This window comes from Rhinolophus sinicus, linkage group LG06 (genome assembly GCF_036562045.2).
Source record: "Rhinolophus sinicus isolate RSC01 linkage group LG06, ASM3656204v1, whole genome shotgun sequence".
Lineage (NCBI taxonomy): Eukaryota > Metazoa > Chordata > Mammalia > Chiroptera > Rhinolophidae > Rhinolophus > Rhinolophus sinicus.
This window is the reverse complement of record NC_133756.1, coordinates 100,584,176-100,656,264: the sequence shown is the minus strand read 5'-3', so window position 1 is coordinate 100,656,264 and position 72,089 is coordinate 100,584,176. Positions and strand designations below refer to the sequence as shown.

The 72,089-nt window shown below is 34.5% G+C and overlaps 1 non-coding gene and 1 pseudogene across 1 annotated transcript; both read left to right on the top strand.

The window, feature by feature from the left end:
* Window positions 1-18,254: 18,254 nt before the first annotated feature.
* Window positions 18,255-18,396, top strand: LOC141572622 (U4 spliceosomal RNA). The gene has a single exon (XR_012497930.1). It is a non-coding gene; the product is annotated as a U4 spliceosomal RNA (small nuclear RNA).
* A 19,448-nt stretch (window positions 18,397-37,844) lies between these two features.
* LOC141572639 (U6 spliceosomal RNA) lies at window positions 37,845-37,942 on the top strand (annotated as a pseudogene).
* Window positions 37,943-72,089: the final 34,147 nt, after the last annotated feature.

The window sequence follows — 72,089 nt, the reverse complement described above, 5'->3', positions numbered from 1 at the left end:
GTCAATATACTTTCATTAAGTTGTGATTTTTTTAATAGCATAAAAATGAAGTGGGAATATTTTCAATTAAAGCAAACACATTTTCTAAATTCTGAGCGTTAGGAAGAAAGTCTTGAAATGTATTTTCCCTTTATATTAAGCTAGACAACTCTGTTAGCTTAATTTTAAAGCTGACAGAAGAATGACTTGTGTAAAAAGGTAATAGAAATTTCCTTTTCTAAATTTTGTTCACATATCATATGACTATCTAAAGGACTATTACTTAGTGGTAAATCTTTTTTTCTTAATGCTGATACTTTTTTTTTTTTTTTTTTTGCAGGGAAAAAATAAATTCCTGCCACACACAAAGTCATTGCATCCAGCCATGGGAGATTTGGAGTTCTGAAATTATTCTCTCTCCAGAAGAACAAACATAAAAATTACATTAAAAAAGTATTATATAGATGATGTATTATAGAAATGTACACTTGAAACCTATATAATTTTACTAAGCAATGTCACCCCGATAAATTTAATCTAAAAAAAGTATTGCATAAATGCAAATGACTTTAAAATATAGCAAATATTATCCACACTTTGTAAATTTGCAATAGAAAATTATCCACATGTTTCTGTCAATCAAAAAATGGATATTTAAAATGGCTTAACAAACAAAAGGTGACGTTTGGTACATTTAACCAGACCACAGGCAATTCTGAACACAGCTAATTCCCCCTAATTTACTGTCTGTGGAACAAGAAAAATCAATTATTTTATATTTCTCCCTAAGGATTTATTAAATGGCTAAGAGGACAGAGAGAACTGGGAAGAGTAACTTCAGAATGGTTGAAAAAGATTTTATTTATATTATTTTAAATAATCTTATTTAAACCTGGTTAGGAAGATATTATGACTTATAGGTAAGTAACTCAGGTTTGCCTAAGAGCACATAGCAAACACAGGGAGAGATTCTACTTGAATCCGTGATTTTTGCACCTGAAATGCATATGTGCACTTACTTGGAGGTTTTTCAAAAAAGATACTGAAAAGAAGAAACAAGTGAAAGTAGAAGGATGGAATCTAAAGAGGCTTTTCGTTCCTTTCAGATTGAGGTATAGCTAAGAGAAGGGAGGGAGGAATGGATTGGAAAGCATTCACTGTGTTTGGATTCAAAATAAATTGGCAGCTCCTAGAGGAAGTAAACGGAGGATAATGTAGGGAGAATGCAAAGGCTGCCGACCTTGGGGATTCATTAAATATGGTTTCATTAGTCAAGCATGGCATGCTCACTCTCTGTCTCTTATGGGCTGTGGGGGAGGCGCTCAGTCATCTTTCTAGTAGTTTTATTTCTTTCAGGTTTATTGTGTCAATTACTTGTAAGGGATTTTCATATAAGGCAGACAGGAAGGACCAAGGACTTTTCTCGTGATAAACACATACATAGGACAAAAGTCAGAAAAACCCTATTCACGTTTGATATTTCCCTTGTTCAGTCTTATTACTTAAGTCTAGGCTGTTTGAAAATATAAACTGAGACATATTAAAAATTTTAAGCGTTTATATGAGCAAAACTCGATTTGAATCAGGCAGCATCCAATCTAATAGATAGAAAGGAGCTCTTAGTAGCTATACAAAATGAAAGATCTTTATAGTCGGAGGGAATGGGAACAAGAAAGTTATATGTACTAGGCAGAAAAGCAGGTTGGTTGTTACAGTTACTATCCTCTAGGGGATGTCACGGGTCTATCAAGCAGGTTAGTAACTAGTGCTAATCAGGTGAGTCCTGATTGATTGTTTAAGATTCCTTTTATGGTTAAGTTTCCCTCTGGTGATGTGGGGCTTAGCATAAGCAACTCCATTTTGGGTCTATTTTTTGTTTTGAACAGTCCCCCCTCCCCATTTGATTCTCAGCCTGAGAGAAGTTGTCAGAATTTAGGGTATTAGTGCCCCTCTCAGTTACTACTCTGGAGTTCTCAGTGGTTTTTGCCTGAGTCTCCTTATGGCGTTCACAGGTCATGATGTCAGGTTCATTTTCTTCAAGTTAGTCATTCTCTTGTTCCTTTTCTGATGATCTACTCTTAAGGATATTATTAGCATCGTTCTAGGTGGCTGTGAACATGCATTTAAAACTTTTGAGAGAATACCGTGCACCAGGGTATAATTCCTGATGTCCAAAATTCATTTCGAAGCCATGGTCCCCAAGACCCAAACCAACTGGAATCACATCAAAGAAAGACTAGTTGAAGGAGACTCTTTCTTAACCAACTAGCTTGATCTTATGTAGCTGAGTCAACTTCACCAGAAGTGGCAATCCAAGTGTAGCAATTGTTGTTGGATATAACAAACCTACTTCCTTGCTCAGCTAAAAGATAATAAAGATCTATCCTATTATTAAGAGCAACTCTGGTCATAGAGTCCAGGAATTTTTGTTGGGTAGCTGTTGATTTAACATTAGATTTAGGAATAGTGCTAGCGTAAAGAGCACTGTCTTTCCTTGCATAAACAGAGAGAAAAAGCAAGTAGAAAAAAAGAATAAAGGCTTTATATTGGATATGAAGATCTTGATCTGTGATCTTTGGAGAGCTGTCCAACTCATGATGCTATCTGCTTCTGGGGAGGAACCATCATAGTCAGTATTCATTTTAGATCTTCAGCTGGTATACAGTTCCAAAAATCTGCAAGAACATTTTTCAATTGGAAGATATCGACCCGAGATTCATGTCCCTGAAGTTTCATTGCCATCTAGGTAGTGAGAAGAACCTGGCGTAATCCCTTCCAAGGAGATTCAAGGACACTCTTTGTTCTTAGTGATTCCAAATTAGAGGAATAGGAGAAAACTGGATACATTAGTTTGGAGAGTTGTAGTCAGATATTTGAGAAAACTAGAAGAATAAGGATCCAGTCCAGTTTACAGGTATATAACCAAACCTCACAAATAATGAACAGGACTAGAACCAGATATTCACAAGGTTGTATTATAATATTCTACTGAAAAAATAAAGTTTCTCTATAATTATCTTTATTTCTATCAAAGATAGTCATAGTACAGCTAATTTATTTGCAAAAAAATTCTAGTCTCACTAAAGTTGGTCTGATTATTTGCATAAGTGCAGCAAGAATACTGATTGACCATATAGGCACTTTTTAAATCTGCTTTGCTGGAACTTTTCATAAGGAGTCTTAGATTCAACTTTTCAAAGCCTCTCCAGGCTGCCAAGCCAAGGACTCACCATCAGAATTTGTATAAACTACCAATGATTTGGATAAATTCCTCTCTTCCTGAGGTGCTCAAAATATCTTGAGGTTTCTGGACCTTCTAAAAAGTGACCTCCCTTACTCACTTGGTTAGGCTGCCAGGAACCCTGTATGCAAGGTATTAAGCAGTCTCGTTTTTTTCCAGGGTTTTTTTATTGGCTCCATAAATACAACCTTAGTTCCTTAGAGCTGTCGTGTCATATCTGATTCGGTGCACATTCTAAAATCTGACATTACAGGAAAAACCTTGGTAATACAACCAATGTTTCCAATTGTGGGAACAGATTCTTAATCAAACTTATGCAAATAACAACATTGCCATGGAAATAAGAATATTGTTTCCAAATTCAGGGGAGATCAGGTAGAGAGAAAAGGTAAACGTTTAAATTATATTGACAAAGGTGTAGCTTTCAAAATTACTGATAGCCTAAAAGAGAAAAGGGTTTTAAATCTGGCAAAACAAAACATGATAGGACCATTGATGTTTCAAAGAAAAAACTGTCAAAAAAATTATTTTCATCAGTTTTTTCAATCCCATGTATTCTTGTTCTGCTTAAATCCAGTTTTTCCACCAGTTCTAGAAATGTTTATCCAGTCCAGTGTTATAATCTTAAAGTTATCAGAAACCTGTATTCTAGTGTACTTGCCAGAGTCCATTCCATAAATCTTTCTGAAGATGAAGCACTTTTGCAAAAGCATCAGAGTAAAACAATAACTGAATAACAAGATTTAAAGACCCATAAAGATTGATGAAAGTTTATTATGATGGAATTGACAAAGCAGTTTGTTTATTTCCGTGATGCAACATTTTAAGGTAACTAGGTAATATTACAAGATGTATCAGATTTCTAGGAATTTCATAGAATTTCTAGAACATTTATATTAATAGCGTGCATCATACACATATAAGCTAAGATGGTTTGGCATTGCTTTTTGTTTGATAATACTGCCCATGTAATTTAACATGTCAGCTATACCTAATTAATTTGTATCTCTTTTTTTATAAGAAGGGTAAACAAATTTTTTGAGCTGTTCCAGGGGCCCTCTGGAAAATTCCAAAGTTAGTTTGAGGTCAAAAACATTTGATTTAGAATTTGATTCTAGGAAGTTTGTCAAAATGTCAAAAAGTTTGAACATTTAACTAAGTGAGATTACAGATCATTATAAAATAATACTCAATTATCTATTTAACCAAAATGACAATTGATGTTAAAGCAAATACAGAAGGTTACATACTTGTGAACAAAATTTAGCTCTTTATATTGAAACGATTGTGTTTTCTTAAGTAATCAAAGACCTAATAAAGACAACATGAAGCATAGTCAATTATTTTGGGAAGACACAATAATCTTCGCTTTCCAGGAAGATTACTTTAAAAGTAAAGAAAAACCTTTGACATTCTCTTATTAATAGTCCAAGAAAACGTCGGTATTTTTAGGAGATGAAAATTAAGTTTTAGTTTTACATAAGTACACTATTGATATACCATTCTTTTAAAACCTTTATTATTTTTAGTAGTTTAATTACATATGTTAATCAGAATTATTAACCCTTTGAATCGTTAAATACTGGTGAAAACTAAGAAGCAACTGTGGACTAACAATTTATAAGCATATTTCATTATGAAATATAGAAGCATACTCTTCCTAATAGTATATTTTTCAATGTGGCAGAAAATATGTTTACAAATAGACACAAATATTTTTAGTTTCTCTGTAAAAGGAAGCCAAAGGTAGATAAATCTGTGTTCAGTAATTCATGTTTCATTATTTTATCTTATTTAGAAATGATCTAGATATTCAATGAATATCCATAATTTACCTTATCTCAGTGTAACTTTGAGTTACTAAAAAAATTTTGGAAACTATTCTTAAATAGGCATACATAAAGCATAATTATTATTGAAAAGTTTACAAACTTTTACTTACATCTATTTGATTTACTTATTATTAATAATGATGTTTAGATTAGTCATGAAAATTTCCTGAGACATTAAACAACTAATCATCAGCTGAAGTTGCCTTTTTGACTCACAGATTTTATCACAAAAGCTTATTTGACTTTAAGTAACCCTTGATAGAATAAAAGTATTATATTTAATGCTAATAACTCTAAAGACAGGCCTGCTTTATTAAAACGGACAAACTTAAACTAGCTGTTACTTACTGATGATTAGCTTAGATCATGTGCACTTGAAAAATATTTGTGTTAGCTTCTATATTTCTAAAAGAATACTTGATTTATGTGAATGTTTGTTTGTCTTAAAGCCAATTAAATGGAGCTCTTTACAAATTAATTTTGGTAATACTGTTCAGAGGTAGAAAAAAAAAATGACCCATTTATAACATATACATATATATACATATAATAATATACATATATATATATATACAGACAGATGCAAACATAGATCTCACAGCTTTCATTAAAAAATAGCATGAGACAAGTACAATAAAGCAAACTCACTAGTTTATAAAAGAACAGTTGGATGAAAATTGTGTTTCTGGCAGATGGATAACTTAAGGTTATTGATCAAATGATACACAGCTAAAGCTTTTTACTAATATTAGTGGAAGAGACATTTAAGATTTGTACTTGTTCTTGACATGTAGAGCAGGTCCTTGAATAACGTTTTGCACAACATCATTTGATTAAAACACTGATGAGATGCCATAGGAACTTAACCCTTGTTTATATCAACTGGCCTATGTTAAAATGTTATCACTATGCATTGTTTTGCTGCAGATCCAAGTACCTATTGATAATGTTAAGTGAGGACTTACTGTAATCATATAAATGCTGTGGACTAGATGTTTGGCAAGGGAGCTTTTATAACAGTCTATATTTTATAAAGCCTCTTTTCACCTTTTATTTTTCTTCAGTGTCAAGTGATTGTGAGCAGTGTTTTAGTTACCTCCTGGGGTATGTACATTTTAAAGACATGGTAAGATTTACATCTTCAAGGGGCAGAGAAAGAATGCAAGTTTTCACCAAGGAGTTGTAGTATATTTGTCTATTATCAGAAATCTAGAGTAATTATATATATATATATATATATATATATATATATATATATATATATATATTTATATATATATATATATATATATATATATTTTTTTTTTTTTTTTTTTTTTTTTTTTTTTGGCCTTCATTTTCTTATCAACAGGACAGTTCTGTTTCCAAAGTCCTATCTTTTGCAACATCTGCAAGCATTTTGAGATGAATGGGAGAAGTCTGAGGCATGGTATATATAGAGCTGCATTTCTGGTTTTGCAAATACTAGTAAGATAAAGACAGTTGCTTTAATTTTTTAATTATTTTTTATTTAAGTATAGTTGGTATACAATATTATATTATATTAGTTTCACATGTACAATATAGTAATTTGACATTTTTATACCTTACAACATTGCTCTAAATTCCTCACAGAATTGGGTTGTAGCCTCAATGATATTACGGGGCTGAACTGTTCACTTGACTACATTATCTTCAATTTGCTTCTTTGTGTTCAATTAAGACGAAAATCAAAAGATTCCTATATCTAGATTTAGAGTCGTGTGACTTTGGAATGTTTTAGTAAATCCTTCCACAAAAACCTTTAAAATGTTTTTCTTTCCCTCTTGGTACATAGTTTTATTTTAGCTTAGGGGAGAAAAATTCTTTCAAATACCTCATCAGGATTCAGTTGGGACAAATGGTAAATATTCCTGGCATTATTCGACAACCCCTTGCATGCAAGAGGCATCCTCAAAAAAGGTGCAAAAGATATTACCTTTCCAAGATCCAGAGCCACTTCCAAAGATGACCAAAAGAAAGAAAGACTTACATAGTTCCCTTGAGAGCTGGCAATAGTTGGTAGAACCCTAGCCACAAATGATATGCAATCTACATTTTTGTCCAGCCACATATTAGGGGCCCTCAACCTAGTGATTGCCAAGGCAAATTCTCAGGACACAAACAAGAAGACAATATCTTGTCCTTAGAGAAACATAAATTGATTCAAATCTGGCAGCATCAGATCTAACAGATAGAAAGGGGCTCTAAGGAGCTGTACAAGGTGATAGACTTTTAGAGCCAGAAGGGAGCAGGAATGAGGAAGTTACAGGAGGCAGAAAAGCAGGTTGGTTATTGCAAAGTTAGTTTCCTGTAGGGGACTGCAGAGGTCTATCAGGCAGATTACCTAACTAGTGCTCATCAGGTGATTCCTGATTGACTGAGTAGAAATTTAATTCCTGGGGGTACGAAGGCTGTAATTAAGTCATTTTGGTGACGTGGGGCATAATGTAAGTTACTCCATTTTGGGTCTGTTGTCTTGTTTTTAACAGTTGGTACAAACTTTCAAGGAGAGAATTGAATATGCATCAGAATATTTTTAAATGTCCATTTGTTTTTGTTACCAATTATAACTCTAAGATATTATGTTAAAGAAATGACACATAAATTTACAAAGATACACAGGAATATAAGTACCATATACTCATGCTTGCAAAACATTGAAAATGACTGAGCTATCCAAGAATAATAGGTTAGTTAAATATGTTACTAGGTGTCTACAAGATGAGTTACTATAAAGTAATTGCTATCTGTGGTTCAGAAATGTATATTTGAGAAAATATTGCTGAGGGAAAGAGCAGGTTTGAAACATATTCAAACATAGACTGAGAGATAGAAAGTTTTGAACGTAGATACCAAAATCTAACAGAAGCTTCTCTGGTGGTAGGAATATTGATTAGTTTAACACTTCTTTTCCTTGAATTATCTAAGTTTAGTTCAATGCATTCTGATCATGTTGTAAATTTCTAAAAGGGTAAGAAGTAAAAATATGAAAACACTTTTCCATTACTCTTGAGTGGCAATATCAAATTTGACATATAAAACTCAATACTTAGATATTTCTTAAAACTATGACTTGTAATTCATTAGTCAAAATGGCATTTGCAGAATCTAGTGTCCTCTCCAGGGAATCTTGACTCCATATCATGAAAGATTTTCTTATTCTAAGACAAAATTTTTTTTATACCATTTTTCTATCATAATCTTTTTGGTTTGTGTACCTATACTACGTCTTTATTACCCAAGTTAAGATAAGAATAAATATTGATAATTTTATAATTTTTAATATTAGCAGTATTACTGAAAACAATTTCCATTGTATAAATATCATCCCCAGCTAACTGTAACTGATGAAATGTGTGATTTTTTTTTTTTCCACTCAGATTTTGTGTTGTGAAATGAATACTCATGTTTTAACCTACTGTAGGTCAAACAGTTCCAGAAATTCTAGTGAAAACAACATTGGAAAGAAAAATCATAAAAGGAAGCTTGGATTCGGTGACTTTAAAGTATTCTGAGGTAACTGGTATTTGGATATCAGCTTTTCTTTTTTCTTTTTTTTGCAAGCTGAGCCATGAGAGGACAAGTGGGTTGATGTAGCTAACCCTTCTTACACTGAGACTGGTCCTCCATCCTTTGGCTTGCTCAGCACTTGACTTAAGTCAAAGATTCTCATTATGGGTGTGCCTGCTTCTTTGTTGGTAACCTGGCTATCTTTTTTGGTACCTCACTGGTTATAGTGTAGTCTAGTTCATATGTTTAATGCTGAGTTTAAAATGTTTCACAAAATTGAGTCACTGTGTTCTGTTTTATAATATTATGACATTTAAAATTAACTGAAAGTGAACAAAATAATTTATTTTTCTCTATCAAATAAGTAAATGACATACCATTTAAGTCTCTTCTTTGTTGATGCTTGCCCAATTTGTTTTGAGTTATAAATATGACAGAAAAAGAGCATATACAGAAAAATGAGCATAAAGAATAAGGCCATTTGGACTTAGAAGTGTAACTTAAAGTAGAGAGAGTCAATTAATTTCCTGTTGATTCCTTTGTGTCTCCTTCTACATATTGACTGCAAGTATTTGGGCGAAGGGTGATTTTTCCCTAAGATGAAAAAATACCTCTTACTTACTGACTTCTAAGTTGATGATAAACATTTCCCTTTTCAAGAGAAATAGCCAATGAAGTACGGTGAAAAAGGGATTCATACAATGTGAAGTTATAAAAATTTTGGTATAATTCCTTTATCAATTATTGCTAGGCTTGTTTCTTTGAACAGGCTACTCATACTCTCTGACTTTTGTCTTCCTACCCATCAATTGGAGAAAATAATGTGTAACTTATAGTGTTGCAGAAATTAAACAAGTTATTTCATATAAGGACACAAACATAATGCTTGGTATTTAGTCATTGCCTTTCTCTCTAAATGTCTAAATATGCTTGTCAGGAATGAATTTCAAGACATTACCTGTATCATATTCTATATAGCAAGGAATATACAATCTTTTACTTGTTTGGTGTTATATTTAATTTGGAAACTCAGACCTGCTCCTTGGCAGTGTTCCCGGCTAGTTAAACTTTTGGAATTTATCTCTTTTGGTTTCCTGAGGCCCTGATCTTCCTCATCCTGTGATCAGAGGCAAGTTCTTTGACCTTTACAAGTCTAATTTTGCTTAGGCAATATGAGAATAATGTATCATTTAAAGGGAAATGGAGATTTAAATGAGATAATCAATGTGTAGGGGTTTATAAAGTGTTATGTAATTATACTGCCATGTTGTTGCTGTCATATTTAATTCTTACATCTGCTAAGAGACTTATCAGATTCATCGGAATTGAAAGAACATGTTTCAAGTCATACAATTTACAGAGTGAAGCATAAAAGAAAGAAGTAAATTGAGCTGCCAAATAGCATGCTAGTGAGTAATTGAGCAAAGCCAATTGATGGAACCCTACAAATCACATCATTTAAGACAGCGGATCACTGAAGGCCAGTGGGTCCAAACAGTGGCATCCTGGTGCCAGCTTGTACTGCCTCTCAGTAGCTGATAGTTCCCATCTCTTTCCAATTCCAAATTCAGTGACCATATTGGTAGCTTGAAATTGATCATGATAGACTGTTTCACCAAGGAAATTGGGACACTGCAGATTAGGAATTGTTTTGTTTGGAGACTCGAACAAAAGCCCTGTCTGTGTGTCCATGCGAGAGTTAGCATGGAGGGTTGATAAAATCTACTGGCTGTATTTGTATACAGTAAGATCAATTGAGAAAGTAAACTTTTTTCTAACTTTAAGACCTGTGTTGTTCCTGACAAGATGAGTTCTTTCATATCATATCTTGAAATGGAGGATGCAGCCAAACACGTGATATTGTGGAGTTGCTTAAACTGTTCTTAGATAATCTAATTGTCACATAAAAGCTTTAAAGAGTGACTGTTGCCACAGTAATTGGTATTTAGTACTTATGCTTTATTTGACACCAAAGAATTTTCTTTTTACTTTGTTTGTGTATCTAGCATATTTTTTAGACTTGGAGGTATAATTTAGACTGCTTGTTACCTCAATGACAATGCAATTTGTTTCTAATTCGTCAGGGCTTGTGAATTTTTATGTTTGAATTTATAAATGTAAGATGCTTCTAGTGAAACAAATACAAGGGCTAAATTTACATTTATTTTATTTCTTTATATTCTCCTACAGTGCCACTGTCTAACTTTACTTTATCATTAACAGACCTCAGAACACTGACAGCATAAATAGAAATTATTTCACAGCTAAGATAGCAATCAGAAAATTTATTCCTATTTAAATGGGAATTATTTTGAATCAGTTATGTATATTTAATAATGGCATATCACTTTAAGTGATAGGAATGAACTTTGTGTTCTTTCCTAAGTGTTGAATCATATTCTCCTAGTCCAAAGTAACTCCCTGGTCCTAAGTTAGACAGACACCTTTACAATATAAGCTTAAAAATATGTTTTAGGGTTGTGAGCAACAATTCATTAACAAAAGCAGTTGTTTTATTAGGTACATGTAAAAATAACATTCACTCATAAAATATATGTACTTAGTGATTATTACATGCTGTGCTGATAACCTCTATTATTTGAGAGTTCATAATACATGTTTTGTAAATATTTAAGGAAGCAGGATGGAAGAATGTCAGGGTTCTCCAGAGAAACAATAGTATGTGTAACAGACATTTATTTTAAGGAATTAACTCATGTGATTGTGGAGGCTGGTAAATCTATAAAATAGGCTGAGAGGCTAGAGACCCAGGGAAGAGTGAAAGTTCAAATCTGAAGTGCATCTGCTGGCAGAATTTCTTCTTTCAATGAGGTCAGTAATTTTTCTATTAAGGTTTGCAACTGAGAATGAGAGCCATCCACACAATGGAGGGTGCTATGTTTTACTCAAATACCTACACAAAATATCTAGAATAATGCTTGACCAAATATCTGGGTACTGTGGCCTAGCCAAGTTGACACATAAAATTTACCATCACAGGAGGCAAAACTGATATACAAAAAAATAAAGAAAGGAACATATTTGGTTAATTGATCAAAAGTATGGATTATAAATATATACAAATAATATAGGCACTGATAGAAAATAAATAGCACTCAGAATTGGATCTTAGGGTGTAGGTGGGAGTCTAACATAAAAGGTAAGGATATCTTGTGTGAGATAAACTGTTAGTAATGTTAAGTGTGTGAAAATATTTTGCAATTATTCCATTAAGGTATTACCTTGTCTGGGTAGGTACTACCGTGTTTCCCCGAAAATAAGACCAGGTCTTATATTAAGTTTTGCTCCAAAAGATGCATTAGGGTTATGTTCAGGGGATGCCATCCTGAAAAATCATGCTAGGGTTTATTTTCCAGTTAGGTCTTATTTTTGGGGAAACACGGTACCTGGGACCCCCCCAAAGGCAAACCTACGATTGAAGTGAAGTCAGAAATGTAAGTTTGAGAAAGGGTCTATCAGCTTTGAAAGATATGATTAATTTAAGGACAAACATTAACTATGGCCAGAAAGATCAGATTCACTGTCCTATTAACATTAACTTCCTGCAAAATTGAATGGATGCTTATGTCATGTGGGGTGGCCTGCGGGGCCTCTGGTCCCGCTCCCCACATAAGAACGGAGGATATGGCTAGTCCAAAAAGGAACACCCATGGAGCCATAGATAGGGGAATCATGCCACTATATTCTCTCTGGCGGCCAGGCAAGACACACGCAGTAGTAGCCACACGATCCACAGTCCACCATTCACTCATCTGCCTGCCAACCAGCCAACAAATCATCGGCAGCCCCGCAGTTACATCAGTAGCCAATTGGCTAACCAGTTACAGCTGATGGCCAACCAATCACAGTTGATGGTCATTCACTACCTGAGCCAGCACCTCCCCTTGTGAGGCCTAGAGCCTGGAAACTGCTCTCTGGGACTCTGTCCCCACACTTATTTTTTTATTTAACAGATGAGAGCTGCCTCTACTAGCAGTATAAACAGTTAACAGCAAGTTTCTTAACAGCAGAAAGAGATTCTATTAATTCATCTATGAATTGGCAATATTTGCCTCATGGCTATTATAAAATTATTGATTGTGTATGATGTTCTATACATTGTGCTATATGCTAAAAAGACAGGAACAAAAAAGATAATATATTTATAGTTTATAGTCAAACCATTAAAATATATGCTGTAACATAAAAGTACCTCATAGACAATAAACAGAAGGTAGCTATTATTGATACAAATTCTCTTAATTTCTTTTTTCATTCAGTACATAGACATACAAATACAATCTGTAATACTTTCCTCCTTGACCTCCTTTAGTTGTCAGTTTCAAAGTTACTCTTCAAAGTACAAAAATATCTTCAAGCTAAATAGTCCTATTGCAGAATCAAACCTGATGAAAAACACAAAGCCTGACATTGATTTAATACCCTATCTTGCCCTTGGGTGTATGAATCACATTGCAGTGTATTTTAGAAAATCATGTAGCACATTTATGATTCAGAGGCTTTGGAGAGAGGTTGTCACAGATGAGCAAATGTGATTCAAATAATGCAAACTGTAGGAATGACTGCGTAGAGAACGTGTCCTAGAGATTTCTCATTCAGACAGATTGTATTCTCTTGGAACACAGCATGTGGAAACTTCAACCCCCAGCAGCGTATGAAAAACATGCTGCTCCTTTTCAGGTATAGCTTAAATTTCTCCCCTGTGGTTTGGCTGCACAAGGGACACTGAACATTGAAGAAAACGTTCACCTTAAGCATTTGTTGATAAGCTTGTTTTTTCCCTTGACAGTTATTGTGGGTTTCCTATGGATACAATATAATCAGGTGAGACTTTAATTCCCATGCTGTTGGCATTTTCCAAGGCTACTTCAATTAGGAATACAACTACCAATTGCATCATATACAATATATGTACCTGAGAAAGTGATGCCCTGGCCAGTTGCTCATATGTAAAATTCACCAATGTCCTTACAATTTAAAATTTCTCTCCCTGGATGCAGATGAGGATTACTGCAGACTCCGGAGCATGTTGTGCCTGCATGTACTTACCCTTAAGAGTTTAAGTCAAACCCTGAGGATTTGTCTCCTGGAGACAAATCTCTCTTCCGTTTGGGTTGTTCTATTTACTTGAGAGTAGTGATGAGAATTTTGCTATGGAAAATGGATGGGATAATAATGCTGTGCACTAGGAATGCTCTCTCGTGGCATATTTTACATGCATGCATAATAGCATAGACGTTAACAGTATTAGCTTTAAAACAGTATTGGATTTGAATCATATAGTTATATGTTTAAATCTTGACTCTAACCATTGGCAGCTCTGAAAAATCTGCCAACTTATTTAACATTTCTGAGTAAACTATCCTAATGTTGTTGTGTTAAATTATTGTATGTAACAAGAATTTAGAACTATGCCTTCAATAGAGTATGTGTTCACAAAATAATAGATATTCGTTGATTAGTTCTGGGGCATTAAAGGGTGAGGAGAAAACAATATTGATTTTATCAGTGACTATATATCTAAAACTATAACAGGACTACAGAGAGTTTATTTAGGAAGGTTTTGTTGGAATTGGATGTGAGAAGCCTGGGATTCAGATCAGAATTATATAGTTCTTATAGGCAGAGTGTATTATTTCATATAGGTAATGCAAAATGAAAACCTTTTTAGCCTTGGTTTCTTTGTGGTAATTTTGCAAAGAAGTAGTTCAGGAAATTGGGTATTTCATTTCCCTCAATGTTTTATTTAAAATATTATCTAAATTACTGTGGATATCCATATAAGTGTGATTTACATACGTGAATGCCTACAGTGAGTCATGTCATCTTCCAAATCATATATAACAAGTGTTTATTTGCATACACTGTAGAAAAAGTACTTCCAGAATGGGAGAGTAAGGACTTCTAAAAATCTTCTCCTCCATAAATGCAACGAGCACAAGAACAAAAATTGTGAAAATCAACTTTTTCCAGAACTCTGGAAATAATCCCAAAATTTGCAACAATCTGAAGAATTTACAAGAAAAAAGGTCTGGATTATGGTAAGAACAGTAAGCATTATGGCATTACAACTTGCCCTATTCCTATCTTTGTAGCTCAGTAGGAACTGTTAAGACCTACAGCCACTCCACTATGATAGCTATGAAAACCAATCTTCCAGCACTCAGTCATTGGAAGAGTTAGAATGGATTTGGAGCTCCCTCCCAGAGACATGTCACTCTTTGACTGACCTTGGAAAGGTCCATTCTCTGATTGGATCTGACTCAGAGATCTCTCTTTGGAACAGTCTCAACATAAGGGCATATTTAGAAAATGATTAGTGGAAATTATTTAACAAGAGACTGACATAAAAAATTAGAAGGATAAATTGGAGAATCAGATATCCAATGGGGCTCTGCAAACTTCCTATGTATTTCTGGGAATAGAGAAGGTTCACATGTACATTCACTGTTTTCTACATGCCCAGGAGAGAGCCTATATTCTCACATCTGTATGACTTGAGGCTCTGCACAACCAGAAAGGTTAGATTAAGGCAGAGTTGTCTGGAGGAGCAGTGAAAGCATGCCTCAAGACACATGGACAGCACTTTAGAAAGGCTAGGGGATGTTGTTTCAAGACATTTAAGCAAATCTCTGTTTAATAGTCTGTTTCTCACTAACATAATAGAAGAGACTTCTACAATTGCACGTGAAAAAGATTACAGACTTCACAGAATTATTTCAGGAAAGTCATTAAAGAAATAACAACCATCAATAGTAGCAAATGTGGGGGTGATTGCTTTGATTTGCACAGTTGCACATTATATATTTGAAACTGTCCAGTTTAAGAAAGAAAGGAAAACATATACAAAAAGAATCAGGAAAAGTATGCCACATAACGAAAAAGGCAGTAAATAGAAACTGATCCTGAAGAAGGAATACTTTTGAATTACTACTAACTCACTTAAAATTAGCTGTTATAAATAAATACATGAAAAGAACCAAATGAACCATGTCTTAATAACTATGGGAAGTTTAAAATGATGTAGAACTAAATAGAGTAACAATAAAGAGAGACAGACTTTATAAAAAACATTTCTGGAGTTGGAAAGTAGAATAATTGAAATAGCTGTACTAGAGGGACTCAATTATAGATTAGAACTGAAAGAAGAATCAGTTAATGTAAAGATAGAACAATTGAGGGTACCCCTTCTGAGGAACAGAAAAATAGAAAAAAAACAAAAACAAAAACCAACAACAAAAAAACAAACTTTGCACATAAAAGAACTCAACCAACTCCAAGTAGGATAAACTTAAAGAAATCCACTTAGATACATCATAGTCAAAGTGTTGAAAACAAAAGACAAAGAATCTTGAAAGAAGCAAGGGAGAAATGATTTATCAAACAAGGTATCTTCAATAGATTAATTGCTAACTTGTCAGGAACTCTGGAAGCCAATAGGCAGTGGAGTAACATATTCAAAGTGCTGAAAGAATGACTATCAACAAATACTTCTATATCTGGAAAAAATATGCTTCAAAAATAAATGGAAACTTCCAAGATAAACAAAAAACAAACAAACAAACAAAAAAAGAAAAAAAGAATAAAGAATTTGTCAATAAAATCCTGACCTACAAAAAAATATTAAATAAGTCCATTAGATTGAAATGAAGTATAGAGCACTGCTAAAAATAGCCACATAGGTAAACATTAATATAAGAGTATAAATGGATCTTTGTTGTAACTGTTTTTTCCTTATCTGATTTAAAAGATGATTGCATAAAATAAATACTCAATTGCATTAAAAAATACTGGATCTATAATGTATGAAGATGTAATTTTTACCACAAATTACAGAAAAGGGAAAAAGAACACATATTGGAGCAAAGTTTTTGTGTACTATTGGAATTCACTTGGTGTTAACCTCAATTAAATGGATTAAAGTTAAGATGATAATTGTAATTCCTATAGCAACAATGAAGAAAATATGTATTAAAATAATCAGAATAGGAATTAAAACATAGAACCTGTACAAGCAAATGAAGATAAGACACTATCAGCAGAAAAAGGACTATTATATCTATGAGATGGTTTATACAAACGTTATGGTAACCATGAACAAAAATCTAGAGCAGAGATATGAAACATGAAAAAATAAAACTGAGAAAAATATCATAGAAAACCACCAAACTAAAATGACAGAAACACAAGGTAAAAGAAACAGTGCAGACATAATCAGAAAACAAAAGATTAAAGTGGCAATATAAGTCCTCATATGTAAATAATTATCATAAATGTAAATGGACTGAACTCACCAAACAAAAGGGAGACTGGCTGGTTAGCTTAAAAAACATAGCTACATGTTGCTTTCAAGAGACTCATCTAAGCTCTGAAGACAAACATAGGCTCATAGTAAAGGGGTGGAGGATAGTTCTTGAAGCAAATTACAGCCAAAAAGCAGGTGTAATCATACTTACCTCAGACAAAATAGACTTCAAGCCAAAAATGCTAACAAGATACAAAATGGGAATTATATTATGATACAAGTGATAGTCTATCAGAGACTGAATCATAAATAAATAGAAATCTGAATAGACTGATCACTAGTAAGGAGATTGAGAGATTGAAACAATAATCAAAACTACTCAACAAACAAAAGTCCAGGACTATATTGTTTCACTGGTAAATTCTACCAGGCATTCAAAGATGTAGTTACCTATCCTTCTCAAACATTTCCAAAAATTGAAGAGAAGAAATGTGTAATTAATTTTACAAGGCCAACATTACCCTGATAACAAAACCAGAAAAGAACAATACACTCATGCACAGAGTTACAGGCCAATATTTTTCATGAACATAGATGCAAAAATCCTCAACAAATCAGTAAACAAAATACAACAATACAAGGATCATAAACTTGATCAAATGGGATTTATTTCAGGTATTCAAGGATATTCAACATTCATAAATCAATCAATGTGATATACCACATAACAAAATAAAGGATAAACACACGACCCTCTTGCTAGATACAAAACAGCATTTCACAAGATTCAATAGACATTTATGATAAAAAAAACAAAAACAAGAAAACAAACAAACAAACAAACAAAAAACAAAAAAAACACGCACACACAAAAAAAAACCTCTCAAAAAAATGGGTATAGAAGAAAACTGCCTCAATATAATAAAGGTCATACATGACAAACACACAGCTAACATTATACTCAATTGTGAATAACTAAAAGCTTTTCCTCTAAGATCAAGAACTAGACAAGGATGTCCACTCTCACTGCTTTTATTCAACATAGTATTGAAAAATCCCAGACAGAGCAATCAGGCAAGAAAAGAAATAAAAGTCATTTAAATTTGAAAGGAAGAAGTAAAAGTGTCACTGTTTGTGGATGACATAATTTTATATATATAAAACCCCAAAAACTCCACAAAGGAAACTATTAGAAATAATAATACAGAAAGTTTCAGGGTACCAAATTACTGTAAATAATCTGTTGCATTTCTGTGCACTAAGAATAAATTATTAGAAAGAGAAATTAAGAAAACATTCCCATTTACAATTCCAACAAAAATCACAAAATGCCTAGGAATAAATTTAAGCAAGGAGGCAAAAAAATCAATACACTGAAAACTATAAAACATTGTTGAAAGAAATTAGCTTTGTGCAGTGGCAGTATCGTAGCCAATGAGATTTATCCGAGGCGACATTATGGCTAATTGAAAGAAATTGAAGTAACAAACAAAGAAATGGAAATATGTTTCATGCTGATGGATTGGAAAATTTAACATTGTTAAAATGTCCATATTACCTAGAGCAATCGATAGATTCAATGCAATCCCTATCAAAATCCCAATAGCATTTTTCACAGAAATAGAAAAACAATCCTAAAATTTGTATGGAACTATAAGACCCTGAATAGCCAAAGAAATCCTGAGGAAAAACAGAATAAAGCTAATTATAACAAAGGAACAAAGAACATATAATGAAGAAAAGAAAGTCTCTTCCTTAAATAGTGCTGGGAAAACTAGGCAGCCACATGCAAAAGAATAAAACTAGACTATCTTACATCATACACAAAAACTAACTCAACGTGGGTTAAACACTTGAATGTAAGACCTGAAACCATAAACTACATAGAAGAGAACATAGGTGGTAATCAACTTGACATCAGTCTTATTGATGTTTTTTTGTGGATTTGACTCCAAAGGCAAGTGAAACAAAATAAAATAAATAAATAAATAAATAAATCAGACTACATCAAACTAAAAAGCTTCTGCACAGCAAAGGAAACTATTAACAAAACAAAAAGACAAAGTATCAACTGGGAAAAAAATATTTTCAAATCATATATCCAATATTGGGTTAATATCCAAAATACATGAAGAACTTATAAAACTCAATAGAAAAAAATAAAAATAACAAAAACAAAAACAAAAAGAAAACAAAAAAAATCTGATTTAAAAATTGGCAGATAATCTGAACAGATATTTTTCCAAAGAAGATGTACCCATGGCCAAAAGATACATGAAAAGATGTTCAGAATCACTAATCATCAGGGAAATGCAAATGACCACATGAAATATTACCTCAAATATTTTAGAATGGCTATCAATAAGAAGACAAGAAATACATGTCAGAGAAGATACAGAGAAAGGGGAATGCTTATACAATGTTGGTGGGAATGTAAATTGGCATAGCCACTGTAGAAAACAGTATGGAGATTTCTCAAAAAATTAAGAATAGATCCACCATATTATTCATCTATTCCACTTTGGGTATTTTTCCAAAGAATATAAAAGCACTACTTTGAAAGATATATGCATCCCTCTGTTCATTGTAGCATAAATTGCAATAGCCAAGATATAAAAGCAACCTAAGTGCCCATTGATAGATGAATGGATAGAGCAGATTTGGTACACATAGACACATATACACACACACACACACACACACACACACACACACACACACACTAGAATACTAGTCAGCCATTAAAAATATGAAATCTTGCCATTTGCAACAACATGGATGGACCATGAGGGTATTATGGTAAATGAAAAAGTAGATGGAGAAAGACAAATACTGTGTGATTTCACTCATCTGTGGTAAAAACAAGCAAAGAAACAAAAACAAACTCATAGCAGACAACAGATTGGGGATTACCAGAAAAATGGAATAGAGGGAGGGTGAAATGAGTAAAGGGTTAATTATATGGTGATGGATGAAAATTAGACTTTTCACAGTGAGCACAATGTAGTGTATACAAACGTCAAATCATAATTTTGTATATCTGAAACTTACATAATATTGTAAACCAATGTTATCTTAATCAAAAAATAGTAATTTTAATAGTACTCAAAACTCATCACTTCATACTTATTTTACTATTATCTATGCTCTTGAGGTATTTAAATCTCCATAATAAAAATACTGTATAAATGTGTTACTGTACATCTCTAATTAACTGCATTGGTTGGCATCATAATCTTAAATTTAAATTGGACCCAGTTGGAATATTCACATCATGGAAATTGCTAAATATGACAAAGACTCTACTGTGTTGATCTTCTATGCTTAACAAAGTGATGGAGAAAATATAAATAATTCAGATTAAACTTAAATAGGTGTTGTGTCTGTATTGACCACATTGTGAGTGGCACAAAAAATGAGAACATATTCTTCTATTACTTGGAAGTATCAGATTTTCTGATTTAATGTACACACCACTATAAGTCTTAAAGATAAGGAGACTGAGACCTAGAGCATTCAGTAACATGCCCATTGTCCCATGGACTATGAATAAGGTAGACAGAATTTGAATATCAATCCCTATTCTCTTAAATCACAATACATTTTATTTCAGCCTTCTTATAATGTTTTAAAAAGACAATGAAGCAGACATAGATTGTGATTGTGGGAAAAGAGCATACATAAGAGCCAAAAATAACAAAAACACTTAAGTGACTTATGAATATCTGATTTATAAAAAACCTGATTAATGAACATCTGATTCAACATAGAAGTTACTTAGGTCTTTGACAAATGAATGAAATGACTATATATATATATATGTATATGTATATGTATATGTATATGTATATGTATATGTATATGTATATGTATATGTATATGTATATGTATATGGTTTCATGCTTGTCTTAATAATTAATGTAAAAGAAAATACTAAGCAATATTCATATTGCAAATTCACTTTATCATGATTTGTAACCATGGGTTACCAACAAATACACAAATTTGACAGAAAGCCAACAAAAACATTCTGTGAGAATCAACAGTCTATATGCAGTTCACAATAAATCGTGTACTTTAGTGACATCTCAAAGTTGCACACTACAATGTCTGACAATTACATTTGTGAACTTGCCACCGTGTGCTTACTTTGGCAGCACTGTACAAACAGCATGATAAGGTTTCATAACCTTGGTATATCAGTGTCTTAAAGCTGTGTTCCTGTTGACGTGTGGCGGTGTCTTGCTCAGTGGCATTCATTATTGTTGTTGCGTGTTTTTGTGTGCCAACATGAGAATGTCTGAGCTTGAATTAGAGCACCGAACAAATGTTAAATTTGTTGTCAAACTTGGCAAGAGTGGAAATGAATTCAGGGACATATTAGTCCAAGTTTATGGGGATAATGCCATGAAGATAATGGCAGTGTACAAATGGATTAAACATTTTTCTGAGGGGAAAGAATGCGTCACTGAAGGAGAGAGGTCAGGGCAGTCAGTAATGAGCAAAACTGACAAAAACATTGCCACGATTCATGGAATTGTGCATTAAAATCGTTGGCTGACTGTGAGAAGCATAGCACACCAAGTAAACATGAATAGAGAAACCATTAGGAAAATCTTAAATGAAAACCTTGGCATGAGAAAAGTGTGTGCAAAAATGGTCCTGAAGGAGCTCTTGTATCACGATAATGCACCAGTTCACATGGCAGTTTGAGGAAGTTTTTAGCCAGTAAACAAATAACTGTATTGGAACACCTTCCCTACTCACCTGATCTGGCTCCCAGTGACTTCTTTCTTTACCTAAAGATAAAGGAAATATTGAAAAGAAGACATTTTGATGACATTCAGGACATCAAGGGTAATATGACAACAGCTGTGATGGCCATTCCAGAAAGAATTCAAAAATTGCTTTGAAGAGTGGACTAGGTGCTGGCATCGGTGCATAGCTTCCCAAGGGGAATACTTCGAAGGTGACCATAGTGACATTTGGCAATGAGGTATGTAGCATTTTTCTAGGATGAGTTTGCAAACAAGTCATATATAGTGAGCCAATTTATAATAAATTTAATATGTATATTGAATTTTGGAGATTTAGTTGGTAACCTTTTACCAACACACTGCTCTTCCCTCACTAAATATTTGTCTAAGTATAGCAATGTTATATCCTTTAATTCTCTGTCTCACTGCCCGTGTGTGTGTGTGTGTGTGTGTGTGTGTGTGTGTGTGTGTGTGTGTGTGTGCATGCATCCTTATATATATATATCTCTAGTTGATAGCTTCTTCTCACTGCCTGACTCTTTTATTAATGCTGGTCCCTACCTGTACAGTCTTTCTATAAACTCCATACTTACTCACCCTCCCTACCAATTGTTTCCTTAAATTCTCCTCATGACCCCTACATCCCATTCTGCACAATAGCTAGACTGCACCTTTCTAATTATAAATCAGACTCGTCACCTCCTGTTTAAAATTCTCCATTGTCTTCTCTGCACACGTAGAATAAAAAAACAAACTCCTCCTCGGCTCATCGGGCTCAGTATAATCTGGCTCCTTGTTCTCCAGCCCTGTCTTACTTTCCTTCTCCCCTTCTTCCCTGGTTTCTTGTTCAGTCATATATAGCTTGCTCCCTGTGCAATCACACAGGGCTCCGTGCTCAGAAGGCTCTCACTGTGGTTTAATCATCTGCTGTTGCAGTCTTGTCAGTCTTAATACTTTTCAACAAGGGGCTCCACATTTCATTTTACATCAGAACCTGCTAAATATTAATGTGGCCGTTCTCATGCTTTACCCATGCCAGCCTTATTTCTTTTCCTCGACTGGGACACAGTCTTAGGACTGTGGCCATCCACATTTACTCTTCCTAGAAAGCTTTACCCTGAGTAATATGCCAACATGTTTATTTTTGTCATTCAAGTCTCAGCTCCATAGCAACACTTTTTGGAAGTCTTACCTATCACCCAGTGTAAAGAGGCAGCTCCTCAATAGTTATAATCCATCACTCTTTTTTTTATTGTATTCATAATATTTACCCTTTGCTGAAATGATCTTGTTCCTTTAATGGTTTACTTGATTATTATCTATCCTTTCTCATTAGAATTTTAACTGAATAACAGCAGAGTATTTATCTATGGTATTAGCACTCTACTAGCAGAAGCTGGAACACCATCTAGCACATAGCAGCCATTCAATAAATATCTTCCAAATACATGAATTAATCCATTCCTTTCTATCATCTCCCATGACACAACTCTAGTTTTCCTCATTTGAAAACCTTTCCATTTGTGGCATCGCTGGGCTCCTCTCACACCAGTCACTGAACTTATCCTTCAGTATTTGTTGTTATGTAATGTGCCCTCCCCTTTTTTTCATCTAGTTGTAAACTTTGTTTTCTTAGTGATGTTATAAGACAATAAATAAGGCTGGAGAGGAAATTTGCCATGGTTTTGAAGAACAATGGCATTCAAATTCTGGTTTTCCTACATATAGCCCTTGTAAGAGTGGGCATGTTACTTAATTATTCCAGGCCTTACTTTCTTTATCTATTAAACTTATAAGTCTTGCATAGGTTATATGAGAAAATGTGTAAAAAGAACTTAAGAGAGAATTAATGGACAGAAACTCCTCAATACATGTCAGCAGTAATTCTTACTACATTTTTTTTTTTAATTACTGGAATCACAACTATCGATGATACCTGAATATTGTCACTCACACGTATGTTGTATCTGACTGACAAGATACATACATCTCTATCTGTGTGTGTGTATTAGCACATTAATATTGAACTATTTGTTTCCATTTTGTTTGTCAATGTGTTCTATAGACATATATCCAAATTATATTTTAATTCTCAGAAGTTGAAACAGCATCCAGCTCCAGTATTTCTTGTAATTCTGCTTGCTGACATTCCACTTTTGTCATGAAAATCTGTCACCCTTGAGTTTGAGTTTCATATTACACTCAATGATATTTGCATATGGCATACAAATATTCTGTAACAGTAATATTCTGTGAAGACATTTTTAAATCTCTATTTTTGAGACAATCTTTTGCACCAGTAAGAAAAAAACAAATAAACAAAAACAAAAACATCAACTGGGGTTTCTAGCAATGACTATTGACAAAGATGCCATAACATTTTTTAAAAGGAATGGAAGAGCAGAGTTGAAATGCTGACAGCATAGTTTATTGTAAATGCCTGAATCAGAGCAAACAACCAGTGAAAGGTCAACATAACAGCCCATTGATCTGTACAAGCACATTTGCTAAACCTAGTAATAAATTCCCCCATGAGCCACACCAGCAATTCCTTCAAATATTTGTGATATCTTTCTGTATGAGGCGGCTGACCAGAAAGTATATCAGAATTTATCCTTTATCAATGTTAGCACAATGTCAATAAACTATGGGCCATCATAAGGATTTTTTTAAACATTCTTATTCCTATAAATTTAATTTTATTGAACCCACATTTTGAGCACATACATGTCAGTCAATGATCTATGTCCTGTGGAAATAGTAACTAACAGTACCACTAATAATATATTTTCATTAAGAAGTTCAGTCTATTTAGGGAGAAATTATATGAAATCGTGACAATTGCTATTCTAGAAATATGCAATGACTGCTACTGAAAAACTTAGTTAATCTAATTTTTTCTCTTTTTATGGGGGTGTGTTTTTGGAGCTTGTGAATATTTTACAGAAGAAATTACTTTTGAGCTAGTCTTTTAAATATAAGTAGGAAAACAAAACAAAACACACACACAGAAATAAACTTAACCCAAAAGAGGGTAGGGCACACTGAATAAAGAAGAGAAAATAAAGATACACTGTCAAGAAAATGGAAGGTTACTTAAAGGCTGGCAGGACTGTGGTAGAGAAATACTATAGGAACTCCAAGGTCCATGCTATATTAACCCCTCTTTTATTAAGCTGTTCCATAATATTAATTAGCAGAAGTTAATGAATAAAGATGTGAAAGGCAACCAGAACAGATAACAAAGTCGCAAACCTTTACTACCCAAGCATGAATAATTCTCATATCCAGTTTACCTTAGATAGAAAACTTTGAGGATCAGGTGAAGATTTTACCATATGTTAAATATATGGTATACATTTTTGGTTATTGGTAGGGTTGTTACATAAAATATAGGACACAGTTAAAATTAAATTTCTTTTTAACTTTTAATATGTCCCAAGTGTTATCTAAACCTTTATTATCCTATAGGTAATGTTACATTTTATTCCTCTAGCTGCTTTTAATAATTTATCTTACCATAGTTTTCTATAATTTGACTATGATGTGATTGGAGTGATTTATTTCTGTTTATTATAATTTACTTTGGATTTGGTCTACACTGATTGTTTCTTCTACCGTACTTATTCTGTATATCCTCTACATTGTAATTTTATTTTAGAGATTGTACCTTTACCTCTAGAAACATGGGTATAAAGGATACGGATATCTAGAAAGTATCAGGAAGAAATTAGGATGTATTTCTAGTACCACACCAACTGGCTTCTATGTATTATGAATATTCGTTATTATAAAATCCTAGTGGTCACTGAATCCCAAAGCATTTTGCCTGATAATTATGGCTAGTGCTCCTCAAACAACAGTGTTAAAAACTCTATGAAGACTTTTAACATTGAAGACTCACCTTAACAATTAATGCTGAAATGTATAGGCATATGTTTGCACACATATACACAAAAATACAGCCATATGTATGGGCACACATGCATATACACACACAAAATATATTTTCTTCTCTAGTATGACTATGTACTCCTCACAGTGTAGCATGTTGTAATATAGTTTTTTTCTTTTTTTTTTTTTTTAATGCTGTGTTGACCTAGTTTTGAGGCCCTGACTAAACGCCAATCAGTTCTCTTTATTGAGAATCCAATTAAGTCCACACCCACATGTTCTCTCACACTCTAGTATGCTAAACACTTGCCCCAATCACCTCAGGACCAGGTTCCAGAAATCCAAACTAAGCTAATCCTAATCCTGCTTGCTCTGACTCACCCTTTACTTCCTGAAAAAACAAACAAACAAAACAAACAAACAAACAAACAAAACGATAAAAGCGCTTGTCCACAGTGACCCTCTTTACCTCTGCCTCGTGTGACTGGTCTCTGTGCTTCCCGAGTGTGTCTGTGTGGCATCCTATGTTCTTTTTAGCCAACTGTAAGTATAACAAAACCTGTAAAAGTTTTTCCAGTTTCTCCCTCTTGACCAGCATCTAGCCTCAGCATACCTCACCAAAGGAAACATGAGTAAAACTCATGCCAAGTGTAATCTTTATCCTAGGCTTTGAATCATTATAACCAGGGAAGTAATCAAAGTTCCAAACTTTGAAATCATACTTTTAATTAAAAAAAAGTACAAAAAAACTAAAAAGTACCATGCTCTTATAATACATATTTTTTCACTTTATGCATTTTTACTTGCCTATTAAACATGAAGGTATATGTAGCAAAGTACGGTCATGCATTTCCCTTATCTAAAGCAGAAAAATGACTATTTTCAGAGTCTCTGAAGGATACATTTCAGTATAGGATCAATAAAGAATTTGGTCTACTTTGTTAAGTAGAAAGGCGTTGACTCTAGTTTTTGAAGTAAATAGGATATACATCAGAAAATTAGAGGCTTACAAAACTTTAGAGGGATAGAGGTAGTGAAGATAAAGGAGGTAAAGAAAGTAACATCTAGCATTCAGAAATTCAGGAAAAACAGAAATTGCAGACATCACTTCTGATGAACTGTCTGTAGCACCAAAGTGCATAATTTGGCACAGGATGTTCAAAGCTACTTGCAAAAAACTGTTATGGTGTCTGCTGAAGCTGTCACATTCTTGCCAAACCTATAGCAGAAATAATGGTTTCTGTTTATCTTTCAAAACTTGTAGGGAACACTTTTCACTGGCAATTTCAAATTTGAAACCCTGATAGCAGGGTTTCTTAAATATGTAGTTTCTTAACTTCCAATCCCTGTGATAGAGAGGAGAACACTGAATTGATATGAGACAGCCTGACCCATTTACCCCTTTCCCTATCAAGCATCCATACACAGTCTCATCAATATTTAACTTAAAAGAACAACGCCAACTAGAGTATTTTTCTTTATAACATGATGAAATTATGCATTGTACAAACTAAGATGTGTTCATCTTCTCCCGGAAAGAAGAGAGACCACAGCACAATCACTGTTTCCATACAAATATGTTGTTATTCATTCCACACATTTTTCAGTCAAAATCTGCCTTTGGTTTTCTAGACTTATGATTTTAAGCCTCACTAGAGCACCTTATATAAAATAGTAGGGGGAAGAGGAGAATAAATGTGGTTAATATATACAAATGAATGTACAAAACATGGAAGAAAATATGCTTAGTTACTATAAATCTTGTTTGAAATTGTTAGTGAAGTCATGATTGTTAGTACATGCTTTCATCCATTACCTTCTTAGCTGATTTGGGTTCTTTATTTTAGAAGATGATCAAAAAATCTCATTTCTGGAGAATCTGAGTCAAGGTATAGATTCCTAATATTTTTCTGTTAATTACTACCTCCCTTAGTTTCATTATTGCACGCTACAGGGATATGAAAATGTTCCCTCTCTAGATTCCAGACATAGCCCTCATCACAATTATAAAGCAGTTCACATACTTCTACTTGATAACCAGGTTTAATATTCTCAAGGCACAGCTTTTTGCCATTTATTTCAATGGCATAAAGAGCTAAAATTGACTAGCAATCAGGCCTATTATCCAGTTCAATGGAAATATTGTATGCATTGAGGTAGACGCATCCTTTGCTGGCTACTAGCATGCATTAACTAACAGAGTTAAGGATGAAAGGAAAATGTTTGTGATTGTGTTGTTGGGCAATAATTCAAAGAAGCAGTCAGATTTCACTCTCTACTTTCTGAACTTGCGTAATTTAACTAAGGACAGATATATCGGTCACTGTTTAAAACATAACACACCTTGAAGGACAGCACCACAAAATTCAAGTTATTGCCTCCCTACACATTCTGTCAGTAAAACTTTAGCATCCTATTACACCATTCTCATAGGTTAGATATTTCTCCATGATTTGGAATATAGTGATATTAGTGGATTCTATTGGTGTATTCATATTATCTCAATTTTTGGTAGTAAAATCCATTCCTTAGTCAAAATAAAAGAAGTATTTTATGCCATGTTAGTAAGTAAGGTTTTCTGTAAAAACACAAATTTTTGTGTCTGGCAGAATTATGTCTGGCAGCTAAGAAAGGCAAATTCATATCAAGAATAATTGCCAGGTCTAGTGACACATTGCAGTCATCTAATTCATAGCCCCAACTACTGCTGTGTGTAGTACCTGGTACTGACCTTCTAGGAAGTCTGACCAGTTTAAAGTCTATTTTGTCTGATATAAGTATATATGGATCAAACACTGTTTTTCTTTTTTTTTTTTCATTGTTCTTGATGTCTCTTTCTTGAAACGTCTTTTTCCATTCCTTCCCTCTCAGTCCATGTGTGTCTTTAAGGCTAAAGTTAGTCTTTTATAGGCAGCATATCTTTGGATCTTTTTTGTTTTTTTCTCATTCAGCCATTCTATGTCTTTTGATTAGATAATTTAATCCATTTATGTTTAATGTCATTATTGATAGGTAAACACTATTGCCATATAATTAATTGCTTTATGGCTCTTTTGTAGATCCTTTTTTCCTTGTCTCTTACGCTGTTCTATTTGTGCATGTGTGTGTGCGTTTCAATGTCTTTTGGTATCAGTCTGTTTTTACTTCTTAATCATGTTCTTTATAATTACTATAGGTTTTTCCCTTGTAGTTACCACAAGGCTTACAAAAAATAATCTTAAAATTATAACTCCCTATTTAAAATTGATAATAACTTCACTTTGATTATATTCCTAAATCTTATACTGTTACTTCTCTTCCTCCTCACATTTTAGGTTAATGATGTTACAGTCTACATTTTTTAAAATACTGTGCTGTATCCAATAACAGATTATTGTAGTTTATGGTTATTTTTATTACATTTGTTTTTCGAGCTTTTACACTTCAGTTTTAAGTGAATTTAGCACCACCATTGCCATATTATATAATATAACTTTGATTATATATTTAATATTACCAGTGAGATTTACACTACCTCATAATGTTAAACAGACTTTAAAATAAAAATGGTAAAAGATACAATAATCATTATATAATCATAAATGGGGCAAAACATCAAGATTACATAACAATTGTAAATATTTATGCGCCCAACATTGGAACACCTAAATATATAAAGCAAAAAATAACAATGCTAAATAGAGAAATAAACAGTAATATAACAATTGTTGGGGACTTTAATACCCCGTGCTCAACAATGGATAGATTACCCAGACAGTCAATGAGGAAGCAGAGGATTTGAAGAACACCATAACCCAAATGAACCTAACATATACATACAAAACCTTCTATTGGACAACATCAGAACATACATTCTTCTCAAGCACACATGGAACATTTTCTAGGATAAACCATAAGTTAGGCCACAGAACAAGTCTTAGTAAATTTATTGAAATAATTCCATGTATATCTTCTCTGACCATTATAATATGAAATTAGAAATCAATAGCATGGAGAAAACTAGAAAACTCATACGAAAATTAAATAATGCTGCTTTGAACAACCAATGGATCAAATGAGAAATTGAAGGGAAAATAAAGAAGTATCCTGAGACAAACAGAAATGGAAACGCAACATACCAATACTTATGGGATGCAGCAAAAGTAGTTCTAAAAGGGAAGTTAATATTATAACAATAAACACCTATATTCAGAAACAAGAAAGATCTCAAATAAGCAACTTAACTCTGTGCTTCAAAGAACTAGAAAAATAGTAAATTAAGGCCAAAGTTAGCAGAAGGAAGAAAATAATGAAGATTAGAGTACAAATAAATAAAATAGTAAATGAAAGAAATTATTACTAAAGTTGAGAGTTGGTTTTTTTTGAAAAGATAAACAAAATTGACAAATTTTACCTAAGCTAACAAAGAGAAAAAGAAAGATGACCCAAACCAACTAAATTATAAATGAAAGAAGAGATAGTACAACCGATAACACAGAAATACAAAGGACCATAAAAGGCTACTATGAAAAACTATACAACCAATAAACTAGAAAACCTAGAAAAAAATGAAAAAAATCTTAGAAACATGCAACCTACCAAGACTGAATTGGGAAGAAATTGGAACAGGTTACTAGTAAGAAGATTGAATCAACAATCAAAAATCTCCAAATGAAAAAAAGCCCAGAACCAGATGGTTTTATTGGTAAATTTTACCAAACTTTGAAAAAAGGATTAATGCCAATCCTTCTGAAACTATTCCAAAAATTCAAAGAGGGAGCACTCTCAAACTCATTGAAAAAGGCCAGCATTACTCTGATACCAACAAAAAAGAACAATATAAGAAATAAAAATTACAGGCCAATATCCCTGATAAATATAGATGTGAAAAATTTTAATAGGATACTAGCAAGTCAAATTCAGCAGTACATTAATAGAATCATTTTTCAAGATGAAGTGGGATTTATCCATGGAATGCAAGTTTGGTTGAACATAAACAAATCAATAAATACGATAAATTGCATTAATAAAATGAAAGACAAAAACATATGATCGTCTAAATAGATGCAAAAAAAAGCATTAATTAAACATTTATTTGTAATAAAAACTCTTAACAAATTAGATATAGAAGGAACATACTTCAACATAATAAAGACCATATATGAAAAGCCCACAGCTGATATCATACTCAATGGTGAAAGCTTGAAAGCATTTCTTCCAAGATCAGGAGGAATACAAGGGTGCCCATTCTCCCCACTCCCATTCAACACAGTACTGGAAGTCCTAGGTAGAGCAATCATGCAAGAAAAAAGAAATTAAAATATCAGAATTGGAAAGAAGTGAAATTGTCTGTACTTACAGATTATATATATATATATATATATATATATATATATATATATCCCAAAATCTATCCCCCCACACACAAAAACAAACAAACAAACAAACAAACAAACAAACAAAAACGAACTATTAGGTCTAATTAACAAAATTAGAAAAGTAGCAGGATACAAAATTAACGTACAAAAATTAGTAGTGTTTCTATATACTAACAATGGGTTATTTGAAAAAAATACCCCCCCAAAATTTAAATGATCCTATTCACTATAGCATCAAAAATAATAAAATACTTAGGAATAATTTAACCAAGGAGGTAAAAGATCTGTACACTACAAGACATTGATGAAATAAATGAAAGAAAACACAAATAAATGGAAAACTATCTTGTGTTTATGTAATGGAAGAATTAATTGTCTTACAATGTCTTTATTAAGCAAAGCCATCTATAGATTCAATGCAATGCCTATCAAGATTTCAAAAGCATGTCTTACAGAAGCAGAAAAAAAAAAACAATTATAAAATTAATATGAACCACAAATGACCCCAAATACCGAAGAAATCCTCAGAAAGAACAAAGCTGGAGGCATCACACTGCCTGATTTCAAGAAAAAAAAATGTATACACATTGTAAGAGATGTTATCTATGTATTACTTAATAGTTCGCCATAATCAGAAGTGTCTGGACGCTGATGGCAGTGACTTTGAACACCTCTTGTAATTTCAGAAGTCAAGTGTGACTTATATTCCTCTTCTGTCATTGGTATATATTGAGTATTACAATTTTAATAGTTTTTTGTCCTTTCTTAAAATTTGTACACATGCTTTTGGCACCCTCTGTTTTATAACTCTATAGTAATCAAAACAGTGTGGCCCTGACGTAAAAACAGACACATAGACCAATGGAACAGAATCAGGAGCCCAGAAATAAACCCTCACATACACAATCAACTGAGAATTGACAAGGGAGCCAAGTATATTCAATGGAGAAAAATAGTATCTTTAATAAATGGTGCTGAGAATATTGGAAATTCGCATGTAAAAGAATGAAATTAGACAGCTTACTTCACTCACAAAAATTAACTCAAATGGATTAAATACTTAAATGTAAGATGGGAGACCATACAACTTTAAAAAGAAAACATAGAACTAGGGGTGGGCAAACATCTGTAATGTTATTTCCTTGATATGATTATTGGCAATACATATTTTTTGGATATGACACTGAAAGTACACACAGTAAAATAAAAAATAAACAGGTGAGACTACATCAAACTATAAAGATTATGCACTGCAAAAATAACCATCGAAAAATGAAAAGGCAATATACTGAATGAGAAAAAATGCTTGCAAATCATATACATATCCAATAAAAGGTTAATATCCAAAGTATATAAAGAACTCATATAACTCAATAGCCAACATACTCTAATTTACAAATGGACAAAATACTTGAATAGTCATTTTTCCAGAGAAGATATGTAAATGGCCAACAGATACGTGTAAAGATGGTGAACATCACTAATCATCAGGGGAATGCAAAGGAAAATCACAATGAAGTATCATCTTACAACTGTTAGAATGACTATTAACAAGAAAAAGAAGAGATACCAAATGCTGGAAATGATAGGGATAAAAGGGAAATTGTATGCACTGTTGGTGGGATTGTAAATTTATATAGGTACTATGGAAAACAGTAGAGGTTCCATAAAAAATTAAAAATAGAACTATCATATGGTCCAGCAATTCCACTTGTGGGTGAATAGCTGAAGGAAATGAGAGTACTTTGTGAAAGTTATCTGCACCCCATATTCAAGCAGTATGATTTACAATAGTCAAGACATAGAAACAGCCTAAATGTCCATTGATGTATAAATGGATAAAGAAGTTATGGTATGTATTATATATACACACATATATTACTCAGCCATTGAAAAGAAGGAAATCCTGCCATTTTCAATCATTTGTATGTACCTTGAGGGCTTGATGCTAGTGAAATAAGTCAGGCAGAGATAGACAAATACTGTATGGTCTCACTTATATGTAGAATCTAGAAAACAAACAAACAAATAAATAAACAAATTCAGAAAAAGAGATCAGATTTGTGGTTACCAGAGGCAAGGGATGGTGAGTAAAGGAATTGGATGAATATGGTTAAAGGTACAAATTTCTGGTTATAAGATAAATGAGTACTAGGAATGTAAGATACAACATGATGACTATAGTTAACACCGTTGTGTAATGCACATGAAAGTTGTTAAGAGAGCCAATCCTGAGTTCTCATTGCAGAAAAAGAAAAACAGACAAAAAAACCACATTTCTTTCTTTCTTTTTTTTGTAACTATATAAGATGGTGGATATTAACTAAACTTACTGTGCTCATTATTTCACAGTATATGTAAGTCAAATCATTATGCTGCATACCTTAAATTTATGCAGTGATTGAGGGTAAAGGGGATCAAATATATAGTGATGGAAGGAGAACTGACTCTGGGTGGTGAACACACAATGGGATTTATAGATGATGTAATACAGAATTGTACATCTGAAATCTATGTAACTTTACTAACAATTGTCACCCCAATAAGCTTTAAGTAAAAAAAAAATATATTTATGCAGTGCTGTAATTAATTATCTCTCAATAAAATGGAAATATAAAATAATACTTCAAGAGTCATCTGTCTTCTACACACACAAAAATATTGAAGTATGTGGAAGTTAATAAAAATCATCACTTTCCACATTTCAAATACTTTGTAGTGGTATTAATCCTCATGACCTTCCAAGAATGCAGTATTACATTTTATTTATTATTTTAATTAAGACCAGTTTCACATACTTCAACTGGTCATTGCTAACTTAATACCCTTTGACTACCGGGGAAAAACATAGATATTCTACAATATGCTGAGTATGTATATGACCATATGAATCTATGAGGTTCGGACAATTAAGTTCGAGAACTCATCCTAGAAAAAGTGCTACATATCTCATTGCTGAATATCAGTATTGTCACCTTCAAAGTACTCCCTTTGCGAAGCTATGCACTGATGCCAGCGTCTAGTCCACCCTTCAAAGAGATTTTGGGACTCTTTTTCTGCAATGGCTACCAGAGCTGTTGTCCTAGTACACTTCATGTCCTGAATGTCATCAAAATGGCTTTCTTTCAATATTTCCGTTATCTTCAGGTAAAGAAAGAAGTCATCAGGGGCCAGATCAGGTGAGTAGGGAGGGTGTTCCAATACAGTTATTTGTTTAATGGCTAAAAACCCCCTCACAGATAGTGCTATGTGAGCGGGTGCATTGTGGTGATGCAAGAGCCATGAATTTTTGGCGAAAAGTTCAGGTCGTCTAACTTTTTCACGCACCCTTTTCAGCACTTCCAAATAGTAAACTGGTTGTCCAGTTAGTACAAATTCAAAATGAATAATCCCTCTCATATTAAAAAACACCATTGCAACAAGTTCGCAAACTTAATTGTCAGACCGCGTAGGTGCTAGAGTCATAGTCATAGAGTATATTAAAAAACCCACTGAGCTGATTATCGGTGGACTCAGCAGCACTCCATTTGTCACTGATGTCTATAACCCCCACAGTCATAGACCTCAATTATAACTTCTGAAAATTTGCATATTACGTCTTTTCCTCAATGAACAACCTTCTAACAGGTTACTACAGGTCACTGTTTACCAGCCTAGGAGAATATTTATGGTAAGTATTTATTAAAATATTTCAGGGATTTCCTTTAGGAGCACCTTCGTCCTCTTTATTAAGAGGCTCTGAATCTGTAGACTGTCTTAATCCTAAGAAGGGGATTAAATTCCTGACCTACTTTTGGAATAGGTGAATAATCTGTTCCTCAGATCCAGAAGATTTTTTTAAAAAGTTGATCATAGATCAAATAAGAATTTAGATAGCTACCTGTCTATTTCAAACCTAGGAACACCGTGACTTGTTTACCACCATCAAACACTACACAAATCACAGAATTATGGTTACCATTCCAATCCTACTATCCAATACAGTTACCATGTACACCTGGTCTCTGGTGTTTGATACCTATGATCTAACTGTTGCCACTCTGGGATATCATCATTTCCATTAAAATCAGGATCTTGCAGTACCTTCTATTATGGCTGAAGTGCAGAAGACAGCTACTGCAGAGCAATTTAATGATGATGTATTACATCATCATTAAAATTCAATGTATTACAATATATTGGTGAAAAGAATGCCCTTTACAGAAAATGTTTGCCCACCCCTATTCTACATTATATCATACTCTAAGTTATAAGAAGGAAATTCTAGCATCTAAATTATACTTAATGTAGACTTTCATTACATTTCTAATAAGAACCAACATCCTATACTAAAATGTATTCTATATCTGTGCTGACAAAGTCCAAAATCAAGCCCCAAGAAAATGCACTTCAGGAAAAAGCATTAGGAGGTTTGTAAAATTAGAAAGGGAGGAAAAATTATTTGGGCTTTTCACAGACCATCCTTTAAAAAAGAGTTTGAAACAAATCCTACATACATTTATAATAGTCTGCGAGAAGTTAGCCTTGTTGCCAATGTAGGATTTCCCAAGACCAACATCATTTCTGACACCAATTTCAAGTTCGGAGACCCACAATATCACTCTCAGATTTAATAATTCAGGAGATGGACTCACGGATCACAGAAAAGCAATGATGTTCATGGCTTTGGCTTATTACAGTCAAAAGATACAGATTGAAGTCTGTAGAGGGAAGAAGCACATAGGTGAGGGTCAAGAGACATGAGGCGTGGAGCTTCTAGTTGTCTTCTCCCAGGGGGTCATGCAGACAGTGTCAGTTTCTCCTAGAAATGATGTGTGACAAAATGTACAGAGTACTGCCAATCAGAACTCATCCAACCATTTGTTATCAGCATTTTTACTGTGGCTAGGTCAAGCCCTATGGCTGACTTTACTCTCCAGCTCCTCCAGAAATCAAGTTAACATATTTATTATTTTTTTTTTAATTTTTTTAATTTTAAGTGTGTTTTTCCATGACTCATCAGCTCCAAGTCAAGTAGTTGTTTCAATCTAGTTGTGGAGGGCGCAGCTCACAGTGGCCCAGGTGGGGATCGAACTGGCAAACTTGTTCTTAAGAGCACTGAGCTCTAATCAACTGAGCTAACCTGCTATGCCCAACAGATTTTTTTAAATCAGGTGGGCCATTCCAAGGATTTAGAAGTTATCTCTTAAAAGTTGAAGGTAAAGGCAAAACCTCTCTTTGGGCAGTCAATCCTTTATGCTGGTACAAATAAGAAACAACACTAATAAAGGACAATAACACATTCCAGAATCCATATAGTATAATCTATAATTTTAATATGCAAATTTGTAAATCATATAAAGAAACAAGATGTTATATTGAGCATAAAAAGCTTTAAAGCAACTGTTATATGTATGTTTAAAGAGCAAAGAAATATAAAAAATAATTAAAGATAAACAATTTTAACATCTATATACATATGATTTCAGCAGAAAAATGAAAACATAATTGAGATTCAAAAGGGAATTACGGTGTTCTGGAAACAATGTACAGCTTGGTGACTGTAGTTAATGTATACTTGAAATTTACTGAGAGAGTAGATATCAACTGTGTTCACACAAAATAAATACAGGTAACTATGGGAAGTGATGCATGTGTTAATTAGTTTGATTGTAGTAATCATTTCACAATACATATATCAAGACATCATATTTCTTACCTTAAATACATATATATTTTTACTTCTCAAAAATAAATACAAATATTTTAAAAACATTGTAACCTCTTTACCCCACTTTTGCTCTTCTCTGCTTTATTTTTCCCTATAGTAATTCTACTGACACAGTGCTCATATTACTTAATCATTGCTTTGACTCTCTTCTACCCTAGAATGGAATAGTTCCATGATGATAGGTTTTTTTGACTTTTTTGTTCATTACTTTATTCTCAGCATCTACATCAGTATCTGCTAGTATACTAGCCACGCAGTTATTATTTATTAAATGAAAAAAAAATGTTATAGAACAGAAAATTACAGAAACAAATTAAATGGTCACTGGTAAAGATTAACAGCTAATGGGAAATAGCAAATATCAGTAAACTTAAAGACAGTCTTTTTTTTTTTTTTTTTTTCTAAATTATCCAACCTGTAGAAAAGAAAACATAGGGAAAATAGAGTCTCAGAGATCTGTGGGAAAATAAAATCTTTCATTATTTGTAAAGAGAAAAGAATGATATTGAAATAAAAACAGGATAAGAAATAAAAGCAAAAACCCTCCAACATTTGATGAAAAAAAACAACATTACAGATTCAAGAAGCTCAGTGAGCACTAATCTGAATAAGCATAAAGAAAACCAAAGCTGGTCACATGACAGTACAACTTCTGAATGCTAATGTTGTAGAGAAAATCACATAGCATCCAAAGAAAAAGACATGATTTGTCAGATGACAAGAATAAGAATTGTAGTCTTATCAGAAAAAATGGAGATCAGAAGACAAAGGAAGCAAAGGAATGACATATTAACAGAGATTAATTAAAAAAAAAAAAAGTCTTGAATTCTATATCCATTGAATTCATCCTTCAAAATTTTGGTTGAAGTACAAATATTTTCAGATGTATGAAACCTGAGAGAATTTGTTTCAGGCAGGTTTATACAAGAAATAATGAAAGGTGCCATATACCAAATGGGAACTTGAATATACTAGAAGAGATGACGAACACCAGAATTAAAAAATGTGGGCAAATATAAAATTCTTAGTGCTTACTAATTTCTAATTTTAAGCACTTCAAAAATGAATAATTTCTAACCTGGAGTAAAGTATTTTAAAGCCACTTTTATACATTTTTGTTATTTTATACTTATCACATGACTTAAAATATTATATCTGCCAAGATTATAAACCTCAGGTCAGACAAAAATAATGAATATCATGTTCAATTTGGCAATCCAACTTACTATAACAAAGATGGGAATTACACAGGACCACATCAAAAATAGATTTAAGCAGTGCTCACTTCAGCAGCACATATACTAAAATTGGAATGATACAGAGAAGATTAGCATGGCCCCTGCACAAGGATGGACGCAGAGCATTCCATATTTTTTGAGATCCCCAAAGACTCCACCAAAAAACTATTAGAACTGATAAATGAATTTAGTGAAGTAGCAGGATACAAAGTAATATTCAGAAATCAGTTGCATTTGTATTCATCAATATTAAACTTAGAAAGAGAAATTAAGAAAATAATCCCATTTATAATTGCTTCAAAACTATAAAATACTTAGGAATAAATTTAACCAAATAAGTAAAATATCTGTATCAGAAAATTATAAGACACTAAATAAATTAAAAATTATACAAATAAATGGAAACACATACCATGCTCACAGATAGGAAGAATTAATATAGTTAAAATGTCCATACTATAATACCTAAGGCAATATATAGATTCACTGCAATTTTTATCAAACTACCAAGGACATTTTTTACAGAAATAGAACATGTAATACTAAAATTTATATGGAACCATAAAAGATCCTGAATAACAATGGCAATCTTGAGAAATAAGAACAAAGTGGGAGGTATCGTGCTAACTAACATGAAATCATACTACAAGGCTATAGTAATTAAAACTGGCAAAAAAACAAAAACAAACAAACAAACAAACAAACAAACAAAAAAACAGACATAGATCAATGGAACAGAACAGAGAACCCAGAAATATATCTATACCTATATCATCATTTAATCTATGACAATGGAAGCAAGAACTTACACTGGGGTAAAGAAAGTCTATTCAATAAATGGTGCTGGGAAAACTGGACAGACACATGCCAAAAAAAAAACAAAAAACAAATGACGCTGGACCACTTCCTTATGCTATATATGAGAATAAATTCAAAATGGATTAAACACTTAAATGTAATATCTGAAACCATAAATCTCCTAGAAGGAAGTATAGGAAGTAAATTTGCAGACATTACCCTTAGTAATATTTTTACTGATATATCCCTTCTGGCAAGAAAAGTAAAAGAAAAAATAAACATGGGATTACATCAAACTAAAAAGTTTTTTCACAGCTAAGGAAACCATCAATAAAACAAAAAGGAATCCTATTGAATGGGAGACGATATTTGTCAATGATACATCTGATAAGAGGTTAATATCCAAAATTTATTAAAAACTCATTTAACTCAACACCAAAAAAACAAACAACCCAATTAAAAAATGGGCAGAGGACATGAAGAGACATTATTCTAAAGAGGACATACAGGTGGTCAACAGACATGAAAAAATGCTCAACCTCACTAATCATTAGAGAAATGTAAATAAAAACCACAGGAGATACCAACTCACTCCAGTCAGAATAGCTATCATCAATAAATCAACAAACAACAAATGCTGTCAAGGATGTGGAGAAAAGGGAACATTTGTGCACGGTTGGTGGGATTCCAGATTGGTGCAGCCACTGTGGAAATCAGTATGGAGGTATCTTAAAACCTGGAAATGGAACTACTTTATGACCCAGCAATTCCATTCTAAGGTATCTATCCAGAGAAATCCAAATCTCTAATTTGAAAAAAAAAATTATGCACCCTATATTTATTGCAGAAGTGTTCACAATAGCCAACACTTGGAAACAATGAAAATGACCATCAGTAGACAACTGGTTTAAGAAATTGTGGTACATTTATACAATGGAGTATTACTCAGGCATAAAGAAGAATGAAATCTTACATTTGCAATGATATGGATGGACCTAGAGAACATGATGTTAAGTGAAATAAGTCAGACTGAGAAAGACAAATACCATATGATCTCATTTTTATGTGGAATCTAAAGAACGGAACAAATGAGCAAACTAAACAGAAATAGTCTCAGAGATAATAGAGAAAAAACTGATGGTTGCTAGATGGGAGGGGTGTGGGGATGAGGGAGAAGGTGAGGGGAATAGAAAGCACAAATTGGTAGCCACAATATTGCCATGAGATGCAAAAAAAGACAGTTTGGGGAATATAATCAATAATGTAAAGATTTTGGAGGGTGTCAGATGAGCACTTGTCCTATTAGGGAGACCACTTCATGGACAGTGTAGGTGCCTGACCACTGTGCTGTACACCTGAAGCTCAATAATATTGAATGTCAATTATAATATATATATATATATATATATATATTTTTTATGTGATATATATATATATGATATATATGTGATATATATATATATATATATATTTGATGATATATATATTTTTATGTGATATATATATATATATGTGATGATATATATATATATATCATTACAGGATATGGAGTACAGCATAGGGAACAGAGTCATGGAATTGTAACAGCTGTACATGATGTCAGAGGGGTAATAGATTTGGGGAGGGGGGTTATCACTTTGTGAGGGGTGTAAATGTATAACTATTACATTATTTTGGACACCTGAAACTAAGAAAAAAATAGATTTAAGCGTTGTCTTTATAAAATGATATGTGGTACTTTAAAAAGTGTTTTTTATAATTGTCCCTCATTACTTTCAGTTGATAAGATAACAAAGTTTTTATTTGCTAATTGTAAATATTTCTTGACAATTACAAGCTGTGAGTAAAGATATGCTTTATTCCCACTAAATACAAAGTATAAATGGCAAAAATTTACTGTATTTTCTGTTTAATATTGGATTTTAAAGCACTAGAGACACCTGCATGTGCTATGTAAAGTATTTTGATTAGATAAATATGATTTACAAAGCTGGAAAAAAGTGATCTTGGTAAATTACGTCATTCATGTGCTTTATTTATTTGTTTTATTGCAACATCAGTGCTCATCCTACTTCCTATCAATTCTGGTGAGAGTACAACTCAAATTAAAATGGCATATGCATGACAGTATTTAGCACTGTTTGATGGAAGCCAGTTCTTAGAGCCAAAACTGGCTTTGTAACACTAAGGGAATATTTAGAAAGATTGCTTTATTCACCAACTGTTGGTACTCAATGTGCAACTGATCCTAGGGATATTCCCCTTTAACTAACTTTTGGTTCAAATATCTCTCATTATTTAATTGACAAATGATAGAGAACGCTACTTGTGCTTACAAGTCAAACATGAAGAGGTAATAAATAGGTACAAATACTCTGAAGGGAAGCAAATAGATCTAATTAATGTTAGGATGACAAACTTATGTTTTAGTGGTAGGAGTTTGGAATAAAAATCTGTACTCACAATGGAATATTTGAGAAATTGGAAAGATAAGGAAACCACACTGAAAATTTCTGCTCTGGCAAACGCTTCTTTGTGCTCAATACGATCACCGTTATTTCTTCCTTTTTTAAATTTAAAAAAATTTAAACAGAATAGAAATCACCAGATGATTCCTGCAGTAAAGGTGGGTATATATATAATCTATGGTGATCATCTTGGTATCATCAACATCATTGTCATCATCGATACTCATCATTTTCATCAACCTTTACTTTAAAAATACGTACAATATATTAAATTTTGAACATAGTATATTATTTCCTATGCATTGATATTTGTCATGATAAAACAAAGCAATAACTGTAACATGTCTTATAGATGAATATACTTAATTGATATTTCATAGTTATGTCCTATAATGACACAAATCACTGTTGTCAAATAATGCAGGTCTACCATAGCCGGTAAATATAAAAGAATATTACTAATGACAATGGTGCATTCCTCTTTTCAAGAATACTTTTTTTTTAGCAAGCAATTTCCTATATTTTAAATGTCACACCTATTTTTTTCAATCTTTATTTTTTATTTGCCAAATATTACTCTTTGTATTTAAACACTTTTGTGAGGACATCTCTGTGATTTATTTAAGTTTTGCATGATGTTCATGAATAAAATATTTTGTCTGTCATGCAGAAAAATGTCTTCATCTTAACCCCAGACAGTTAAAAGGTGTCTTGCCTTCAGTGTTCAGTTGGATTAATGTTTAGACTCACATCCAACTCGATTAATTATACATAATTTTAGCAACTTAAACTTCTATTTTTCCAACTTAATTTCTTCTTGTTTTCCAACTTAAGTTTTTATTTTTAATTCCTGAAATTCTCATCTATTACATTTTCATGTTCTGTTGTTTTATTCCTTATGGTCCATATGTCTAGTTTTCCACTCCTTGTATATTTTAATTCTATTGTTTAATATTCCTTTTGAAACAGTTTTTCTTTTACTATTATTAATATGCTTTCTTCTCTCTTTTTTTGCTCTTTTACTGTTCTCCCCTCAGTGGAGTTTGAGAACAATGGATTGCACCTTTTATAATCACAGCTGCTTTTGCATACCTCTTGGTGTTTGTCAAAGAATAAGTATTTGCTAAGGATAGCTGGAATTTCCTCAGGTAATATTAATAATGACAGCTAGTATTGAATGATAGTTTAATGTGTTTCAGATGTAATGCCAATCAAGTAGATATTTCTCACTTAACCCTTAAAAATATTATGAAGTATTACTATAGGCATTTAAACGTGATGAAAATCTCAGAGTGTGTTGTAGAGCCAATGCTATTTTTTCCCCCATCAAATTCTGCTTGATTTTTTCTTCGGAGCAGAGAGGCAGTCCACATTACCCAATATTCCTTATAGATAGTTTATAGGCATATGACTGGGTTCCGGCAATGAGATGTGAGCAGGGGTGAAAAATGACATTTTTAGGACAGGTCATAAGCTCCTGAGGGTTTTTTATTTTATATATTTTCCTTCCTCTGTGACTTCAAAGGCCACATGGTATAATGACAATGCTATTAAATGAAAAAAAAAAAAAAAAAAGTCTGGATTCCTAAACCCTCATTTGGCAAAGTTCTGCTTGATAAACATGAAAGAGAAATAGAAATGAATTATGTTAAGCTGTTGAATTTTCAACTTATAAATTACTGAAGACTATTCTGACTACTAATGAGTGAGGAGTCCAGCTCCAGGAAAAAATCCTATGTGAAATCGTTCATGACTAAACATTGGCAATTGCAAAGGCTTTGCATGCCATGGCCCCTGGGGAAAGCTGCCCTCCCCACGGATGTGGATCACAGCTAGTACAGTACATCCAGTACTGAAGGGAGTTGCAGTAAAAGCCTCAGTATCTCTGGGCCAGCCATGCTCAGACACATAGCTGCCTCCTAGCTCACCTCCATTTGGAGATTCCTTATCAAGGGCTTTAGCTTAGGCACCATCAGGTGGCTCAGTGGAGACCTCCTCATCAGGGGGTTCTTGACTTTCCCACTCCTAGCCTTTTCATCTCTCCCTCCCCTTTAACCAATAAATAATCTTTTTGTGCAGTGCTCCTCTGCCGTGAGACAACTCCCTCCATCTGCACTGATCCATCTGACCCCCACCTGCTGCCCTTCCGTGTGGGGAAATGAGAGCCAGTGTCATTTTTTGCCTCTCACACGTTCACAGTAAGTGAATAGAGACTTGATTATTATTTTCAGTTTGACTCACTTTCTTAGTTGACCATCTGAGCACCTCACAAGCTGACAGGGATAGGTTAAAGAACTTGACCAAGGATCATAGTTTCTCAGTGCCACAGTTGTGACACCAACACCCCAATCCTGATTCCAAAACCATTTTCTTAACAACTCACTGTTCTTCGTTTATTATAAAATGAAGGGTTACATTACTGTATCTCTCACTTACCCAAACTTACCAGTCTTTGTTATAGTTGTCAGAGTCAAAGATTTATGTAGATTTAGGCTTTGAAAACCCCTAATAAGGTGAATGCCTGTAGGCACCTAAAAATGTTCCTATGTCTTTGCTGGTAAACAACTTGTTTTTAACATAGAATACTTGGATTAGGGTGGCAACACTATAAACAAGTATCTATTTTCTTTACAATGACAGTTGTTTAATGATATTTCTTCCCCTCAAAATAGACATATTTGAATCTAATTAGAAGGTGTAAGTGTATGAGTCTCTGGACATATAAATACTTTCATATGTCAAAAACGTAAAGATGGAATGTTCATAAAAATGCTTTCCTCCTTTAAAAATAAAAATCTATCATGCATTTATTACTCTGTGATTTAATTCTCATTCTGTGTTGTCCTCTGTAGGTAGTGTCATCTATTGTTATATTTATTCTGTGGTAGAAAAAAAAGTTTCATAATGCCCCCCCCCCTTACATATCTTCTAAGACAAAAACAAATGCTAATAGTGTAAAATGAGCAAACATATTTTTTTTCAACCCACACAGGTTATTGTTATGAAGACTGGGAAATAGTAGATTAGGGAAATATTCTGCTAAAAATGACAGAACTAGTTAGACTAGTGTTTGAGTGTCAAACAAAGAAGCTTTTAGTCATGTGAACCACATCTAATTCTGAAATAACATGACCTCAGTCTGAATATTATCCTCCCACATATAACCTTCCTTATGTATGTGAACAGTACAATTGCAATGATAAGACAAGTGAGCCAGAGAGAAAAACAAAATAGTGAAACAAACTCAAGTCATCTCAATAAGTAGTCTACTGTGGCTTATTAGTGTTCTTCTACTCATAAAACATCTTAAAATGCCATATTTATCACTAAAATCTACATTTCTAGAGATTTATTCAAGTGACATGTACATAATTCACTTAATATTTCCTGAGAACCTACTATACACAGGGCACTATGTTGATAGGTAATGCTGGTCCCTGTTCTCATGGGCCTTATACTTTAGGCAGCTGAGGTGGGTGACAGAGATGGAATGCATAGCGGAAATGTATTGATTTGGCTAAACCCTCCTGTGATCTAGGATTGAAGACCCTGGCCATAACTGTAGAAGGCAATGCTAACGTTCAGACTGGGTTCTCTTGGAAGCAGGTCCTGATGTGGGATTTAAGGTGCAGAATTTTCAGTGAGAGGTGCTCTTGATATCAACACTTGTGAAAGGCAGGAGAAGAAAGCAATATTTGGCAGAAAGAGAAGCTGAGCTGCAATATAAGTCTGTGCCAGAGCTCAGCTGATGTTTTATGGAACTCCTGAATGAAAGTAGACCATGAAAGTTATCACAAGCCAGGGGAAATGGCTTGGCTATTATACCACAAAGTCATTCAATATGAACAATCCTAGGAAAGGCATGCCTTCAAACAAGGTGGCTTTCTGCATCCAAGGTGATTCCTAAAGTGGTGATGTCTAAAAGATGTTTGCTGACAATGATCCCAGAATCTGTGGTCCATTCCTTCTTAAAGGGATATCTGGATGGGATATCACCATATGCATTACAATCAACCCTTTTCTCTGCTTAGACTCATTTCTTCACATATTTTCAAGGAGTAGCTCCTCCACTGTTCAGGTGGGCATCAGTCCCTGGGAAAATCTTAAAAGAAGAAAAGAGGGAAAAACTACCACCACTTCTGCTACAATTGGTCTCAGGATCTCAGCCAAAGTTCATTATATTCCTCCTCCCCTATCCATTTGAGATTCACCTTGCCTGATTTTGGTGGCTTATGTGGTGGAGTGGCCTAGATCAATATTGCTGAGATATGCCCTCTGGTCATCATACAGAGTTACTACACTAGCCTATTTACCATCACAATTGGTCAAAGTTGTACCGAAAGGCATCTGAGTGGATCACCTGGGTACCAAGCAAACTCCTCCCTTTCTCTATTTTTAACAAAGCCCTACAATCTTCTGATGATCAGGGTCGACTACCCCTGGCGAGATGACTCCCCCCCCACCTTTGGGTCCAGGACACAAAAGACAGACATTTCTAAGCCAAAACCATATTTTATAATTCAGTGGGACTCATTTTTTTCCACAGCAGACATGTTTTGCATTTTGGATGTGGAATTCTAATCCTGCACAGTGCAGAGTTTCAAGTAGATCAAGTAGATCATTGCAGTGACAGTAAGTGGGCTACTCCTGCTTCCAACCTTGGTTTCTGGAACCATTTATGTTTCCAATTGGAGACATACCGGTATATATATGTTGGAGTAGTTTCTATGGCTGCTGTTATAAATTACCAAATTTTTAGTGGCTTAAACAACACACATTTATTCTTTCACAGTTCCAAAGGCCAGAAGTCTGAAACTAGCTTCAGTGGTGTAAAATCAGGACATAAGCAGGGCTATACTCCCTCTAGAAGCTTTAGAGAAGAATTGTTCTTTGCCTGACATCCAGATTCTGGTGGCTACAGGCATTTCTGGCTTGTGGTTATATCAATCTAATATCCAACTCTAGCATCTACAGATTCTTCTCTGCTCTGCTTTCACATCATCCTCTCTGTGTGTGAGTCTAATCTCCCTTGGCAGCCCTCTCATAAGGACATACGAGGTCTGACAATTAAGTTCACAAATTCATCTTAGAAAAAGTGCTACATACCTCATTGCTGAATATCACTACAGTCACCTTCAAAGTACTCCCCTTGGGAAGCTATGCACTGATGCCAGTGCCTAGTCCACCCTTCAAAGAATTTAGTACTCTTTCTGGAATAGCCATCATAGCTGTCATCATATTACCCTCGATGTCTTGACTGTCATCAAAATGTCTTCCTTTCAATATTTCCTTTATCTTTGGGTAAAGAAGGAAGTCACTGGGGGTGAGATCAGGTAAGTACAGAGGGTGTTCCAATACAGTTATTTTTTCACTGGCTAAACTCTCCTTCACAGACAGTGCTGTATGAGTTGGTGCATTGTCATGATGCAAGAGCCATTAATTGTTGGTGAAAAGCTCAGGTCATCTAACCTTTTCACGCAGCCTTTTCAGCACTTCCAAATAGTAAACTTGGTTAACTGTTTGTCCAGTTGGCACAAATTCATAATGAATAATCCCTCTGATATCAAAAAAAGGTGAGTAACATTGTTGCAACAAGTTTGCAACCTTAATTGTCAGACCTCATCTACTACTTTCTACAGGATGGCATCATATTTACATAGCATATTACCTCCAAACTGCTGCTTCAACTTTCTGAATAGTGGAGTATGTGACATGACCAGTGAATTCTATGATTATAGGACCACTCGAATACCTCCTAGTGTAAAGTGGGTTCCCTATGCTGATATGATCTTATGTCTGATCCTACGCCAGTGGATCAAAAATATAAGCCATCAAATAGTCATGTTGGCTTAGATCCTACGGGGATAAAAAGGAAACTCACGCAAAACTATATATCGACTCCTGTAAGAATGAATCACTGCCCTTCTATTACTCTTTTAAAATATCAAAGTCATGAAAGACAAGGAAAGATTAAAAAACCTCAAAGATTAAAGAAGACAAATAAGACATGATAATTATCTGCAATGTGGTGTCCTGGATTATTTTCAAACCGGGACAAAAGACATTAATTTCAAAACTGGGGAAATCAGAGTAAAGTCTGTAGTTAATAATACTGTACCAATGTTTTAATTTCTTTGTTTTGGTAATTGTACCATAATTATATTTACATTAGGGAAACTGAGTGATTAATGTATGGGGAAGCCTGCACTATCTTTACTGCTTTTCTGTAAATCCAAAATTATTATAAAACTAAATGTAATATGTTCTAGGACTATTCCTGCCACCAGCTGTCACCAGGGTAGCAGAATCTACGGCAGAAATCAGTGTGTGATGTGTTTATTAAGGAATAGCCTTAGGATCGACACTCTGGACAGAGGAGAAACAGAACTAGGCAGAGGGAAGAACAAACTGTAATAACTTGGTTCAACCCTATACAGAATTCTGAGGATAAAATGGCTCAATATTAAGGGTAGTCCCACTTTGAGCAGAGTGACTGGGCATTTACTCTTCAGCCTCAATGAATAACTGGATATGTGCTTTCTTGGACAGAGGAGAACCTTGAGTATGAAACTTTCTGTGACTGAAGCTGTCCCTAAAGAGACTGACAACACACTAGCCCCTTGGAAAAAAAAAAATTCCTTCCTTGACAGAGGATGAAGATGAGGCATCTCTCTGTCCAGACTAATTACTTTTATAGGCAAAAGAGGTGTGGTAGTGGGCAAAAAATGACATAATCCATTGCCTTTATTACATACTGTGCCACTCAGAAGCTTCTTGTCTCATACAGTGATCCAATGGCCTTTTGAATCTGCAGCTAGAACACCAGGTCTATGATGGAGTACCATTCTCTAGAAATTAGTACATATCCCCAAATTAATGACTATTATCTAATTGTGTTTCCTTAGAAGGTAACAGGTAGGATCTGAAACAAAACTGTGGAAATATAAGTGATCCATTTACCATCCTTTCAGTGATCCACTTGGGGAAATCTATGCTTCTTGCCCCTGCAGCTGTAGACTCTACAGAAGAGAGACATTCCACAGTGGCACAGAATGAGTCTCATTAAATGCTAAGTTGTGGCTTCCAAGAGGCCAGTGGGCAAGGAGTGATTACCCTCGTAGAGAGTAATCAACCCTGATCATCATGAAGGGTGGGTGGTATAGAAAATATGTTTGATGATCAGGCTAATTTTCTAAGGTATTTCTTATTTCTCCCATGCTTAGTTTTGATAGCAAATTGATAGGTGCAGCAAACATAAACTGAGAAAGGCATTATGGCCATCAGCTCAAACCCCTTTATGAGGGCCCAATAATCCTAGACTGCCAGATACTGTCTGAGGTAAAGCGGGAAACAGAATAGGTAGTAGTGAAAGAAAGGAGGGACACGTACCAGTTCCAGCCACAAGAGCAACTATAGTGATGGAAGCTGGACTCCATTTCACTAAACCTCCTCTTGCATATTTGCCCAGGAAGATGCTTGAGAAGATGTTTTGTCCGATAAGGTGAACTTATTGTGCATACAAGTGCATGTATTAAATCAGATGGAGACTCTAGTGGCTGTTACATTATGCTTCCCAGGTCCTTCTTCATCAGTATTGAAGCACCCATTCCCCACCTGAGAGAATTATTGCCAGTCTATGTGCTTCATAGCTGAATCTCTTTCCTGGATTTGTCCAGGCTTCCCTAAGATTATGCCTCCTCCTCCAGGGCAGTCCACATTCAACGACAGGCCAATATGTGAGTATACAATCCCAGCCTCTTTGCTTCAATTTGGGACAACTCTGAAGCATCATCCTAGTGTGGCATTAACCAAGGCCTCTTACAATATTTCTGAATCAGAAAGAGAAGAAATGAGACCAGAGAGTAAGTTGAGCATCAGATCATTTAGGATTTTCTAAGAGAGATTAGACATTATCGAGAATTTGGATCACTCTTGCTACTTTATAGAAAATAATCTCACAGTCAAAGAAAGGGAATAAGAGTGGAACAAGCAGCTCAGTAAGAAGCTGTTAAAATCATCCAGACCAGAGATAACAGTGGTTTGAATTAAAGGGGTTTAATAGAATTGATAAATATTGAGTTGAGGAATTTAAGTAAATAATATTTCAAAGCCTGTGGCAACAACGTTTTTAGTGGATTGGCTAGAAATTGTGGGACAAAGAAAAGAGTAAAGGACAACATTTAAGGTGTGTGTGTGTGTGTGTGTGTGTGTGTGTGTGTGATCACTGGGCCAGTTCTAAGTCAAACTCCTACTTGTATCTGCTTGTATGCTTTCTGCCCTTCTTCCACAGTGGGCAATGTGATTCTATCCTAACTACTTGGATATTGTCTAATATATAGAAGGAGAGAGGTAATGAAACATGAATACTATGGCAATGTTTTAGTGATACGTCAGATCCTTCATCCAGATGGCTGTCATCCAGAAGGATTATAAAAAGGATTCAATCAAATAGGAACATTTAAGGCAGCTTTCTGAGTTGAATTTTTGAGAGCTGTATATTCCAAACAGCACATGTAGTTTCCCATTGTATTAGCTACTGTGACACCAACCTAAAATGTACATGAAATATCAATGTTATGACATTTTTATGACTCATGCTTTTGCTTTGAACTGGTAGAGTTTCTCAACAGTTCTGTCTAGCAATTGCAAGAGTAGCTTGTGGCAACAGCAGCATCTGTAAAGGGAAGTAGAAAAATTGGGTCACTCAGAAGATCAGATTCATTGTGTGCCCTCACAGACCTCGAGGAGTCAGGAACCACATAGTGACAATGACCCCAAAAAAGGCACCAGAAAGAAAAGGGGAAACCAAAGGAGGAAAAAAAGCAAATGCCAATTATTTGCCATATTTGTATGTCAGTTTTGGTGATTTGGTAAATGAGAGTGCCCAAAATAAATGTTTGTAAGTTTATCTGCAAACTCATTGTGAAAAATCTATCTCTTAGTAAAACAGGGCAACATTAAAAAGTGGGAGGATAAGCGTTATCTAGCTGTGGCTTAAAAGCAGAAAAGGGAATCGCAGAGGAGGCTAGATATAAGTCTCCATTGGGTCAGAGCTTGCCAACTGCATGCAGTATTTTCAGATAGTCTGCTAAGAAATAGAGTGGACGAGGGAATGGGCATACTGAAATTTTCATATGCTTTAAGGTTGAGAAAGAATTGCTCGTATTTCTTGAATTGATAAGTAACCTACAGTTTTATCGTGTGTGTGTGTGTGTGTGTGTGTGTGTGTGTGTGTGTGTGTGTGTTTTCAGTTTAGCTGTCTGGAAACAACTGTTACATAATGATAACAAATCAGAAAAACTGTATCCAACATTATGAACCTAGGATGGAGGTGGCGGGGATGGGGGAGGAACTTTATCCATCAAAGAATATCTGAAAAAATCATAAAAAAGAAGCAGAAATCTAATTTTCTTTCTTTTTTTTTCCAAGTCAAATATAGTCAAAAGGTTGGAATTTCATCATTTTGATACAGTAGAAAAGGAATAATAGATCAGAAGTTCGTGAATGTAGTATGTCATCTGGCTTTGATGGATTTTGTTGTATGAGTTGAAGTGAGTTCATCTTTCTAAATATGATCTCATTTGAAGAATTAAGTAAACTTCAAAACTATTTTCAACAGAAAACATTGAGCAATTTGTTTCGCTATTTCTGATACAATGAATGCAAATGAACAATGAAAGCTGTTGTTTTTCTTGCCACATTCCCCTCACACATTTAAGAAATGGTTATAACCTGAGAGAAATTCTGAACAACACAGGAGAGGGGGGGATATATAATGGAAGAATGGGAAGGTACTGAAAAGAAGCACCTTATAAAAATAAAAATAAACCAGAATTTACACAAAAATCCTCTAAATGCTAGGTTGGTGCAAAAGTTAATGCAGTTTAAAAGGCTAAAAGTAATTGCAAAAGCTGCAATTATTTTTGAACCAACCTAGTAGGTTCACATCACATTCTTTTTAAATAACAAACTGAAAGAGTCATAATCTTTAATGATTAATTCAAAAGCCAGACAACACCATTTATTCTTTTATAGAAGTTAAATATTGTATATTTATGGATCCATTGTAGCGAAATTTCAAGTGTCCCACTATCTAATCCAAAATCATTTTCTATAAAATATCACTTGCTAAATACAATTCCATAAATCACCACAATATTGTAGGCAACTGGTATCTAGGCCTTTTCTCATTCTCTAGATGTTCATTGTCCCATATATGGCTATTAAAAGTTATTAAAATGCATTTGAACTTCATAGTCATGTTAGCTTTATTTCAATTGCTTATTAGGCTAGTGGCTACCATATTGGATAGCACAGCTATAGAACATTTCTATCATTGGCAAAAATTCTATTGACTGCACTGCTCTAGATTATTAAAAGTAGTGACTTTTCTATCTCGACCCCATCCTTCCAAATAAATCAATTGTGAAAGAGGCATATTTATATCTTCTTCAATGTTTGTTAACGGAGATTATAAACTTTATAGATAAATCAAGCAAATTTTGACAGAATTACTATTTAAAGAGTGCTTGCTCTTAGCATGTGTCTTACAACAAAAATAAAAAAATGTCAACGAGAAAACATAGTCTTAAAAAAGTTAAAAATAGAACTACCATATAATCCGGAAGTTTCACTTCTGAGTATTTATCCAAAGAAATCCACACTCTAATTCCAAAAAAATTATATGCATCCCTATGTTCATTGAAGCATTATTTACAATAACCAAAATATGGAAGCAACCTGTGTCCATTTATAGATAAATGGATAAAGAAGATGCAGTACATATAGACAATGGAATATTACTAGCCATAAAAAAGAATGAAGTTTGCCATTTACGACAACATGGATGGACCAAGAGGGTATTATACTAAGTGAAATAAGTTAGAGAAAGACAAATAACATATTATTTCATTTCTATATATAATCTAAATAACAATAAATGAACAAATAAAACAGAAAGAAACTCATATGTGCAGTGAACAAATTGGTGGTCGCCAACTGGAAGCGGGGCTGGGTGAAAAAAGTCAAGGGATTAAGTACAAATTGCCAGTTATTAAAATAGCCATGGGGTTATAAAGTACAGCATAGATAATATAGTTAATAACACTGTAATAAGTATGTATGGTGTCAGGTGGATACTAGACTTATGGGGTGATCACTTCGTGAGGTATATAAATGTCTAATCACTATGTTGTACACCTGAAACTAATATAATATTGCATGTCAACTGTAACTGAAAAATAAATTTTAAAAAGGCATATCAGCCAAAAAAAAAAGGTACACTAGCATACAATATTAACTCTAATAAGACATTTGAAATGCTCACAGTGTTTTAAAGTTTTCAATGCCTGAAGATGTTGGGTATTCTTGATAATCAAAGATCTACTGAGATTCATGGTAGGGGTAGTTAATACAATCTCTGGCACATGTCTAAGGATTCACGAGACTAAAGGACCCCATGAGCTCTTAAGTAGTTAATTACATGGGGAGGATACACATACTGAGAGCTCAGTAAATTGTAGAATGAGTTTGGGCCAGTACCACTGATAGGTGATTGGCAAGGAGATCCATTTTCTAGCTGCAAAATCCTCTCTGTGTCACTTTATTTGTACAGAAGCTATTTTGCAATTTTTCAGAAACTCTGTCGAATTAAATTGTAAGCACAGAATGTGTTGTAGAAACTGAAGTCATGGGTGTATTGTGTGACACAATGACATAGGAAAAGAGACCTGGGTGTGAATGTGTTCCTTTGCTTTCCTTTCTTATTCTCCTAATTAGTGCAGTGATGAATGAATGGGATAAAGTGAAGTGGCTTAGAAAGTGAGCACTGACTCTATCACGACAGCTCTGGAATAATAGAAGATGCATTTGCATCTCCACAAACCAAAGAAGGGTGTATAAACTTGGAAAATGATCTAATTTAGACAGCTGAGGGGAGAAGCTATTGGGAGCTATTGTAAAGGTAGATTGCTACTTGAGAGCATATAAGAGAAATTATTGGAATGTGATAAGGTGAATTGGGTCTGTAGTTCCAGAATCTTTCCTCATCATGGCTGAGGCAAAGAGCTTTTTATTTAAATGTTATTTTTTAGGATTAATCTAACAATAATCTCAAAGTTCTCAGGAATAACCTGAATGCATCTTTTACAACTGAAAGAGTGTTTTGTGAACATTTTCAAAATATATTGCTTATATGAAGATGAAGTATTCCTGAGATGCACTTGTATAACTGATATGATTATCTTTGGTTCCAAGGTAATTCTCTTTAACTACTCAATTTTAGTGTAAATTAATTCCCTGGTTTTCTGATTTCCATTGTCTTTTTGAAATCAACCAGGTTTTTGTGGGTTTCAGAGTACTATGTCCAGATCAGGTTTAAATATCTAATTCAGGAATCATTTGCTTTGGAATTATTTCTTTCCCTTCCGTATATTATTACATTTTATATTCACTAGTATATTATGTTATGCTAATATTGGGTTAAAAATTGTATATTAGTTAATTCAAATTAATTTAATTGTTAAGAATGTGTTATCCCATTCTTTAAGGGAAGACATTTTGAGTAAGATAAAGCACTAAGTACTAGATTCACTAATGTTAAAAATTGATAACAGGAGTTTAAAAAAAAACAAAAACGGAGCAATGGAGGTTTGTAATTGTATTCTACACATTTATTTTCTGAATAATGCCCCAAAGTCTGTATGATCCCATTCCTAGAATTCTTCCTCTCTTGACAATGAAGTTTGAAGAATGATCTCATGGTATATCCATCTTTTTTGTCATACTAGAATTTGATAACATCATATTCTGGGACGAAGTTTGGCTAAAAAGAGGCTGCGTGTAGCTTCATGTCCCCTCTGCCCCCCAGAACTGCATATAAAATTATTTTTCTTCTGTAAGAGCCTGGATTATACTCAGTGGTTAGTTTCTTCCTCATGAGTGGGTTAGAGACAAAGGATAAATACAATGTCTTGACAAGGGAAAAGTTAGTCCTTCCTGGTCCAGAATAAGCTAAAGGATATGCCTATGTCTGTTTAATATTAACCAAAGGCAAAATAATTTAGTGGAAATCATCATTTGGGGAACTGATATTAATTAGTACATGAGATTTTTCTAGGGGTCTGGATCTTGCATGTACCATGCATCATCTCTCAGTAAATGACTTAACCACAACTTTAAATAAATATTATGTCCTTTAAACCAACCAACCCATCTCACACATATCTGTGTTTTACATTGAGCTACATCTCAGGCAAGTTGGTACCAGGTTAGGGGTAGGACACACTCCAGTAGACAATTTGGAAACTAGTGGATTATTCTATATAGAACCTGGCAAAGAAGAGTGAACTGTATTAGTTTCATTTTGATACTAAAGAAAAATCTGGCAATGGCTCACCATATTTAAATAACTATCTAGACTGTGTCTAGTGAAAAAAAGACATACATATAAAATCAATAATTTTAGATAAAAATTTTGTGATGTTAAATTTGAATTGAAATTGTAGTAAGAATTCATGATTTCCTTTTTTTTCATATATAGGTATAATATTCCTTTTTCTGTCCACTGAAAAATAATGTAGAAATGATTGACAACTTTCTAATGACTACTCTCTATTCCCCAGATTGTGGTATGTAAATACTATTTCCCACTATAAGGAACCAAGATGTTTGGAAAAAATGGTTAATTCAAAGTCTGAGACAGAAAATATGTAACATGAGCCTGAGAAATCTTGTGTTAGAAAGCAAGGATGTGCAACTGTATAGAATAAAAACAGAAGCCAGCATGAAAGGATATGGTGTAAGATGGGACAATTTAATGATTTCAGTTTATCAAAACATATAAAATGTGTATAACTCCATACATTTATAATAATACTTTAAAAAAATCTTTCCTGTTCACTAATAAATTTGGCTAGGCTAACAATGCATTTTAAAAACTGAGAAAAAAAAAAGGAAGCAAGTAAGCATTTACACTGTATTTACTATAAAACTATATTTCAAGGAAACCAAATAATTGATGAGCAAAGGTTTTTAAAGAAAATGCTAGTTAATTAAGGCAAAAGAAAAGATTAAACTAGAACATTGTTCTAGTTATTCCCGATTATATAATAAAAACTTGTGACAATCATTAATGGGTAATAAAGCCATTAGGCATAGCTTGATGGGGAACTTGACAATAGATGGATCAGGCTGACAGTATTGAAATCCTGTGACCAATCTTACCATCAATATGAGTGGGAGAGAGTGATGTCCTCAAGATGATGATATAGATAGTTCCTGACTTCAGTTGTCCTAACAAGAAAACCAACTAGCAGCACTCCATCATGATAATCCTGGAACCTGAGGGTGAGGCCTAAGCACCCATGTGGACCACAGAGACTGAGAAGAACCAAGATGGAAAGTTAAGAGGAGCAGCTACACTGACCGTGTCACACGTCCCCAAGCCCATGAATGCCACAGCCAATGGGAGCAGCTGAACCTATGGGTTCTCCAAAAGGGAAAAAAGAGCCCAAGGTGATTGTCCAACTCCCTCAGCATCATGAGACATTTCCCAGGAGGCTTGTTTGGGTCTCACTTCACAGGGATTACTGGGGAAATCTATTTGGCTTGATCACTGAGGACGTGATAAAAAATAAGGAAGGTGAGCAGGGCTTATAACAACCAGTGATTGCATCTTGGCAGGTTTCACTCTTCCTTGTAGCTGCACCTGAGCAGAGATGACAGCCAGCACCTCTGCCATCTGCAGAGCCAAGCTGGTGGCACAATCTGGCCAGGGCATTCAAAAGGCAGTTCTGCCTGGTACCGATGACCAGCCAATGAGCTGTGCTGGCTGTGGATCTTGTTCTATGGCCTTCCCTGGGCAGGAAAACAAATCTGACGCTTCTTCTACTGTTAACTATGACAAGCTGCTCTGCAAGACCAGGAAGCATAACTGGAGAATCTCATCAGCTGTGCAGCCCATCTTGTAGCCATGCTTATAGCAGCACCTGAGCAGAGATCCTCACCAGTGGCCCTGACTGGCCGGGCTTCTTGTGGGCAGTTCTGCCTTATTCAGGTCCCCAGGCAACAGACCATACTGGCCACAGAGCCTGCTTTATCTCTTCACACAGGCAGGGAAACAAAATCGAAGACCTTCTCCACTGCTCAGTATAGATCCCAGTCCTGCCCAAGTAGGAGCGTGACCAGAGAATCTGGGCAGCCACAGAGCCCATCCTACAGCCACACTTGGCAGGGAACCGAGCCAGCACTGCTACCCAGCTGTGAGGTATAGCCTGCGGGCCCGCATAACCTGGGAGCCGTAACAATCACTCTGGACAGCCTCAGAATAGCCTAGGGTACAACCCAGCCAAGAAGTTCATCTTATAGTCAGTCCAGCATATGGCCTTTCCCAATTGCTGATCACAACCTGATACCTTGTCTAGGTAGAGAGCTCAGCCAGTGACCAAGTCCAATGTCAGTATAGAGCTTGTGGCCCCACCCTATGAGGAATCCCAGACAGCTACCTGGCCCAATTGCAGAGCATAGTCTCTTGCTCCAACCAAGTGCAAGAGAATAGCTGGAGGCCCCTTCTGACTGAAGAGCCCAGCCAGTGTCCTTTTACAACAGTAGAGCACAGCCAGTGGCTTATATGAACTTTAAGACCAGAATGCAGCCCCACCAAATTCTGGGCACAGTCTGTGCCTCCACCTGATTGCACAGCACAATTTGAATTCCCATTCAACTATTCAGTGTGAAGCCCTGCTTGAGGCTCTGCATGAACAGAGAGTCCGGCCAGAGACACCATGCAGTCAGGGATCATAGACTCTACCCAACCAGAAAAATTGTGGAGTCAAGCCTGCAGCCCTGCCAAAATGATAGTCCAAACAGTGGCACCACCATGCCAGGGAACACAGCCAGAAATCTGGTCCAAGCAGAGTTTATTGAAGAGTAGAGTGAATGGCCACACCAGACCATGAAGAACAGGGAGCGGTTTCACCTAATAAGTGATCCCACCCAGAGGCCCTGTTTGAACACGGTGCCCAGCCAGTAGGCCCGCTCAAATGCAGAGACCAGCAATGGTACCTTCCCTGACCTCAGAGCACGGGCAGTTGCTTTGCCCAAATAAAGCCAAACTCCACCTGCCTAAGGATGCTACCAACTGACCCATCCAGAAGCCCAAGCTGAGAAGGCTGGCGATGGTGAAGGCTTTTCTCCATCAAAGGGAGTCTGTAACCCTGGAAGAGGAGAATGCTTACTCAAATGCACAGGTACCAGCACAAATAATAAAGAATCATGAAAAATCAGATAAAAATGATAGCACAAAAAAGAAAACTATAGGCTAAAATCACTGATAAATATAGATGCAAAACTTCTCAAGAAAATATTAGAAAACTTAACAGCACATTAAAAGTATCATACACCATGATCAAGTGGGATTCATTGCTGGGATGCAAAGATGTTTCAACATATGCAAATCAATAAATGTGATACACCACATGGATAGAATAAAAGATTAAAATCACATGATCATATTAATAGATGCAGAAAAAAATTGACAAAATTTGACGTCCATTTATGATAAAATTCTCAACAAATTAGTTTTGGAGGCAATGTACCTCAACATAATAAAGGCCATGTAAGAAGTCGACAGCGAATGTTACACTCAATAGTGAAAGGTTGAAACTTTTTCCTCTAAGATCAGGAACAAGAAAAGAGTGAACAATCTCATCAATCTTATTCGTCATAGTACTTGAAGTCCTAGCCAAAAATGAAATCAGAATCAAAAGTGAAGAAATAAAATTGTCTGTTTGAAAGTAACATTATTTTACATATATAAAATCCTAAAGACTCAAACAAAACCTGTTAGAACTAATCAATAAATATAGTGAAGTTGCAGAACACAGAATCAATATACAAAAATCAGTTGCATTTCTATATGCTAACAACAAATTACCTGAAAAATAAATTAAGAAAACAATCCCATGCATAATAGCATCAAAAACAATAAAATACTTAGAAATAAAATTAACCAAAGGTGAAAGATCTATACACCGAAAACCATGACACTGAGAAACAAACTGAAGACACACAAAAATGTAAAACTTTTTTATACTCAAGAACTGGAAGAATATTATAAAAATATTCATACTATTCAAAGGCGTCTATATATTTAATGCAATCCCCACTAAAATGTCAAAGGCATTTGTTTGACAAAAATAGAAAAAAAATCCTAAGATTTACATTAAACTACAAAAGAACCTATATAGCCAAAACAATCTTGAGAAAGGACAAAGATGTAGGCAACACACTTCCTGGCTTAACACTATATTACAATGCTATAGTAATCAAAACAGTACAGTCCCGGCATACAAACAGACATATAGTCCAAAAGAAAAGAACTGAGAGCACAGAAATAGAGCCTTGCATATATAGTCAACTAATGTTTGAAAAGAGAGCCAAGAGTTGTCAATGAGGAAAGATTATCTCGTCAATTAATGGTTCTGGCCAAACTGTATATTCAAATGCAAAAGAATAAAACTAGACCCCGTCTTACACTACTCATGCATATCAACTTGAAATGGATTAAATACTTAAATATAGGACCTAAAATAATAAAACTTCAAGAAGAAAAAAAAGGAGAAAAATTTCTTGACATTGGTCTTCACAATGATTTTATGAATATGACACTCAAAGCACAAGCCCACAAAAGCAAACATAAATTAGTGGAACTACATTAAACTATCATCCAAATATCAAACAAATGTAGCCCCATTTAGCTGTACATAAAGGTGTGCTGCACATTTGCTAAGTTACTCTATAACTGCTGCTGACAACACTGTCTGGAATCTGATCTGATTACAGCTCAGTCTCCAAGTAAGAAGGGCCTTTGTGCATAAAATGTTCTCTAGAATTATTTTTTCTGTTTCTCTTCCTCTCATTTCATAGAGATTGTATTTCTACAGAAAGAATGTGACCACCAAAGAGAATATGAGATACAGACACATAGCTCTCACCTTAGAGACAGCTGGATCCTTATACACATGTGATCAGTCTAGACCAGAGGAAATAGGGAAGAAAGACCTTCGTGGAAATATGATAAAACGCTATACTTAAGGATTATACTTTGCACAAATTTATAAACAAAGACTGATTATTAGTAATAATGCCACTAGAGCAAGATGTGAGCAATCCATACCAGATTAGACCATGTTGTAAAAAAGATCAATGTTGAATAAAGAGTACACAGCATAACTATACCCGTTAAAGGTTAGTTAGTTTCCTAGAGGAAAAGACTGCGTTATAACAGAACCCACTATATGATCTCCATCCTGTGTTGTACACAAATTTTTTACACTATGTCTAGTTCTCATTTGAGAAATATGGCTCAATCATTCTGTCCAAAGTTCAGCCATTTTTACCAATTAAGAAAAATACAGTTGTCACATACTAATATCTTACCTAGATGGATTGTCCTATTTAAATCAATATTCTATTGTTCAGATGGAATAGAATCATGTGAACAACTTCTTATCTCACTGAGCTGAAAGGAGATGCCATATGTGGATTCAGAGCTTGGAGCTGTAGTCAGATTGGGTTAGAATTTTGCTCCTCCAATTTCTTGTATTTTTTTCCTGGAATAGGTTTTCTGAGCTTTCTAAATCTCAATTAATTATTTAATATAATTAATAACATTACCAAAATCATACATTATTAATACATTAGATAATGCATGTAAAGTAATTAATACATATATACCTTTAGTAATATCTCTATATCTGTAAGCTGTTCGCTATTTATTTTCATTAGTAGTAATATTATTGTTTCTAGTGAGTTTTCCAAAAAATGTATGTAGGTAGGCAAGCCCATGCGAAGATTTTGTTACACATATTCCTACCTCTGTGTAAATCCACCTTTACTCTCTAATGTTCAGATAGCTCAAAAAGTTAGAGTCCAGTGAAAAGCCATGTAAATAGCCCCTTCAAATGGTGACAGCCATATTACCCAACGTTGTATTCTTAAATGTACTAGTTTATCAGAACAGGTACAATTTTGATGGATACATTGCCTCTTCTCTTTAGTCCTCTCCCCACAAAAATATTCTACAGATTGTCTCTGCTACTAATGAGCTTTGAACTCCAGAGATGGCAGTGCAAGAATGCACTAGGGAAGGATATGGGTGGATGAATGATGTCAAGAATCTTTTCTCTGTTTTGATATTCTCATAACTGACACAGGATATGTTAATCACAGAAGTCCTAAGCTCTATTTTATTAAAGATAAAAATTATTGACTTTCTGCCTATTTCTATATAGTTAAATGCCTAACAATATGAAAATTGCCAGTTTTCATTTTTTTCCCCTCAAAAATTCATGCAGGAATTGGGAGCATAATTTTAGAGCAAAAGGATGTTTTTGTTTTTGTTTTTATTTATTGGGGTGACAATTGTTAGTGAAATTACATAGAGTTCAGGTGTACAATTCTGTATTACATCACCTATAAATCCCATTGTGTGTTCACCACCCAGAGTTAGTTCTTTTTTAATATACACATATGCACGCACATGTCATAGTTAATTTTCTGTGCAACTGGACTGGGGCACAGGGTGCGTAAGTAGTTTGGGTAAAAACATGACTCTGAATGTGTCTGTAAGGGTGTTTCTGGATGAGATTAAAATTTGAATTGGTAGATTGAGCAAAAAAAGATTGTCCTCTCCACTGTGGGTGGGCCTTATCCAATCTGTTGAAGGCCTGACTAGAACAGAAAGCCTGATTAGGAGAATTTGTTTGCTCTGCCTGTCTTTCAGTACATTATTCTCCTGCCTTCAGACCAGGACTCAGAATGAAACTTCAGCCATCCAATTTCCGGGGTCTCAGGGCTTGGACTTGAACTGGAACTATACCATTGGTTCTCCTGGATTCCAGTGTGTGTGTGTGTGTGTGTGTGTGTGTGTGTGTGTGTGTGGTGAACTGAACTATGCAAGGTACAGAATATAGAGAAAAATACATTAAAATCTATCTCAAGGAGGTCACAGCAGAATAGAAGAGACAGCTACTGATAATTCCAAATCAGTATAAAAAGAACACTCCTGTGCTGCTTTTAAAGAACTGTTGTAGCACAGATTCAGGTACTTTCAACAAGGCTTCATATTACGTGCCATGCTTGAGTCGGCTCTCAAAAGGGTAGTTTGGTAAGCTAAACATTCAGAACATTTATAAGCAATGAGGTATAGAGAAGCCTGGCACAATTAGGAAGCTACAAGTTATTGTGCATTGGCTGATCTTCAGAAAAGCACTGAGAGTAGAAACTGCAGTGCAGGGAAGGTAAGTTGCAGAGCTCAGGGGTCATTTCATACTGTGTGAGAGTGTTTAGACACCTTTCTACTGGGTGATGGGTAGCCACTGGTTTCGTTTTAATCAGTGGAATGACAAAATCTATTTGTTCCCTAGAACAATTGTTCTGTCATAAGTATAAAAAATGGAGTAGAGGGACAAGAGGGAAGAGTTCACATATTTGTTTTTACCTCAAACATATTTATCTGCTTGCTTTTTAAAAAGGGTTTGAAGGGGGGGAGGGTATCTAGACAATTACAAATATAAATAATAATTTCATAGTAAAAATAAATTTGCCCACTGTGTTAATTTTAATAACTTTTTGCATTATGGCAATATGCTTTAAACATTACCCTGGACTACAAATGTCTCAGCTGAGAAATAATGCATCCTTGGCTTCTCCAAGTATAACAAATGATTTTCCAAATTTGAACCTAACTCGATTAGCGGCCCTGGCTATTTGGGAAATCCTGGTTAATAGAGCAATTCTTATAAAAATAGTCACTAGTTTGGAGAGAGAGAGAGAGAGAGAGAGAGAGAGAGAGAGATACCTCCACTGGGAACTACAGTTTCTAACGAACAGGAACGCAGGGTCCTCAACTCCAGAATACAATTTCATAAATATAAAATATTAATGGGGAATGGATATTAAGGGATTACTTTTAATCAGCCAATTTGTTGTTCAAGCATAATTCCCACAAGTTGGTGCATTATTTGAAAAAGTAGGAAGGCATTTATATGAAAATAAGTGGGTAAATGACAACAAAAATTAATTAAGATGAGAAAAAAGCTTGAGATGCTTTACAACAGTACTTAAAACCTCATGTTATGTTATGTTCAGAAGAGTCACTGAGAAATGGCCAATCTTCTATTTGGATGAGGGTCTATGAATTGTATTCAAGAGAAGTATATAGCTTTAGAGGTGATGCCTCTTGAAATAGGTGTCAAGAAAACATCTCTTGCTTATGTCAAATCTATCTTCTGCCTCCTTTTCTAGTCCTTTGAATGGGGGCAGAGAATTGGGGTGGTGAATGTAGTGTAAAGGGAAAATACACTACACCCTCCATTCAACTAAAAATGCCAGACTGTGCCGTTTTAGTATTATACATTTCACCCCACCTTTTCATGTGCTCCAAAGTCAGGCTTGAATTTTGTTGAAGATAAGAAAAATTATTCATCCCCTGGATGTTGAAGGTTGAGTTTAGTGTGGGGAGTACAAAGTTTATTTCTCTGAACCAAGCATCTATGGATAAAACACTTCTTTTTGTAAACAGTCATGTCTGGGTCATCTAAGAAAATGTCTACTCTGAGAAACACTGTTTTCACATAGTAAGTCATAGGTGTTCCCATAGGGAAAAAAATATCACTGTGTGTTGTAATCCACTTAATGAAGCTGAGTCTAATATAGAATGTGTACTACAATGTAAATGAGCTGATTTCCTAGTGTTAAGGCTCCAACTCACATATTAGCAGTCACTCCAGGGCGGGGGATGGGGGGCGGCTTGGAAAAAGAAAACTGCATCATGTCTGGTTGCCCTGTGCTTAAAACATACAAAGCTTTCATTCTCTAAAGCAATGGTTGCCAGACAGCTGTTTCTTAGTCTCTCAGTTACATGGAGGGAAGTTAGCAAAACAGTTAATAAATGATAACAGTAATATGAAGACCGATGACTGCCCACCAATGAACATTTGAGCCAGTCATTTGGACAAGTGAGAGTAAGGAAACGTGGCACATTTAGAAGTATCTAACAAGGTCATAATGAGAGAAAATGTTGCTACAACTCTGCAGTGGAAACTCAACTATGATGATATTTTTTCTTAGAACAACCATAGGTCTATAATTATTAACAATAACTTCTAATTATTGGAACTAGCTACTCAATAGAGACATTCAAGATGGGCACCTATGATTTTTCAGGCTTGGTTTTATAACTGCAAACTAGCAGGCTTCTAATGACATCTTGATGTTGGTGAGATGGATTAGAAGGGAATGAAAATGTGTTATGAATTTCTCAGAGCACTAATTTTAGTTCATTTTAATTAAAAATAAGAGCACTCTTATAAACAAAATGATATTACAAAATGAAAATGAGAAATTTGAAACACTCAAATATCACTGATTTTAAACAGTGACATGTCAACAACAACAAAAAATCTAAGTTAATTCTTCAACTATAAATCACTTTCAAAATTTTCTCTTAATTTTTATTTCATTCATCTTCTGCATGCTTTCTTTCATGATATATTTGACTACCTTTAGTGAACATTGTATATGGGGAGAGTAATATGTGCCACTAATACGTGTAAAGGGAAATGTACTTTTCATCCTGTGGCAGAGAGGGTTAGTTCAACACCAAAGATCTTTAGTGCCATTTCATAACAATTTCTTAGCTAGGTAATTGCATTCCCCAGTCCTCTTGCATCTAGGGGAGTCTGGTTTCTTTTTCTTGTTCTCTTCTTTCATGGAAAACTTGGCTGTGATGTGGTGAAAACAGCTACATCACAGATAAAAGAAACCTAGGTTGCTGCATTACTGCTTGGGAAAGAACCTTTTAATCAGAAACATCTACAATGAACTTAATGTGAATGAGCAATAAATTTGTAAATTAAGATACTAAGATTTGTTTTGTTTCTGTTGTTTTATTTTAGCAAGTAGACTAAACTGAGTAATATATAGTCCTCAACATACCCTGAGTTGAGTAAAAGTATTATGCCCATTTAAAAGATAAATGCATGTAGCTCAGAAAATAAATATTTGTACAAGTTTGTAAATGATGGGATATATTGAACTGAGGGTTGCATAATTCAAAACGCCATGCATTAAACCAAGACTGACACTAATAATAGCTCTACTTCACAATTGAATTCATTGATTCAAATTTGTTATAGGCAGTAAGATAAAAAAACATAGGCATAAAAGAAGATGGGATATTTGAGGGTTCATTTGATTGTATTCATTTTCATAAATATTCCTTTCTTCTCTCATTTTTGCCATGCTGCAATGGGCTTAGAGTATACTACTTACCTGTTGATTTGGGGTTTGGCCATATAAATTGCTTTGACTAAGGCATGAGTAGGGAAGTGATATGGCCTGTTAGGCACAGTATCTTTAAAAGGCATCATATGTTTCTGCATCCTTTCTGGAGTTTCATCCCTGTACATGAGAAAATTATAGACAGTGGCTGTTCTCTGTACCAAAGTTACAGAATGAAAAGAACAAATGGAGCACACTTGAAGCTAGTCCAGCTAAACTCATCTAAAACCAGGTGAACCAAGCTAAATTCAGCTCGGTGATAGATAACCCATACTCCATGGATGAAAACTAAATATTTCATGTTGGAAAACACTGAGATTCTGGGTTATTATCTGATGATATATTTGGTATGGATGAAACAAAGAGTACATTGAGGAGTATGGGTTACTGATATAGTAAGAAGATATGATTGAAATGATAAATTGAGGCTAAATTATGACTGGCCTCATATACCATGCCAAATAGTCTAAAGTATACATTGCAAGAACTAGGGAGTTATTGGAGAGGCATAAGCATGTTCTCCATTTTGGTTTACTGACAGAAGCAATTTATCCTCTGACATAGTAAAATTAAAATGACAACAACAGCAATAACAATAATAATAATAATAATGATAATTTTTTTTAAAAAAGAAAGTTTGCTGAAGGAAGCCAAATTTCTAGAAGGGTAGTAAACATGGCATGTCCAAACAAGTCTTATGTCAGGTATATCATATTTTGTTTATGCGTTATCCCAGATTGGCACATTTATCTTGATTTTTGAGCACAGTGGCCCTAGCATTAGCTTGTCGTGTTATTTCCTTCTTGGAACCAAATTGCTACTGCTAAAGCCATGGTAGTTATAGCTCAAGAAACACCATGAGTGGTGTTACTGTTAAAGACAGACTGTTTTGCCTGTTCACTGGCCCAACTATTCTTAGTTGTCCTGGCCTTTCACCACCTGGGATTGTCTGGAGAAGAAGGAAACTGGTTGTTCAGAGAAATAAATGGTCCATGAGACAGATGTTGACCAAAGAGACATTGACGATGAGAGGGAAAAGATGGGGGGGGGATGCCCTTTCTAGTCTGAGATGGAGTAGGCATCCCATGTGATAGTAACATATACTGTGCCAACCAAGAAACACAGCTTCTTGTATTTGTGTTCCCCGCTCTCTGATTATTTCACATGTGTGCACATCTATTCTTTCTTCCTGTCTCTCTCGTTTTTCTCCTTAGGGAACCAAGATGAATATGATGAGCTAAACAAAACAGTGTTGGTTTCTGGCTTTCAGGTCAGAGAACAGTCCTCATTAATATAAATATTGGCTTGACATTAGGAGATGCGAGTTTGAGTTTAAACTCCATCAATTATGATTTCAATGATCTTGGATAATTCTGTTAAACTTTCTAAGCCTTACTTTCCTTATCTATCAAAAGAATTGATCCCTGCTCACAGAGTTGTAAAATATCATGAGTTATGCTGTACAGAATACTTATTAAATGGCACTGCCTGTGTTCTGAAAGTGTCAAAATATACCCTGGGGTGAAAGATTGGGCATAATGTAGTACAGCAGAGAAATGCTTGGTAATAACTAAACAGACATGTAATTTGGATATAATATCAGGACTTTTTTTGAGAAATGTAGATTAGTGCTTATTAAGTATTCAGAATATTGTAGGCCTTGCTTAAAGCCCTTGATGTATATTAATATATTTAAAACTTAAAATAACTCTGCAAGGGAGCTTGGAAACTGGAGAACAGAGATGTTGAGTACACGTATCCACAGGCTAGAAAGTGCTGGATCTGGGACTCAGATCCAAGATGTTTGTAATCATTATGATAAACTGACAACATATCTTAAGAAAATTTTGAGGACTTTAAACAGTGACCGAACTTAGGTAAATTGGCTATAACAAAAAGGCAATATTTATAGCCTATGTTTTGGGATTACTATTCACTGTTACTGCTTAAAACCCCACTTTGTCAAATACAGAGATACTACCAGTAGGAGCATTTTTCATCTTGGACAATGCTGCTTAGGAGAAGACATGGATTTCCCTGTGACAAATCCTTGCAAATCAGTTTGTTACCGGGAATGACCTTGGTTCTTCATCTTCTTGAGGGAATGAATTCAATCAAGAGACAGAATTTTGTTCAGCATGAACAGCAGAAGTTTATTAGTAAAAGAGAGTACAGTCGAGACATGGAGCGGGCTGACCCAAGAGAGGGGGAAGCCTCTCCTTACACTACTTGAAGACTTTTATTTCTATGGGTAGAATTGCCTCCCTCTCTCCTTTCTCTTATCTCTCTTTCTTCCCCAGATATGCCCAGTCCTCAGTCATTTAGCAATGCATGTCTTTGATTTAGAGGCATGTGTAAACTCATCCCTTTAACTTAGGGCATATAAACACATCCCCTTGGTTTTGGGGGATGTGTAAACACATCCCTTTGGGGTATGTGAAAACCGGGAATCCTGCTGGGCAGATGCAAGGGGTCCTGACCCAAGTAGGAACAGAAAGGGGTTTTCTAATGGGGCTAAATTTCTCCTTCTCCTGCACATTTTAATCTATTTACCTACTCTATCAAGTTCTTATAAACAGGAAGAGAAAAGGTAGACTATACCTGATATTACTTGATAGTTTAGTGCAGGATTTATTTAATCACGATCATGGACATTATGTATCAGCACTTAGTTTCATGTAATTTATACCTATATGTTTATAACTTTTAAAATGTCATTGAATACTACTAATATATAGAAAATATTATTATTTTTTTTATTTTTTAAACTTGTTAACTATAAGCCCTAATTTAAAAAAAAACAAACCAACTCTATTAAGGTATAATTTCATACAATTCATTAATTTTAAATACAGAATTTAAAGAGTTTTAACAAGTATACCCAATTGTGTATCGCATGATATAGAATATTCCCATTACCTCAAAATTTTCCTTTGTTTTCCCCTTTTCTGTTAAGTAATAAAGCAGAAAATTCACACACTGACAGAAAGGAGATAATGGAATTGCATCCACAATATATAAAGGACACTTACAGTCAATAATTAGAACAAATAACCAACTATAAATAAGCAAATGTAGGGGAAGAGTGGACTACATACTCCCCCAAAGTACATATCATCCCTATGGTAAGAGAGACAACTATGGCTTAGAAAGGATTAACAAGCAGTCTAAGTTTACATTTGATAAACTGGTCAGTTTGGCATTCAAACTGAGGTCAGTTTGAGAGTGAAATATTCATTTTTAAGTGAGGAGAGGTAAAGAGTAGAAAGAAAGAGAGGTAGGGAGTACAGAATAAAAAACAGTTTTATGGTGGTCATAATTTGAATGAGTTGCCTTACTTCAAGTACTTCTGTTTTATCTCACATCATGTTGGCCCAAAAGATGAGTACATCTGTAATGACAGCACTGGATTACTACTTATAGAAACTTGAGAGAAAGCTTCCATGACTTCCAATTTTTACAAAGACAAAGGAAATACCATATATATATATATATATATATATATATATATATATATATATATATATATATATCTTTCTGTGGTATTTAAAAACGTAATCACATGGTATAGGGTAAATATTTGTGATGGTAATGTTTTGGGTTGAGAGATTCTAAGAATAGATAGTAAATAAAAGATAATTCTAATAACTTTCAGTTAGCCTTTCTTTCCTAAGATTATCAAGTAGAGAAATCAAGGGATATTTAAAAAAAATTGCAATGCAATGGCCTTGACCATTGCATATGCTAATGAAAAGTAAAGTACAGGGGGCGGCCGAATGGGTCAGTTGGTTAGAGTGCCAGCTCTTAACAACAAGGTGGCCAGTTCAACTCCCACATGGGATGGTGGGCTGCACCGCCTGCAACTAAGATTGAAAACGGCAACTGGACTTGCGACTGGACTTGTTGCTGAGCTGCACCCTCCACAACGAGATTGAAGGACAATGATTTGACTTGGAGATGATGGGCCCTGGAGAAACACACTGTTCCACAGTATTCCCCTATAAAAATAAATAAATAAAATAAAATAAAGTGAAAATGAAGCCAGGAGTGTGTTTGCAAAGTGAGAAGTGTGGTTCAGCCTTTTTTGGAGGGAGTATTCTAATAAATTAGTATTCTAATAAATTAGAGGAGAGAACATTCTTCTTGTTTAAAAGTGTTAAAGGAGCATAAGTAAATCACTAAAACAGCTTTGAAACATTTTATGAGTGTGGGTATGTGAATAGAAATGTCCTCTTACTACAAGACAAACAGAACAAAGAACTGCATCTTATTTGAGCTCTTAGTTGTTTTAATTTGTGAGCTTTGAGCTGTGAATTATTTTTTTCTTAATTTTATTGGGGAATATTGTGTTTCTCCAGGCCCATCAGCTCCAAGTCATTGTTCTTCACCCTTCTTGTGGAGGGCGTAGCTCACTGGCCCATGTGGGAATCGAACTAGCAACCCCGTTGTTCTGAGCTCAGGCTCTAACAAACTGAGCCATCTGGCCACCCCGAGCTGTGAATTTCTTAAACTGAGTGAATCAAATCCTTTAAAGACAAGAGGTCCTCAGATAAACACATGAGCTAAGGACAAAGTGCTAAAAGCCTCAAATCCTCAAAGCTAGCTGTTCAATGCACCTGGTAACTGAGTCTAAGAAATATTCACATTACATGAAGGATGTTGGAGAAAGAGTTGGAATGGTTCAAATATGGTTAATACTGATCATATTAAAGCCTTTTTCTTCAATATGAAGAGTCCACAGATTCATATGTATCAGCATAAGTATTCTAATTATTTTTGGTTCTCAGAAAGTAGTTTGTTAAAAATAAAAAATAAAAATAAATAAAAATTTTGAATTTTTCTTATTTGTTGTCATCAGTTTGTTTTCACTCTGTTTTAGTCTGTGCAGGCTATGAGAAGAAAGTGTCATAGACTGGTGGCTTATAAACAACAGAAAATTATTTCTTACAGTTCTGTAAGCTGCAAGTTTAAGACCAAGATGTCAGCGTTAATGGAGTTCGGCTCTCTTCCAGGTTGCAGACTGCCCAGTTCTCACTCTATCCCCACACAGCAGAGCTCAGACAGAGGAAGCCAGCTCTAATCCCATTCTAAAGGGATCTATAAGGATACTACTACCATTCATGAAGGCTCTATTCTTAGGACTTCATCTAAGTCTAACTACCTCCCAAAGGCCATACCTCCCAACATCATCACATTGTGAGGTAGGGTTTCAACATATGAATTGTGAGGGAACACAAACATTCAGTCCATAATACACTCCTCACACACACAAAAAAACATTGTAAGGTGAGAAATGTCTACATGGACAAGGGAGAGGTAGATTCTGTTGATGGCCCTGCAAATGTAGTTACCCAGAAATTGTCTATCTTCTCTGGACTTTAGTTTTGCCATCAAAAAGTATGAAGGGGCTGGATGGAATTATTTCAAATCCCCTTCTTGGCCTGCACCAATGAATATCACTGAAGTATAAATATATGAATTATAAATAGCACCACAATAAATAAAAATTTCAACACCTAATAAAGTTTTTGTTTCTTAAAGTCCCAAGACATACACTCTGTCTAAATATGTTAGTTGATAATCACCCCTTCACAATGTTTATAAGTAAAGTGCAAATCAAATGAGCCCTGTGAGGCTTGCAACCTTATTATGCTGCTAGCTTCTTGCCATTCTGACAGCTATTTAGATTATTTTTGCATAAAATAATATAAATAAAAATGCAATTCCATTTTCCAATCCTTATAATTTGACTGTAGGCTGCACCTTTACTGGCTTCTATTAGAAAGCTTAGATGACAAAGGAAACCGGCAGGTAACTGCTAAATCAAAATTGATAGCACTGGATAATGGAATTTTACTGACTAGTAATAGGAGAAAGAAAAAAAAAATCATCTGATACCATAAAATGCTTATGATAAACATTCCTAAGAAGAGCAATGCACCCAACTCAGCACTTTGTTTTGTTAAGTAAAGGCCTAGAAGAACTACCCCCAAATCTGGCTTTACTTCTTCATCTATAGTTTTGCATTGCTCAGTGAATTTCTAGTTTCTTGAGAAATGTATGCTTGTGATTTAGTACTACAGAACTTTTCTCAGGCAAATTGAATAAGAGAGCTTAAAGAGTATTTAATAGAATGCAGGCAAATTTTTTAAAAGCTCTTATTATTGAAGAGAAATCTTTTTTAATGCTCTTTGGTCAGACTGACTGTCTACAATGATTGACTTTGATGAAAAACAATGTGCCTGGCTAATATCTACAGTAGGGGAAAAAAACCTAGCAATTACATTATCTTTTGTTCAGACCTCAAACAAACAAGCTAATAGCTTCTCATTTAGCTAACTGGTTGTGCTTTGATTATAGGCCATTAGTGGGCATTATAAAATGAAAAAGTTTGCTTAAACTTCTCCCATGGAGAAGTTTCAACTTATATTAATGAGTCAAGTTCAGTCAATTATTTCATATTTTAGACCCTTAATAAGGCAATATGGCTTAACATAAGCTAAATAACAAATGTATATCCAAATTGTATGATAAACTTTATATTTCCTCAGTAAAGATCTTTGCTATCAAAGTCGAGTGAAAGCTCAAACTAGGGATTTGAATTCCAACAACAGTTATTAACAGAAGAAACACTTGAATTCTCCCAGGGATTTAGTTTGTTAATGTATATTCTCCTAGGGTCTTATAAGTTCTCAGTTCTATACAAGTGTTTACTTTATTTGTAATTCCTTGCCATTTTAAAAGACAAGTAGAAAGAACATGGCTGCAGTTGGATGAGTTTCGTAAGGACAATGGGAGAGGAATAAAAACCAACAGTATACTCACTGAGAGCTCTAGCCCAGAGAATAGGCCATTCGTGACTAGAGGAGATAACTGTGTTTAGTCATTGCCTGAGGAGAGAAAGATTTTTGTCTAGTTGAGAGTTGTGTGGCTGTATTGATTCTTCTTTGAAGACAGCTGCCTACGTAGAGAAGACTCTCAGTGTTTAAGTACTTATGAACAGATGTTTTACCTCCTACTGTTTTGATTTTTTTCCCAGTGGGAAACACTTTTTGGATTATTCAACTTTCTCTACTTTCAAAGAATAAAAGCTAGCTTTTGGCTGTGATTTGTGATACATAACAAAATATATTTTTCCATCTCTAGAGTCCTTCTGCCTCCCCCATTCAACACAACCTTCTGACGACTGTATCTCTATTGAACAAAAATAATTAAAATAATAAAGTCAACGTTATGCCTCCATCGTGCTTTCATTTGTATAACCACCTTACAATTTACAAGGTATAGATATGTATAGTATTTTTTCTCACAGAAATATTCAAGGAATGTATTAATATAAATCTACTTTTACATATAAAGCAGTTGTAGTTCAAAGATTATTGAATTATTTGACAAATATAGTACTATGATTGTCCAGCTTGGGTATGGAACCTAAATCTTCTGATGCTTCATTTAGACTCCTTCAGCACACCACTAAGTAAAGCACCTTGCATCCTTGAATATTTTTCAATATTAAATTCTTTGGATGATACCTTCGAAGTGAATAAGTAAGAAGATGATAACCTTTAGACTACTAAAAACCAAAAAAAAAAAAAAAAAAAAAAAAAGAAATCCTGGAGAGCACAACAGTTAATGCTGTATGAGCAGAGCTTTAAAGAGAGACATGCTAGAATAG